Here is a 60948-nt window from a genome sequence, read left to right on the forward strand (position 1 = left end):
AGTCGGGTTATGCTGTAAAAGAACTAGTTTGTATGACGTGTTGTCCCACCCCGTCAGATGGCAAAAGTGTTCACAGCTGTTCCAAAAGGCCACACTGGAAGACGGAATGAAAAGCAGGCCATCAAGGGAGGGGGAACCCGTTAATCATTGAAACATGGGAATAACAGCATAATATAACATTTTCAGACAGTCTCTGTTGAAAGGCATTCATGGTGTTGCACTCGGTTGTTCACATGAAAAGTGACAGACATACAGTGCATCCGGAAAGTATTCACAGCGCTTCACTTTTTCCACATTTTGTTATGTTGCAGCCTTATACCAAAATGGATTAAATTCATTTTTTTCCTCAAAATTCTACACACAACACCCCATAATGACAACGTGAAAAAAGTTTATTTGAGATTTTTGCAAATTTATTAAAAATAAAAAACCTGAGAAATCACATGTACATAAGTATTCACAGCCTTTGCTCAATACTTTGTTGATGCACCTTTGGCAGCAATTACAGCCTCAAGTCTTTTTGAATATGATGCCACAAGCTTGGCACACCTATCTTTGGGCAGTTTCACCCATTCCTCTTTGCAGCACCTCTCAAGCTCCATCAGGTTGGATGGGAAGCGTCGGTGCACAGCCATTTTCAGATCTCTCCAGAGATGTTCAATCGGATTCAAGTCTGGGCTCTGGCTGGGCCACTCAAGGACATTCACAGAGTTGTCCTGAAGCCACTCCTTTGATATCTTGGCTGTGTGCTTAGGGTCGTTGTCCTGCTGAAAGATAAACCGTCGCCCCAGTCTGAGGTCAAGAGCGCTCTGGAGCAGGTTTTCATCCAGGATGTCTCTGTACTTTGCTGCATTCATCTTTCCCTCTATCCTGACTAGTCTCCCAGTTCCTGCCGCTGAAAAACATCCCCACAGCATGATGCTGCCACCACCATGCTTCACTGTAGGGATGGTATTGGCCTGGTGATGAGCGGTGCCTGGTTTCCTCCAAACGTGACGCCTGGCATTCACACCAAAGAGTTCAATCTTTGTCTCATCAGACCAGAGAATTTTGTTTCTCATGGTCTGAGAGTCCTTCAGGTGCCTTTTGGCAAACTCCAGGCGGGCTGCTATGTGCCTTTTACTAAGGAGTGGCTTCCGTCTGGCCACTCTACCATACAGGCCTGATTGGTGGATTGCTGCAGAGATGGTTGTCCTTCTGGAAGGTTCTCCTCTCTCCACAGAGGAACTCTGGAGCTCTGACAGAGTGACCATCGGGTTCTTGGTCACCTCCCTGACTAAGGCCCTTCTCCCCCGGTTACTCAGTTTAGATGGCCGGCCAGCTCTAGGAAGAGTCCTGGTGGTTCCGAACTTCTTCCACTTACGGATGATGGAGGCCACTGTGCTCATTGGGACCTTCAAAGCAGCAGAAATTTTTCTGTAACCTTCCCCAGATTTGTGCCTCGAGACAATCCTGTCTCGGAGGTCTACAGACAATTCCTTTGACTTCATGCTTGGTTTGTGCTCTGACATGCACTGTCAACTGTGGGACCTTATATAGACAGGTGTGTGCCTTTCCAAATCATGTCCAATCAACTGAATTTACCACAGGTGGACTCCAATTAAGCTGCAGAAACATCTCAAGGATGATCAGTGGAAACAGGATGCACCTGAGCTCAATTTTGAGCTTCATGGCAAAGGCTGTGAATACTTATGTACATGTGATTTCTTAGTTTTTTATTTTTAATAAATTTGCAAAAATTTCAAAAAAACTTTTTTCACATTGTCATTATGGGGTGTTGTGTGTAGAATTTTGAGGAAAAAAATTAATTTAATCCATTTTGGAATAAGGGTGTAACATAACAAAATGTGGAAAAAGTGAAGCGCTGTGAATACTTTCCGGATGCACTGTAGTTGTGTAAAGAATGAAAAAATAAGGTTCAAGGATAAAGTGGAAAAACCCTGTCAACTTTTTCATCTCAGTGGGTGTGAATGTCGGATTGTTGTTTTGGGGAAGTTGTCGGAAATGTGTGTGTGTGTGTGGGGGGGGGGGGTTCAACCAACTAATAAGCACTTCAGTTGGAGCATACTGGCCCCCGTAAGTTTCCACTTGGGATGGATGTCTACCCTTCCCAGGAAGGGGAAAGCCCCTGTTCCCTCATTTCAGACTTGCCAGAGCTGGTCTTTATCTTGACTGTATCTTAGAGAGTCCAATAATGTAAGAAGGATGAAGCCACCCTTGTGTCACTACACTGAGTAGTCTGCAGACCTTAGCTGCCCCTGGATATTCTGAAAATTAACATCATAGATGAGAGGGGATAAGGCCCTTTCAAAATTCTGATAGTCACATTAAACGTGCTTGAGGTTGTGCACCATTCAACTACCAGTATGTAGTCTGCATCATCGATGTGTAACAGAGTAAGAATACAATGTCTTTCACAACAAAGAAGTCATGTTCTGTATATGTTCTGTAGAGAGCAGCTTCATATTTTGACCAATAAAAGATAAATGTGTTATATATATCAGAATTATGCTTCTTCCTTTCTTTTAGTAGAGGTTGTCAGGGTTTAACAAATGACTGCAATAAAGGACTGACTGTATGATGGAATTCAGTTCTTCACACATACACATTTCAAAGCTCTCATGAGGCAAAATGTGGGATGGTGAAAATAAATTCAATAGAGCAGAAGAGATGTATACACACAAAAGAAGAAAAACAGATGTTGTTTCCTGCTACATCCAAACAGTTCTACCAGACTGTACCAGAAAGTCATTTAATTATAAGTACATTCACTCTACACATTTGGCCAGTGTTGACCATCAAAGCCCTTGCTTGCTCCTTTTTTTTTTCTTACTGCATTTGACACCATCATAAACTATCCCATTCTAGCGTCTCTAAAAGTTTGATCCACTGTGGCAGCATTTCACGCTTTCGCCTTGATATCAACTAATTTAAAACATCCGTAGGCCAGTCGCACGGCAGTGTTATTGGCAGCTGTCCAGAATGGAAAGTGCTGCAGAAGCTTAACCACTACACTGTCCCTCAGGAATGGTTTCTATTTCAGTGTAAGAACACTGTCTGCCAATGGATATGGATGAGGTGATTGGAGGGGGGTTGTAGAGAGGAGAGACAGGAATATTTTATCCCAGAGCGAACCTGCTCGGCAAGTCCTTCTGGCTGTTCAGCTTTGATCGTCTCGTGTATCCTTGATTGAAATGCTTAGAGCTGAACAGAATATATGTATTATTTGGTACAGTACGGTAAGGGAGATGTGAAATATTAAAAAGCCCAAAAAGAAAACTACTTTGTTCTCTTTTATCAGTGTGAGGCAACACCCCATAAATTCTCCCCATAAGTGGTTAATCACTTCCAAAGTCTCGTTGGCACTTTAATTAACTTATCAGCTATCTACTTCACTCTGTCCAACATGTATGTGACTGTGGCTGAAGTCATTTTCAAAGCAATATAGCAATAGTGAACTGCAAAGAAAATCTAATTCCTACTTTGTCTGATCTTTTCTGAGATCAGGATTATTACAGTAAAACAGTAAAATCCTCTGTCTTTTCTCTGTGGAAGTTGCACTCGATGCAATCCATAGAAAACACTAGTTGATGTAGCCGCAAATAGGTTTCCCTAAGAGGCTTGTAGCATCCCTCAACCTCTGTATTTACAGAGGGATTGAGGCAGCCTGGTGAATAGCCATGATTGCATTTTTGTATTGTGCCTGCCATTCAGGATTTCAGTTCTGTGCCCCTCATTTCATTTTAGCAGTTGTAATATAGCGTGCAGAGGGGTGGGTTATGGGAATTAGTAACAATAGCTTTTCCTGGAGCTATTTGTTGTCATTGGTTTGTATTCCAAGGGACAAGCATATGGATGAGAGTGTGTGTGTGTGTGTGTGTGTGTGTGTGTGTGTGTGTGTGTTAGTGGTGCCAGTGAAGTAAGAGCAATGGGTGGTAACATGTTGAAAGTGCCATGGTGTTGCATAGGCAGGGTGGAAGTGGGTGGGTGAGAAGCAGAGGATAACAGAAGAGTCAGTGAGGTAAGACAGATGAGGACAGGGAAGGTTCAGCATCGTAAAGACGGACATGACGGCTTGGACTGCTGATCTGATCTGACCAGAGTTCAACCAGGGACAGCGAGGGAGGATTGTGCTAAATGGACTGGTTCTGTCACTTACAGTAAGATCAGCAGGGATGTGAGGCCTGGGCCTTCTCAGTGAGCATGAATGTTGCATGAAAATACACACACACACACACACACACACACACACACACACACAAAAGCACATATAAACAAAAGACTGTCTGGAAGAAACATGCCGCCTCTCTCTGTAAGGATAATTGTTACGGAAAGACAGACGTTTAGCATCCTTGCCCTCAGCTGCTTCTGACCTTAGAGCACGAGCTGTTTGTATTGATGCTGCATCTCCATTTTTTCCATGTCCACATCTGTGTGTCGTTGGTTGTGTACTTGTGTGTACTGGTGTTACTGTTCAAGCATGTGCAATCATGCATGAACATGTACAAGTGCCTTTCCCTGCCTGCTTGAATATGTCTTCATTTTAGCATTTGGTCTTTGTCAGGATGTGCTTCAGAAATATCATCGCATGCTATGATTTCCTCATGTTGTGGGGATTATTCTCATTGGACATTTTAAGGAGAGATTTTTGCACCTCGTTGGGACTGTTGTTTGATTGTTAAAGGCATCCCTTCCTTGACAACAGAGTTTTGAGGGGAAATATGAAGGAAAACAAGTTGTATGGCTAATAGTTTGCTTTTCATAACTGGACAAATCACTGATTGGTAATTAGAATATATTACCAGTCACACCAGTTCTGCTGTGGGGGATAGGTGGTGGTAGGAAGGAAGTGATGTGATGCTCATGAAAGTGCCCTCTGAGTACTGGATATTACAAAAGCTGATCAATGACCACCAACAATGTTTATTCAGTGTGTGTTTGTGTGTACATGTGTGTGTAATTGCTTGGGCAGTATGTAGAGGAGGTGGTCAGGGAAAGTGAGCTGGTTTGATGTTAATCAAGCTCGGCACAGTTACGTTAACTTCACTGGCCCCACGGGTGCTCTCTCTCCTTCTTTGACTCTCTTGCACCTTTTTCCTTCCATCATCTCTGTCTCAGCTCGACACTGACGGGTTAAAAATGTCTATGGCTCTTTGGGGTTTCATGCAGCACTACATTCTGCCAAGCCTTGCACTGTGGCAAATGTAATCAGCAAAACAAAGATATATACAATGATCATTTCAATTTGGCAAGTTAAACAAAAAATTAGATAGCAGAAGTTGGTGCAGTCAGTCCTGCAATTGGAAGCTCCATGCTAATCACACCAACTGGGAGGTACTTTAGCCTCAGGAATGCAATGTTTGACATTGCAGTGATTGGTATTCTGCCAACATAGAATCTGCACTTACATGGAGATAAACAGGAGAGCTATCCCATGTCCAGTAATATACAGAGAACTATCTTCTCATCTGACTCTCCACAAGAAAGCTAAAAAGTATATTTCCCAAAATGTCAAGCTATTCCTTTAATAGTCATCCTTTGTAGGTAGAGATAACCTGCCAATAAGAGAAAAGATAAAGACAAGCATGTCATGCAAACTTCTAGCTGGGTCACTAAATGTACTGGCAAAAAGAAATGCAGTGAAACACAATATCAATATCCAAAAGTCTCACTTCTACTTAATGTTACAGATTCAATGATATTACACTTTTGTTTTGTCTTTTTAAGGCATTGTTACGTGTTTCAATGAGATCGGTATTGGGAACTATTATTATAATGTGATGCTCTGAGTGTGGTGAAACCACATCATTAGGTAAATAATGACAATTATTCAATCAGCTGCCCACATACAGCAACATATGCTGTAGTGGGACAGACAGCAAACAAAACATTATTGTGAATAGCAAACAGGTATAAATAGACTATTAGCATAAAGTTCAAAAGCAAGGAACAACTCACACTGGATGAGATACTTGTCTGGAGGACAACAAGAGGTCCTTGGCGTTGCACACATAAATACACATGAACACACAGAGATATGGCCTGTGATTATCTCTCCCTCTTTTTGAGCCCAAATTAACCAAATTTGAGATTTTGTGTCAGGCCACGTAGACACACTCAAATGCTACATTTTCATTTGCATATTGAAACAGAAGAGTAGGTGGAGCATATTGTTCATGTTTGGTTTGGTTTTATTAATGAATCCATGTACGGCTGCTTGCTCACTGTGCTTTATTATGAGGTCCATTTGGGTGGCTTGGTTACATAATGAGCTGAGTGTCAGTCACTCAACCTGGATTCACCTTTGTGTAGAAAACAACTTGGTGATGAAAATACAGTGTGTTTGTGTGTGCAGGATTTGTAAGCACAACGTGGCTTAGGTGTATGCTTACATGCATGTGAGTCCACGTAAATCACACAACAAATGTTACGTAGCTTGAGAGGTACCCAGAACAGAGTTTGGAATAACAAGCGTGCTCTCTGACGCTGCACTGCTCTGTCTAATCAGATGGAAGAATAGGAAACAGCCAGTTTCTCTTCTATCATTCTGTTCACTGTGGAGCTAAAGAGCAAGATATTTTTCTCAGGAGTTGGTGAAGACCAAACCAGAGCTATGAGGAGAGACTCCAAATGAATGCTAATGTTGCTCCCTATCTGCTGGATGTGGCAACTGCTGACGAGTTTGCCATATGAACTTAAAAGGATAATATGCCTGCAGCTTGTTGTGTGTGCAGGTTTAAGTAACATTATTCTTGTCATCTTGGATTAAAATTCATTAATCCTACAGATTCAAGAAATACTTTGCACTACCCCAGCAGGACTACTTGATGATTTTCTTTTTCTTTTTGCAAATTTGCTTAAAATATCGACGCATTTGGATGGAAACATGTCTTGTGTTTGTAAGGGCCTCATGCTACATAAAACTGTGAACCACGTTCAGCAGCCTCATCTTGTAACATCAGTAGTCTGATCTCTAAGCTAACATCTAAGGTGACAGGCTTTTCTATATAATTCATTGGTATTTTCTGTAGGCAGCCACACCACACATCTCTTCATCTCAAACCACTAACACTGCCACACCAGGTTAGACCTTATATTTGCTCTGTTTAAGTGGGATTTGTAAAGCACAGTGGGAAGAGTTGCCCCTCTTTGTGTACATGTGTGTGTGTGATCCCAGCAGACCACAGTGGTTTGTAGATAACTGGACAAACACACAGTGATTCAGGGTCAGTCAGAGGTGACGGGTGTGAGAGGGAGTCGCACAAGAATGGAGGGACTGTGTGCAAGTAAATTGGACTGAGACCAGTGGTGAAGCACAGGTACAACTCCTGATAACACATCTGTCCTTTTCTCTGTCTCTTTATACAGTGAGGTCACACAGTACCATGCATACAAATAAAAGAGTAGATTGATACTCATACTCTAACCACATCTTCTTTTCACCTGTAATCCCATAGATACTGCACACACACATACATATAAAGCACACACCACCACATACATACTACATACATGCAAACATATACGTATAATGGCAGGCATGGAAGTGCTCTTTCCTGTTCCCAGGCCTTTGACTACCTGAGTTAAAGTGACACACACACACACACACCCACACACACTGAGGCCGCTATCACAGCCCTGATAAGCAGGTTTTTATCCATGGATTCCTGAAGGGTTAGCAGACACAGCTTATCAAGCTGCTGACGCAATGCCATCCTGCTTCCCAGTAAAGAGACTCTTTTAGTTTGACCAACAGGGATTGACTGGTTCGGTGATGTTTCCTGCTCTGTTCTGATGACATCAAGCAGCAGCAAGAGTCTATATTAGGCTGGGCGCCTGTTTCAGTTCGACAGACAAAGTTGAGCAAAATATACTGTGGCTTTTCTGCTACGGTCACAGATTAATAGCAAGTTTTTTCCAATTTGTAAACTTAGATTAGACTTATAAATAAGACATTTAAAATGTACGACCATTAAAATGCACATTTGTAATCATCATCGATACAAATTTCTCTTCTCTGCTACCACACACACACACAAACAAACCTATAAAGACAAGGGCATTTGAGCTCCATGTTCCAAGCCATTACTGGTGCGAACAGGCCACTGTTGGAGATTTATCCCTGGTGAAGAGTAACAAACAGGATATGGTACATTTTCTGCTGCGCTAACTCATAAACAACTCCTAATCCATCATATGGTAACAATTAGGGAGAGACCGAGAACAAGGTGTGTGTATGTGTGGGGTTCGGGATGGAGTATTGCATCTGTGTATATCAGTGTAATTATGATATTTTCCTGTTTATCAAAGTAGTTCCATCAAGTGAAATCAAAAGTAATTCCAGTTTGGTAGCAATTTTGCATTATTTGCCTTTTAAGATGTAATTGTATGAGGTTGCAAAGTGAAATGTTTTGTAGATGTCTAAATCATATAATACAGTGCATGACTTCTGGAGGGCATAACAATATTTCTTAAACATACAAAACAGCTTTCTATGCATTCCTCATCAAAAGATATGTTGTATTTCTTGATTTTTCAGGTTTCTATCAGATTTCTACCATGCATCCTGTGTATCTTGCTGTGTGTGGAGAACAGTGATGACATGTAGTCTTCTAGCAGTGCATTTATGTCTTTTGCTCTTCTGTAACAGATCTCAGGCAATATTGATTAGCCAACTCTGGCGTTCCATAGCTTCCTTTATCATTTGCAATTCAGTCAGTGTTTCTTACTATTGCATAAAACACTGCTTATTTAATGTAACATTAATCAAAGCCGTTCTGAAGATCTCCTTTCAAAGTTCTCGGTGAAGATAAGGTTTTGGACAGGCTTTATTCAATCAAGCCTCCTTCTAGACTTTTCGATTCACAAGATTGGTTTGTTTTTGTTGTGGTAAAAGATTTAGTGGGAATTTGGTGTCGTTAATTCAAAATATGTGGGAAGAAATGTTCATGCCATCTAAACCACAACAGTACAATCTCATCATTGTAGCTGATGGTAAAACTGTGAGTTACAATTCCTTGACTTTTTCACAGGTCATTTGACATGTTATTTACTCTGTAAAGGAAAGAAAACTGTTTTCATGATCAACAGATTTCTGGCTCTCCGGACTTTCTTCATGCTGTCAGTTTTGCATCCCGTGCATTTTCAGTTGCTCAGAGATGGCAGATGGTGCTACAAGCAAGTGACCAGCATCACAACACATTTTGGTGTTGAGCCAAAAGGATGATGACATGAAATATTACTGCACTTCTTGCCTAGATGGCTCAGTTAGTCACTCTGTGCTGAAACCATCACTTTTATATTTCGTTTCTGTTAATAGCTACTAAACAAGATTCTTTTTAATCTTCCTTGCTTAATGATAAAGAATGAAAGTAGTAGAAACAAAGTAGTAATGTCCTTTTAAGAAATGACTTCAACTGCAAAGAAGTGCAGTGAAGTGAAAAAACGCTGTCTTTGCTGTTTTCAGCTGATCAGTATGGAGGACCACAAGTGTCACAGAAATAGTAATAAAGCATTTCATTAATTAATAAGTAATTATTCAATAAAAATAGGCATGAACACATTTGTTTACAAATTTATTTATTGATCTCTAAATTAATAGACTACATTACAAAGTTATTCATTATTTGATATTTTATACAATAAATTGTTCAAATTAAAAATTGATTCACAAAAACAACATAAAACTGTCAATAAGTACATCATTGAAAAAAAACACATTAATGATTCATAAATAAATAATGGAATTTAAAAAAACATTTTAAATTGCAGTTTAAAAAGAGAAATAAATAACTGGATTCACAAAGTGAATTAAGAATACAGATTTTAATCAAGCAACTAAAAGGGCAATTCCCTTTTCCATATGCATTTCCATTTCCCCGCAGCTTTTTTCTTTCCCTATTAACTGTTTGATTTCTCTTTTTAGCCTTTCCGCGATGGTCTATCCCCGCCCACTTCCGTATGACGAAAGCGTCAACGGCTGCGTTCCCATAGAGAAATATGACAGCTATAGTAGCTATGAAAATAGTGACATGGGGCACTGAATTTGATGAATTTACTGTTTATCAGAGGGTTGAATAATGGGGAACAACTATGACTTAACAGTTTGAGTCAAGCAGAGAGGCTGTATTATGTGTAGGGATTGAATTAACTCAATTTAATTAAATGTATTTGGGTTTATTTATTTTTATCATTAAATAAAATTAAATTAATTTGAGTTCATTCAATTTAATTTATTTGAGTTAAGTCAATTTTATTATTTTGAGCTAATTTAATTCAATTAATTTGAGTTAATTCAATGTATTAATTTGAGTTGATACAAGATTTACAAATCCGTGGACACGGATTATGAATCCAAGATCACGTTTTATAAACTGTGCCCACAGATTTGTAAACCAAGAGCAAATTTACACATGGGTCTTTTTTTTCTCAGCTGTAGCTGTCACAATTCGCTGAACCAGCGTGGCAAATTAATTTGTTATCAAATGTATGAATGCCTATTTTTATTGTACAATTAGTTATTAATTAATTAAATGCTTTATTACTATTTCTGTGACACTTGTGATCCTCCATAGCTGAGTATGTTTTTCTTCCACGTACATAAAGACGTATATCTTTATTTCCCCCACTCCACATACATACATTTTTTTCTCCCTCCAAGGTATCACAAGCCTTGTGTAAGAGCTGCTTCTTTCTGAACCTCTCATATGATCAAACTCAGCTTTTTCTGTGACATCCGCAGGGGCTCACTAATTTGGAGCGCTTTGTTTAGAGCAGCGAGTCGTGTGTCCTTGGATTATAGGCTCTCCTCAGTCACTGTTGGAGTGTAACACTGCACCCAAAACTGTAGAGCACCACAGGCTCACGTAGAGAGTTCCCCCCTCGGAGCAGGAAAGGGTCAGAGCAGCACCTTCAAAAAACATTTCTGGTGTTTAGGCAAACACGGAGAGGCAGAGGGAAGAAGTGAGAGAGGACAGTCATCTCACTGCTGCACAGCCCCCGGAGACACATTCACACACACTCAAACGCATGGAGTCAGTGGTAAACATACACACATATGCACATACAGGGCAGCAGCATAGCCTGCGTTCTCCTTCAACAGGCACAAGCACAGGCTGTCTGTTGTCTCTGGCAGCCAAACAACTGGCCAATGACGTCTCTCTGGCCCAGTGTGTCAGAACATGATGAATAGTTTTATGTGCCATTATCCAAAAAGGTTATGACAACAGGAACACATTCCATAATGTCTAAAAAGCAGACGATTATTCAAAAACACATACAGTGGGACGAGGCTGTAAACTTAACCCATGTACTTTTGATTAGAATTGGCCCACGACCCTGTAACATTCCTCTTGGTGTCCTTCTGTGTGGTGCGGAGGTTATTTTTAGTTTCTTAAAATGTGTAACACTGCATCTCTCTCTGTGCGTGGCCAAATCCTCCGAGCCCAGAGGTCTAAGTTAACCATGACCAAGCTAATTAGTCAACCATAACAAAATTAAAACACTGTTATCATTATGAGTCACCCCATAATTTGGAAACTTGCAGTGTTTAGAAAATTCTGGCTGTTTAGCAGTACTACTCATGCTTATGATTGCACCTGGGGTACTTTTTATGCACTTTCACTGTGTGGCAATAAATGCAAGCTATGTGTCCAGAAAATATTTATAGTTCAATTTTTGGGGGCTCTTATTTTTTAATTATCTTTAAGATTGTACAGCTACAGCTTACAGCATGTCCTGTTATGTACAACAGACAGCAACATCTTTTGAAGAAGTCCTGTCGTCCCCTCTGGCAGGTCAGAACATAAAGCGGGAAGTTTACACATGATGACAGTATAAATATATACTATCAGGATGTATAAGTGTGGTTGTGTAAGCAACCACAAACAGATAACCTGATGAAAGCCAAACATGAAACACACTCACATCCAGTTCTCTTCAAGCATTTCACAATGATAGATGACGCTGTTACAACACTTCCTCAGTGAGGGACTTGAGAACTGTGTCTGGACAACATCTCAGATGGCAAAGGTCAAAGAATGTTTTTTATCATGATTACCTTTGCCAAAATGTGATTTACAGTGTGTTAGTGCTGATGTACAGCAAAGACGGGGCTGAGCCCTGCTGGACTGCCCAGACTGAGTCCGCTCCTTTATTGCACCTGTGGGTCACTTTGTATTGTACCATGTCACAGTTCAGTAATTTTTTTAAGTCAGAACATTTGAACTGTGACTGTAAAGTTGTTTGCCATTGTGGAAAGTTGTAAACCAGCATAGAAATAAAACAAAAGAAAGCTAAACTTTAACTACTTGGCCTCTTCTGCATCAAATTTTCGACTCCGAAGCCCCCTGACATCTAAACCAGGTTTCTACAGAGCTTAAATAAGAATGAACAATTCGTACTGGCAAATGTCCGCTGTCCATCGTGATGGGATGACTAAAACATGAGATTTATGCCCTGATTGCACTTGACTGATTGTACTGACCTATGTTGTGTAACACTACTATAATAAAACACTGTTCTTATGTTACATCATAACTCAAACTACTAATGGGAAAAAGGACAGACCTCATACATTTCTGATGCATATATACACAAAACAAATTGTACCGATCTATTAGACAGATGTTTTTGACTTCTCTAAAATCTGTGCAGCATAGAACACCAGATATGTAAAATCTCGCCCTAAAAAAAAACCTATAACAGGTGATCTGGGAGGACATCGAGCAACTCAGGACCTGAGCCTCACGATCTCGTCTACACCATGGAGACCTGAAAGAGGCTACACAGACTCACAAGAGGCAGCTCAAGCACACCATTCACACAGGTAGGAGAAAGGAACAGCTGAATCTCCTGGAGGACGAAGATCCAGATCCAAAACATCTGGAGAGAGGCACCGACAGCAAGGGGAGAGAGAGAGAGGGGTCCCAGGGTGGCCGATGGTCCAGCACAGAGAAGCCTGAGTGAAAAGAGAGGAGAAGGAGGAGAAACGAGAGACACAGAGGAGAGAGTGGGGAGAGACAGTGTGTGCTTGTAGACAGATGCAGGAGGTTTACAGCATTCTTGTCTGCAGAACAAGCATAAACTATTGCACTAGGCTTAATAGATTCATTGAGACTGAGACCAACCCACTGGAAGGATAATGGTAACAGGTACAAGTCCTGGAGTAATCAAAGAATAAGCAACTAACTGAAGTTAAAGTGCCTTAAAGCCTGATCTGACGTGGATAGGGAGCTAATGGAGGGACGTTAAATTTTGTGCAATGTGGTCAGATTTCTAGTTTTATATAATACCTTTCCTTTCACAGAACCAGTTCATACAATTTGGCTGAATTAATAATACTACAGAAAGAGATGACAGACTTGAAATAGCTTTATGTGATTGCAGCGCATCCTTTTAAATCCTCTCATAAAATGTAGGGCAAACAGGTGAAGGCTTCTAACTTGTCCTCGGCCAGTCTGCCACGCAGGAGGCAGAGGATGATGTGATTTAGGATTTTAATCCAGAACAACAACAAAAAAAATCATGGGTAGCAAGATGATTATTACTAGTGCTAAATTCTGCTCTTTGTTGTCTGTATGATTGTGCTTTTCATTATATGGTCCATGAAAATGACCACTGGGTGCATGTCACCAGGCTGAAGGAGAGTGAAATAGGTAGCTTCCTCTGGCAGTGAAGAAAGACACTGATATGCAAATAATACATTCATCATACAGCTTTCTATAAAGTAAAGTGTCTTTGAGGCTGATAAATGATATCATTTAAAGTCCTGTGTATGATATCCATTTTTGGTCTCCTGTCATATTTATACAGTGGAGTACTTCTAAAATGTATTACAGGATTATTGTAGTTAATTCTCATAATGGGCTGCTCCATCTTCCAGAACAAGCCAGGAAATCTTCATGTAAACATGGCATCCATCCACTGCAAACTGAGTCACATCCAGGGCAGACTGCAGCCTGCAGAGTGAACAGAAACACGGGGAAGAGCTGAAACGTGACGGAGGAATCACCGGAGCGGAACAAAAAAAAAGGGATAGTGTCTAGTGGGAGGGGAGAGAAAGAGAGAGAGGGTGAGAGAAAGAGAGACTATGTGGGGGAGTGGAGGCAGTGGCCTAGATGTGTGAAACGCCAGGGGTTGCTTTTTTGGTTCACTGGTTGACTACCAGGGGCAACGCAATAGTAGACCAAATGTAATGGGGAAGTTCTGAACCACAAAACTAAAAGAAAAGTTGTGAAGCCCCTAATTTGGCAGTTTTTAAATGATATGCATACTTGGTGAACTTTTGTTTTGGAGGCGAGCATCACAGACCAATAGTTTGGTGTCAGCTGCGCGCAGAGAACATGCATTATCATGGGAAGCACAGGTGGAACATGTAGACTGAGACACTCACACAGAGACTAAATCTATTATTTTCCCGGCCGGCCAGCGCGGCATTCCGCTTGACTGATAGCGATGGCCTTGGAGGCTGACAGCGACAGAGGTTCATCAAGAAGCGCTCATGAAAAATATCCCCGGGCAGCGTTGGAGCGCAACGGCTACGTGAAGACATGTGTCACCCCGTTGTACCAGGACGCAGGGAGCCAGTCGTGGCTGAGACTCGCCGTGACATGGACTTGCCGAGGAGTGTCGTCTGCGGTCTACGTTGCCTCCGTCTCCGTTATTCTCGCTCTGCTGCTCAGATTGGTCGACTGGGATGCAGGCAGCAGCAGCAGCAGCAGCAAAGGAAATAGCAGCGGCTCCGGCTCTCGTCCTCATTTCGCGGCGGGCTGCGCTGTGGAGCTGCTTTTGACTGCGTGTTACTTTGTCTCCCCTGTTTTCACACTCGTATGTGCCTTCTTCTGGGTCGGGCTGTATCTGATTCGCTGCGGGGTGCTCATCCGCACCGCGGTTTTTTTGTTAGCGGTGTGCCACTTGGGCGAAGCGGCGGCGCAGTCCCTCCTGCGCGGCGCCGAGGAGCAGCTGCTGTCCCTCCCGGCAACCCTGGTAGTCCTCGGCTGCCTGGGCAGCGGGGCTCTGCTGGTCGTCCGGCTGCGTCAGGGAGTGTCCATCCTCGTCTTCATTAGCGTCATCAGGGCCGTCTCCCTCGTCTCTCTGAGCAGGGTTCGGGCCAGCTGGAGACCCTACCTGGCCTACCTGCTGGGGCTGCTGGGGGTTTTGCTTGCGAGGTATGCTGACCGGCTCCTGCCGGCCTCAGGGACCAGCGGGACGGGGTGCTGTGGCTCTGTGACCGGGGCGAAGGAGGAGGACATCCCTGTCTTCAAAAGGAGACGGAGGTCCAGCTCCATAGCGGCCTCGGAAATGATGGCTCACAGTCAGAGCAACAGCAAGTCCCACCGCAGGACTTCGCTGCCTTGCATTCCGCGGGACCAGGTAAGACATGTCCAACTTCGGACGGCTGGACCAGGTCGCACTGAATGTTCTGTTATTGGTTTGCTTATGACCTTTCAGCTACTGTAGCCCAGTAAGGTTTTTGGTGTCCTCTCTTTGGCTGATGGCATGTGTGACAGCTTTACGCGCGGTTCCTTCGTGACAACGGGCCAACCGGGATAACATAGACTGTAATAAACACGCTTTATTATTCTGATTCAAATGATTTGTCTGCTCTATAGGTCTCTCATCTACAGTTCCCGACACGCATTACTAGTGTGGTATTTTTGTGATTCACGCCTTGTATGGTGCAAACGCGGCTGTTTACCCTCGCTCTGACACTGCTGTTAATTTGGTCATCATCATTGTGCTGTGCGCTGTGTTTGTGCTGCTGATAAGCAAATGGATGGTGCACTTAGCATGCCAAGTTACTGTGTGCCTGTGTGCGTGTGTGTGTGTGTGTGCGCGCGCGCGTGCACAGGTGTGAGGTCACATCTAAATATTTTGAAAGCCTCTGTTTATCCTGGGTGCTGACCAGCGGTGTGGTGCACGTGTTCCCAAACTTTACACATGATGGAGCCAAATTTGATCCAACTGTGTCCTCATGAGAACCTCCTCTTGTGTTGCATGTTATGATTATAGCGTCAGCAGAGAGGATTGTGAATATAGTCACACTGTATACCACTCACTCGTTCTTATTCTCATGTGTCAATTAAAAAAGAAACTCAAGTATCCCTGTTGTTTGACTCATTGATCCTGGAGGTCTCTGGTCGTTTTCCTTTGGAGACTCTCTGTGTAGAAAATGGGTAGATGAAGATGAAGGTGTAGTGATAAGGGGAGATGTTTACGATGTAATCCATGTTAATTAGCTGGATGTGACCAAAACTCCATGAGTGAGGTGTGTTTGCTCTGCCTGCCCTGAATACTGGTTCAATGAGCTAACTTGGAGCAACATCTATGTTTGTTATCCAGCTTGAGCTGCTCACATCCCAAAATAGCACTGATTCCAGCTTCTGAACATTAAATTGTGTTGCTTTATTTTTTCATAGTATTTAAGGGAGACAACAGGGTTATTTTCTATGAATCAGCATGTCAACATCTGGTTCATGTTCTGATTTAAATGTGCAGGTGTGAAGATGTATATGTTACAGAGCAGTCTGTCATTCTGATTGACACCTGGTGACTGGCATACCATAACATAGCTGTATTGCTTTGCAGCCTATTGGAGCCATATAGAGAAAATAATGCTATTTTGATAAGAATGGTACATCTGTTGCCTTGCAAATTACTTTGAATTACACAATTTACAAATAGCATTCTACATGTCCTATATCTATATATACTGAGGTTCTTTGCCTCTACCGGCTATCCTCAGACTGCCTACTTTGCAGTTATATCAACTGAAACTCAGTACACTTTTTTGTCTGTTTTTTGACAGGACGTTGAGTGGTCAAAAGTGAGCTTGAAAAAAAAATTCTCCTGCAGTCTTTGCCCCCAATTGTGCTCATGCCCTCTAGTAACAAAATGAGAAAAACACCAAGAGATTTTTTTTGGGGGGGGGGGGGGGGGGGGGGGTTAAACGAGGAGCAGGCAATGTTGTTGCCACATGGGAGAAAGAAAAGAGATGGTGATCCATACACATGGGGATTCACAGCGATCATCCTGAGTGGGTGAGCTTGTGTCGCGCTCACCCATGTATGGCTTAACTAAAGAAGCAGCGTAATCCTAACTGATTACACTGGTCTTTTTCCTCTTTTGGCAAACCTTGCCCTGATCTCATTTGTAGATTATTAGTAGACTAGAGAGGGAAAGAAAATGAGACTGAGAAAGAAAAGCTTAATAGCAGTAATTAAATGGCTCATCAGTCCTCTGCTTTTGATTTGTGGTGTGATTGTATATATATATATATATATATATATATATATATATATATACCTCACAGTGGGATGATGGGTTACTCTGTTTGCTCATTGTTAAAAGTGTGCGTCTTGTGTGTGCCTGCATACTAGCCTTCGCACTTTATAGCAACAGTACTTTCCTGCATATTTAAAAAGAAGCAAACCAGAATCAAATCAATTTAATTGTTGTATTATTATAATGTCATTCCATCTAGAGTTTTGTATTATTAACTGTCTTATTAATCTTGTCTTTTCTCATGCTTTTTAATAATCATCTTTAATAAAAAAACAAAAAATAATGACCACCTTTCTTAACTTCACAACTCCTCAATTCGTCACTCTGGTGCTGTTTGTAATCAAGATGGTGTGAAGCCAATTTCAAGGTGTATAATAAGTTGTCAATAAATTGTCACTGTGGATTAGCGATGGTCATAGATTTAGCCTTGAATGAAGAAGCCTAGAAGTTAGTGTTTTCATTGTAGGTGCAGTTTACCTGAGATTCTGTACTGAGTCGTGTTTGTGGTGGTGAGTCTTCAATGGCCCTATTAAGGCAGATCACGTACACCTTTCAGAGTGCCCTGATCTAGAATCACACATATTGTCCCATCTCACAAATTTCGTTCTTTCATTTTGAAGCTGGAGCTGATCCCACATCATCTGTCCGACTCTTGGTGCTTGGTTGTTCATTGCTAACTGGTATCCAGGGAACGCTGAGTTAGTGGACTATCTGCACTATTAGACCAGCTTCATTACCCGTTCTACCCCGTCATGTCTGGAACACAACTGATGATAAATTGAACTTTGAAAGTTGAAAAAACTCACAGTTGACCAGATGCTGAGGACAGCGTGTCCTCCTGTGGCCTGCCCTGTGTAATCTGTAGGACCAGTGAGAGGAACATGGAGATTGATGTTGGGCACATAGACAAACACAAACAAACTGATTGCACTTTGGGTTTCAGAGGAGTTAGAAGCAATGACCAAAATGGTACAATTTTCTAGGTTATTGATCCTGTGTACTTACTAATTTTTATTAATTAATTAAGTGTAGTTTGTAGAGTTTTACAGTATGTATAATAACAATAACAATAATACATGACAACGTGTGCTGATATACCAGTGGCTGATACCAGTGGATGATACCAGTTTCTGGCCACTTGACGAATGGAAGTTCAATGTAAATCCTTGTCCCTTTAGCTCTGTTATGCTCTTTATCTTCTTAAAGATTCGACTCTCTTCACCAGTTAGTCGCTAACTTTGTCCGTCTGCTGCAGGGCAACTAATATACAGTACTTTGTCGGAGCTTGTACGGCAGGTTTGTCAGAGCTTGTGTGTTAAAAACAGTTGCCTGCTGCAGCTGTAAACTCTGTTGATGAGAGCGGTGAACCTGAACTGAAACAATAAATGTGCAGTCTGTAAAGCCATAACAATGAGCAAATATTAAAAGATGCTAGAAAGTTACATAGAGCTGCAGAGCTGAGTGATAAATCTCTGTTGGCTCGTCACTGTAAGCAACTCCTTTCACATTACACATTACACACACACTGTTTCATTGTTAATATAAAGTATTACTACAGGGGCTTTACACGTCGTTTCCAATGGTTAGGTTACTTTTACCTGTGAGTTAACTGGCCAGTAGTGTGAAGTGTATACACTGTTGTAATAACCTGCAGTTTAATAGGCCTACACCTTGCTCAGTGATTTAGGCCTTGTCAACACGTATATGGATATTTTATTTAACTTTGCTTTACAAAAATATTTGAATGAACACCTGCCGTCAATCAAAAACAAGTATCTTCTGTGACCACGGTATGATAGAGATACTATGTATAGTTGTAGAAATATTCTATGACCCTGTCTGAAATCATTCCCTATTTGCATCTACGTTCCAGAGTGCCCACAGTTTACGAGTAAAATGTATTCCACCTATATTGTCCCTAAAAGTTTACATAACGAAGTGAAAAACTCTGCTAAATATGCCATAATTCAAGTCTTCGCCTTTACTAGATGTGTTAATTAAAGTTACGCAACACTACACCTGTGAGTGACAATGCTGCAAAATGATGATGATTCATTCATCAAAAGTGTTCTGCTCACTTTTAAAGTAAGCTACTGAGTGTTTATTATGAAGGGAATGGTAGCAAAGCTCCCGTCTGCATATCAAACCACCACATATGGGATCACGTCCCCAAGGGTGAGAGATTTAAGACACGCTGCCATAATCATCTCCTGATGCCTCTACTGCATGTTGACTGCAGCTGAAATGATTGTACCTTTGCATGGACACACTCACACACTTTATTTGTGTGCTCTCGTCAGTCACGGACCATTTTGGAACCTGCCGTTTGTCCATTCGCTTGAGTTATAACAGAACAGACATTTAAAGTCTAGCTTCTATATGGTGAAATATTTCTGAGTGAAACAGGCAGGTGGGACATAATGTTGGGAGGGATTTGATTTGAACGTGAAAGCTCTGTTGAAGGAAGGTGGCAAAGAAGAAAGGAAGGAAGAATCATGATTGGATTTGCAAAGAAATAGTTTTTTTTTGGCATATATTGTTAAATAGGCACAATATGGCTGGAGGTGTGATCTAAAAGGGTTAAAAAGTAATTTTTCTTTAACAAACTGGTAAAATCAGCTTCTCACGTTTTCTTTATCTTCCCCTCTCCTTCCTTCGCTCTCAAAGTCTCTCTCTGACACAAACACACACAGTTTGTAGGTACAGTTTATCCATAGTGTAGATAATGAAGCTCTCCAGAGTGCAGTTGTACCTGAGAGAAGCTGGGGTTTTCATCAAGCGTTGGTTGTGCAGTATTTATGAAGCAGGCTGGTGCAGCCTGCCAAGCCAGAGGCAAGACAGACACTCTGCTGAACTGGTAGCTGGAAAATAGCATCGGCTCGGCTCGGCGGCTTTATTTCTGTGTTTTTTTTCTTTATAAGGTGAATGGGATTTATTGCTTTTACTGCTGTGTAGAACAAATGAGCTTCTATGAATCAAATGATGAATACACTATCAACATGATGCAAAGTTGAGTCTTAATATTTGAGGATTATAACATGAATTCTACTCCATTATGATCCGTGCTGGAGTAGCTCCACACAGAGGCCTTGTGTTATGACAGAAGTTGTTTGTGTTTCAGCCAGGGTCTCAGTGGGATGGGGATTTCGGGGGGAAAAGGCCTCTGCTAGCGTTTTTTGGGTCACATGCAATCGAAAAGCACCTCGCTCCATAATGATAACGACAGCCATAAATAGAATGTCTAAAAAAAGCAACATTATTTCAAAGTGTTTTGTTTTTTAATGTTTAATCGTGCAGTTTTCTCTCCATCTCTACTACACAGTCACAATAGTTCATTACACAAATGTCAGCACTTGTTTCATCCAAGGCCATCAAAACATGGCCAAGTTATGATAAGTCGCACTACATTGTAAAACATGTCAGAGTGCAAAGCCTTAGCAGAGTGAAACAAATTGGGTTTTTTTTTCATTTTGAAATCTTTGGTCGTTTAGAAATGGAGGTCAGACCTTGAATAAGGTTATACTGTGTTGCATAACATATTCTCATCATCATATACAGTATCTGCATGAGAGGGGAGGGGGAAAGGAGGGAGGGAGGCAGATTTTAAAGCAGAGACATGTGCTCAGAGTTCTATTTGAGGGAAGGCCCACATTCTCTCATTGACGCAAATACATTTCCAGGGAGACACGCAACCTGTTCCGGTTGTCAGAGCTATCTGACTTTGTGTGGCATCGAGGCTTATTATACCTTTATTGAGATAATGGAGAATATCGTTTCTTATTTCTAATGGAGACATAACACAGTGAGGTTTTAACAACCCTTTTCACCAGAGAGAACGCTGATATTGAAGGTTTCTGCAAAACCCGGGATTACGTTCAAGGACAACAGTTTTTTCTTCAACATCTGTGCGTTGCAACTATGACAGAGTTATGGTAAAATAAACTCATTAGGGCAAATAAACTATGGTTAAGGTTAGACAACTAAGACACTTCATGGAAACACTGTGTGAGGCTTAAAAAGAACGAACATCAGTTGCAGGTCTATGATGGGATACGAGCTTCAGTTTCTGGCCTATTTTGTGTTGCAGTTGAATTTTGTTACCAATGATAAGAATATTTTTAATCAGGTAATTCAACAATTTATTTTCATGTAATTACATTCATATCCTTTTTTTCTTTCTTAACTTTCTTAACTTTTCACGCTTAAAAGAGTAAAGCTGTCGCAGATTCTAAGAATGATTTGTCAGGTAGTAATGTAGGCACCTCCTTAACAAGTGGACACATGTTTGCTGTCTGCAGAAAGGGACACTAACTAACCAATCACAAGCAACCTTAAAGGTTTTATTGTGTTTTGGGAAAGAATTTACCAAGCACTTATAAGATGCATGGTGTAATATCTTGCCCTTTTTCTGTTCATCCTGCTACACTAACAGCAGTAGCTAGTGTGAACTGCACTCTCCCTGCCATCATCTTCCATCATGAGACCATATAAATGACACCAGGACCACACCTGTGCATTATTTGTGGTGTCGGATATGCTGTTACTTTACTTTACACTGTATATCAGAACTTAAACAACTTAATTTGTTGTTTTTTTGCTGTGGACACACAGACATTCCTCATCTGCATGTTGTAGCCATCACACAACTAAGTGTTTGTGTGTGACACATGTGTGACAAACAGAAAGAGATAGAGAAGAGTAGGGTGGGAGATATTTTTACATCAAATCACTGTAACATATTTTATGTGCACATACATGCGGTTCACCTAGGCAACTAAATTCATCCTTTATCTATATCATGTATGCACATATAACTTATAACAGTCTCTCATTCCGTATGAAACAGGAAAAAAAGGATGATACTCATCCAAACTACATGTAAATCAGTTAGAGATAAAACTCCTGGTATTAACTACTCAGTAAAAAATACAGATGAATGCAAATTCAATCAGGGGCCAAAAGCGTCAGTGTATAATCAGATGAAATATCAACCGTCCTACTCTTTAAGACACTTTATTGTCTTAACGCTAGAAGAAGGGAATGAATATAAATGTGAGATAAATGAAATGAGCCTACAAAGAGTAGTGCTGAGCAGAGAAAAAGGTGGAAAGAAGTGAGAAAGAGTGAGATGTGCAGAAATTGGGAATTTAGTAGTTGTGGCCTTCTTGAACGGATCATTTCAGTCAGAAGAAACACTGAGAAAAACCGGAAAGGTAGGCCGAAGACGGTGGAACAGAGACGGAAAGATGGGTTAAAAAAAAGAAGTGATTGAAAGAACACGATGGCATTAGCACAGGCTGCATCTAGCCCCGAGCAGCCGTCAAATAGCCAAATGTGTGTGTGTGTGGGGGGGGGGGGGCTAACTAGCTTGAGGGGACCTAATGCAGGAGCTACTGCGTGAGAGGAGGGGAAAGAGAGAGTGTTGAAAGATTTGCTGGGGAGGGTGAGGAAAAGAGGGGGAGTGAGAGGAGGTTTGCTGCCAAGCACAGCAGAAGTGTTGATGGTGAAAGGACAACTATCTGGTCCCTGTGTTCAGCCTCTCTGCTGCCGTTCTAAACACACCGTCGCTCTGAGCTCTCACACTGACGCACGGTTGAGGCAAGTTTGGGTCGACCGCATATGGTTTGTGCGACAGATATCGTGTGCGTGTTTTTGTTTGTAATATGGCTCCATGCCATATGCTCCCACAGAGAGAGGAGAGGGGCGGGGGAAAGAGAGCAAGAGCAAAGAAAAAATAAAATGTGTGTGTGAGAGTAGCCTCCACGGCTTGCTTCTGAAAGGCAGCAGCAAATAATTTTAACCTGGCCTGGCCACTACTGTATACACGTGCTCACACATTCACACACACACATACACACACACACACACACACACACATACATACACAGACATACAGTGGCTTCCCTGCTGGCTGTCCACATGAGGTTTGGTGGCCTTGGACAAGGATTGCCTTGTTACTCGATTCAATGGCGTGTTTTAGCTCCAAAATATGCTTGGTGAGAGGTGAGAAGGGGGAGGGTGGTTGGCCTGGGCAGGGGGCAGCATCGACGAGCAGAATCTAGATCTGTCCATACGTCCGTCTGTATGTCCGTCTACCTTTCTCTTGCACTACAGTAAACACTCTCACCCATGTAGCAGACAGTCAGCAGGTGAGAGTTATAAACAGTTCTGCTCTGACTGTTTTCTGTCATGACATTTGCCTCGTCACTGAGGATGTTTGTTTTTGAGGTTTTAAAAACACACAGCATAATTAAAGATTCCCAGTTTTTACCCTTTAACTATATTTACGCAGGAATTGTTGTGATTTACTCCTCCGCGGGTTGTTTCACAGCTATGTCCTTGGTTTGCAGACTTAGTTAACACCTACTGACTTACCTGGGAGCTGCCCAATAGCACTGCAGTGTTGCAGTGTTACTGACAGAGCTACCTAGCTTAAAGAGTAATGCTGGTTTCATTTGATCTTATTTTTATAATTATCAGCAAATCCCCTGAAAAGACCAAAACCAGCAAAGAAGATATAAAAGAGCCGTACAGTCTGTGACATTCTTCTTCTTTATGATGAACACTGACAATACAATTTACTCTCGGCTCATCTGTGCTACATGTATATTTCCTCTACTAACACACTGCAGCTCAAATGGCATGTGGGTCCACAAAACAAGACTCTTTCTTCTCGACTGCTGTTAGCTGTATATTCAAACTCATCATACGGAGGAAAGTTTGACCCAGGCATTTACATTTCTTAACAAATGTAAGCACAGGGCAGCATTAATAAGTAGGAAAACTAAATAGCAAAGCACTGTAGACAATTAACAGCATCTCTGAGCTCGGGCAGTACATCAGCCGAACACGGAAATACTGTACTTTCCCAGTTTATGTTGTTTATATCATCATGAGGAGGGAATATGTCATCCATATGTCAATAGCTTTTAGAAGACAGTGGAGGTCTGTGTTACGGAAGAAGCTATATTAGGCTGTGGTTACACAGAGTTGTTAGCAGGATGAATTGTTTGCTTTTGGTATTTTCATGGGATTTGTTGAAATAATAAAAAGATAACACAACGCCAGCCTAATCCTTTAAAAGCAAAACTAGATGATCTTTGGGGAAGAGGGCATTACTTATTCAGTAATCTCGCAGTGTGACACCATTTCGGGGGGACATTTGTAAGAATCCTCGTTTAAGCGTGGAACCAATTAAAAATTCTGCCTTTGGCCTTTATTATCCTGAGTTTGATGACGACAGTTTCTCCAAACCAGTTCCAGATATTTATTCACAACACTTTAGTGCTCCCACCTCATTTGTAAAAGTTTAAGCAGCATTATTTGGGTTAACTTAACTGTAGGCCACTAGTGAGTTCATCCTGTGACTCTGTTAGTCCAGGATGACAGAGAAAACGTCTCAAGCCTGACTGGACTCGTGTGCTACAGCTCTGGTACCAATAAGTGTAAAGCTGGGAAAAACGACTCGGGTAAAATGACAATTCATGAGACTGTGAAGTCTCCTTGTTCTCTAAAATAATAGACCTGATGTGACCCCAGCTGTCATTATTTAACGCTGCACTAATCAATATTTTTGTATTAACACTGGTCAAATGACTACATGTAATGTAGTCTCGCATAGCCAGACCTGTCTCCACACTTTGGTCTGGCTCAACCCTTCGTTGTTGTGGGAAAAAAACGTTCTTTCTTGTTGTTTTTCTTTAAACCAATCACAGTTGTTTCGGCCCAGGATGCAGCAACGGTTCAAATGAATGATAATTTTGACTGTGTCTGCTGGAGGTGTAAATAGTAGTAATGTGTATTAGTGTTGTATTTCCAGCTTGTTGTGATGCCCCCAAGTGGCCAAAAACTCAAACATCTCCAAGTGGTCCCATGTGTAAAACACATAATTCACGAAATAGTGAATTTGTGTAAATCTGTAGTTTATTTCCTACATACTTCGTTTGAAACGCCCTCTATTGGCAAATCACAGTTAAACCCTTTTCCTTTACTAGACCCTATTTGGTGTGTATTCTGCACAGCTAATGATGTGTGCATAACAAACACTGAAGACACGTGCGGACACAAACTGTACACACACGCACGCACGCACACACACACACACACACACGCACACACTCAGAGCCTGTCCTTGGTGAAGCTCCCAGATGTGCCGTGTCCTCGTAAAGCAGGACCTCTATTCAGATTGTGTCAAGTGTCATTGTGGGTTAGATCACTGACCCAGTCAAGCGATGTCTCTCTTTCTTGGTCTCACACACTCACACACACACACACACACACACACACGCACACACACACACACACACACACACACACACACACAACACATGCTGTCAGCTGCCAGCCTCATGTGTATGTATATTTGTCACAGATGTTGCAATACAATCAGCAGCTCAGTTTCCTCAGTTGCTTACACAGCTTCCAGGAAAAACTCACTCTCTCTCCCTCTACCTCGCACACACACACACACACACACACACACACACACACACACACTATACTGTACAAATACAAATACACATTTTTTTGTGATTAATACAAATCACTGCTGCTTTCATCACAGCCTTTCTGCTTGGCGTTCACTACATGTATGCATCGTTGAGCACGTGCTCAAATACACGTGTGTGTGTTTGTGTGTGTGTGTGTGTGTGCGCTTCCTAGTGGTTTATGCTTGGTCAACAGTCTGCCGACAGTGTGTTTGTCTTGGACGCCTCGAGCCTGCCTGTAGATTACCCAATCAGATAATCAAGGGTATAATTGCATCACATGCATCTGGGAGTGTTTTTCCCTTCCATTATCCCTCATAATGCACACATACACGTCACACTCACGCACACACACATGCTGCAGACACACAATGATGACGTACACTCAGCAGCTAATTGCCAGAGGTTGTCTTTGTTGGCAGACAATAAGTCCACTCGTAGTCTCATCTGGACATAAAAATGCAAAAGCTGCGTCTTTACATTCTGCGCTCTGTTTTGACAGCCGAGCATCACTGAGGCATACCTGCTCCTTTGAAACTGGGTCTGAAGTTATTATAATATGGGGAAGTGGACTGTGAGAGAGTACAATGTTACTTTGCCTCTGATGTTTAAAATAACATGGGCCCTATTTTCTAACGGGTGATCCAAGGGACTCATTTTGTTACATTACTGATGAACTAATGTTTTTACACAGTTTTTATAGTTTTTACATTTTCACCATTTAGTCCCTAACTGGAAGACATTTGTTACTGCAGTTGGACTCGTGCTTATCTTATCACATGCGTCATTAATTACCAATGTAATGCAATTTTGTGATGTAATGTAATTAGCTTAGCAGTGTATTTGTTACAAGTTACATGACTTTATTATTAACTTCTCATCCCAAATAGGGAATAAAGGGCCAAATCTTGATCCAAATGAAACACCTTTGGTCTTTTAACGCTGGAACATAGGCTAAGTATAAGTTTTGGTGCCATTACACATAAAGCACTTATTTGTTCCCATGCATATTACACACCATTGCTGCACATACAGGCCCACCCAAAAGGATGCCTTCATTTTCAAAGGGCAGTCACTAAAAATGTTTCGATCTTTTCTTGCACATCGAGGTTGCTACAAAACCCAAAATGTACCTTTGCTGTTTTTACAAGCATGACAACGCTAAGCAGCTATTAGATAAGCCTACATCAGAAGTCCCTACAGTCTAAGGGATCCATCTGATCTCATGTCTTAAAATGAAAAGGAAGTGCTTTTTTAAGGAGACATGCAAATTAAAACTGCGATAAAGCATTTATGAGAAGTCATCTTAAATAAAAAAATTACATGGCCCAAATCTTTAAATGAATGGCGTTTCCCCACGGTGAAGTACATATTGTGCCTGGTGGAATGTACACACCTGAATACATCCAGCCATTTCTGAGCTGTAAATGTTTTGTGTTACAGTGGACAGAACATGTTGGGAAGATGCTGCTCCATGTATTTTGCAGATCTTTTGAGGCTGCTACCTAAATGTCTTTTGAGCATCTCTTATTCAATTGAGACAAAACAGGCCAATCAGAGACATATGATGATGTTTGCGTGCTATTGTTTCTTTGTTAAGTGTTTTAAATTTGATTGCAAGTATATGATCAATGCATTATAGTTGACCCCCCACCCGAAAATACACAAACCTCACCCAACATCACCTCAAGGGTTACTTAGTTTGTATTTGAGCACGAAGCTTTAAACTTTGAAGGGTATTCAAATGGCATTTTAAGACTTGAGCTGCAGTACATAGTCTAAGGGGAAAGGCTGTACTGAGACACGAAAATGACTGGACTGCAGCATTAATTTGGGTAATATTTTCCCTTGGGGCCTTTTGCCTCAGGCCATGGGCATCTGTAGTCAAAAAAATCTCTCTCTCTTTCTTTGTATCTTTTTATTTCTCTCGGCCTTTCTCTGCCTCCTCCCTCTCTCTCTCTCTCTCTCTCTCTCTCTCTCTGTTGTCCGCCTGTCCCTCTCAGTTTTCTCTCCCGCTCACCCGATTTCCTCTCTGTCCAACTTTCACAGGACAAATGCCAAAGGCAGTATTTTCGTGTCCTCAGCTGCCATCACTCACTGTGTTATGTAAGACACTACTGATGTGTGTGTGTGTGTCTCCTTGTGGATGGGACAAAATATTTAATGTGCAACAAACATGAAAGAAACCTTAATATTAATGGATTTTGTCATGCTTATTATTCTTAGTCTTAGTTCAACTTAGTTGATAATCATCTTTTAACTTTTTGAAATACAGTTCCCATAACGCTTTGGGGGACGTAAACAGGAAGTGTTATGTGAGTTATGCTGTGTTTATGCGGCTAGAACTTTTCGGGTTTCTTTTTAGCTCATATTTGAGCTGTCATTTACATTTTGGCAAATTGGCACCGTTAAAAGTATGCCGAATTAGCTATTAGCATTGTTTGTACTGTCATCATGGACGTCCAGACAACTATCACTGTAGTACTTTGATACTGAAGGAAACTTAGAAACGTGCTGATTCTCAGGCAAATTCTGGAGTCTTGAGGAGCGTCTTTTTTCTGTGATTTCTAAGGGGATGTATGGACTTTTATCTCGATGGACAGTGGAGATTGTGACATCCTCGGAAAGTCAAACTGAATTTAAAATGTGTGTATCATGTCTATGTGTTTAGATTTGGCTGAGTTTTGACTACAATTGCAAAACGCAAATTGCAGGGAATCGAACGCTAAGGTTAAAGTCCTTAATCACCTCCACAAGCTGCGTGTGTTGGTAAGCTCGACAAACTACAATAATTAACCTCCTGTTGTTTCCAGAACATCGGCATGCACCTGTCTTTATCTCATGCAGTACCTTAGGCTTGTAACTTAACTACTATTATATTAAGCTGTAAAGTGGTTTGTGAAGAATGATGAGCTTAATTTGCTTTATTACACTGCATTCTTTCAATGTGACAATTTCATATTCTTACATGTTTAGATGTGGTTGCAGAAATGACTTGAATTGGGAATATTGAGGTTAAAACAAGAGGAAGATGTCACATTGAACTGCATCATAATATAATTTGTTTTAGAAATGCACCACTTTGCACCTGAGGATCAACAGATCGTAGACCATATCTATAATTTTCAGATCATTGTGCTTTAACATGACTTCCCTATCTGGTATGTTTAACCAGGTATGGTGCAGAGAGTTTATTTCAGGTCAAGTTTTAAATATTTAGAAATAATTGGATCCATTCTATAAATGGCACCCTGTTTTCTCTGAGCTGTGGTAAAGCATCACGAAGTGAGCGCTTGGTTCTCATCTGAAGAGCAGACGAAGGAGTTGGCCTTGGGCTGTGATGTGTATACAGGATGGTACACACATAGACACACACACACACACACTCTCTCTCTCTCCCTGTCTCAATTGCTCACTCACAAACACATACACAGCCACACAGCCACACACACACACACACACACACACACACACACACACATACATGTATGTGTGGCTGGTTTGGTTCCTTTAGGCCAGATGCAGCTTGTGCTAATGTCAACGTGTTCCCTTCTTTCATTCATCTTATTTTCTACAACATCTTTCTCTCCCTCTATCCTCCTCCCACTTTTTACCTTCTCTACCTCTCTCTGTCCAATTTCATTCAACAAGGAATTCAATGAACTAGTCCTTATTGGATGAAGCTGCTCTGGTGTGAAACATGCTGAGTGTCTTTGGTTTAGCCTGAAGACAAGGCTACCCAGAAGAGCCGCTTTATTTCTATGGATTTGTTCTCCTTCAAGTTTCCTACTCTATGTCTTTCTTTTTGTTGTTGGTCTCTCAGGCCAGTGTTTACTAAGTGTTATCTTTTGTGAGCACACACAACATACACACACACACCAAGAAGTGTCATAGCTTTTGTATGGACTACTTATACCAGCCTCTGTATGCTTCACTGGATGAGACACGGACAGCATAATGAATCAAAATAGAGAAATAATCCTATCATGTTATTTAGTGGTTAGTAATGTAAATGTTTCAAATGTTTCCTCACTAGACCTCCTCTCAGGACAGGTCGTGCAGTCGTGTACAGACTGCGCTTGATTGACGGCTCACTCACTCTCCTGTTAGCTTTGTTTGTTAGTTTGGGACAGTTTACATCTTTATCGTTGTTATTGGGCCACAGCATAGATCCACCCACTTCAACCTGACTAGAAATCTAATTAGCCAGAGCAACTGGACACCTGTGTGGGTGTCCAGGGCTTTAAGTAATTTACCACACAATGATCCTTATTTGCATTTATTTATTTATACCCAAGGATTTCAGTTTTAAGCACAAATCATATTTGCAACTGTCTGCCAGAAGTACGTTTTGTATAAGGCACATTCTCATAAAATTGGAATACAATAATGCAAATCAGCTGGCAACACACATTGTGTAATTTCATTGTGTAAGAATCAATACATTGACACAAAAAGTTGGAGAATGCATATAAGACTTATTGTTGTTGATCAGACAGCTTAGTACAGGGTAAAGCCAATCCGTTCCCAACTCCTGTATTTGATGGAACTCATTTGCAGGACCTGACGCGACTCAAGATGGACACAAATGTTTCACCGGCATACATTATATTCTAACAACAAACGCTGTCTGCTGGGTCCTAATGCCAGCTCTTTTTGTATGTCCAATGATTCTAACCTTAAATCAAAAAGAAAAATAAGATACAAGATACAAAATAAGATACTTTTACCTCTACTTTTACAGTTAAGGGGTTTAAAAGACCCTATTGTAGCTCTGCTTTTCATTTTTAATATACTGTAGACTAATAATAATAACTGTAGGGAAATGCTCGTGGAGGGTTTTGGAGTGGTTTCCTCATATTGCATCCATGCAATTGTGCTGGTAACTCCTACACACTTTTCCACCGGCTTTTGTGTTATGGTCATTACCATCATTGCTTTTTCATACTTTTTTTAACCTTTCGATTATGTGTGAATACATGTGTTTTCAATGGAACACTCATCAAAATACTTGTTTATTTAGCTCAAAGCTGAGTGTTTGCAACACAATGTGAAAGTGTTGCTTCAACTGAAATATCTGTTATCAGTTATCTCCCTCAAAAAGTATCATCTGGAAGATTTTGGAGGGGAAACATGAAAGAGCAAAATTTCAAGAAGTACAGACACAAAATATGATGTAAGTCATTATGCATGCAGCTCCAAATGGAAGACCAGTGTCTGGACGCTTACGTTGTTCCCATGGGACTGAGCCTGAAATGCTAACGCCCGCCAACGTCAGTGTCAATCAACAAGAGCAGAAAGCTGACAGAGAGAAGTGGGTTGTGGGAGCTGTGACGCACTCCACTCTCACAGTAATAGGAGTAGAGAATGACAAGCTGGCGTCAGTAGCCTAACATGGGTACAACAACGCGAGGGAAAAACACTCCACTTAGCCGCAGAGCCTTGGAGGGAGGGAGGGAGGAGGACGACCGGGATGAAATGGTGTGTGTGTGTGTGTTTCAGATGAGTTTTGAGCATGCATGAGGGCCCACTAGCGTGTGATGCAGCTTACTCAGTGAAAGAAAGATGAAAAGTAGATGGTGCAAGAATATGAATGCTCACTGTTATCATTTTAACCATTTTGAATGGTATACATTTATATATGTATCTTTTGTTATTATTATTATTAGCACTATTGTTATTATGTTATTACTCTTTAATGCATTATCATTATTTCATTCATTTACTCGCTCATTTATTCACTGCAATGCAGCCATATAATTTAACAGGATTTAGGTTTTTTTTGGTGTTAGTTTATCAATATAATTGTTACCTATTAATGCCAAATAATTTGATATTGCCATAGTGATATATCATGATATAGTACATCTGGAAATTCAAAATACCAAGGTGTTTTATGCAATAATGCTTTAAATCCAATATTGCCATAAAGCAGTCCTGCTCATTGATTGGAAATATTGCCCATTATTAACATAACTAGATATATTACATGGATATTGGGGACAAATGTGTAGCAAAATCCATTTACTGGTTGGCACATACCTATAGTCGCATTGTTATGACATGTATGATACTCATAGTGTCATTGGGTTATGGGTAGATTCAGGGGAAACCTTAAAGTCACTCACTGTGGTCCATTAACATTTTCTTTGCTGCATTTGCTGTTACACACTGTATGGAACTTATAGAAATTACTTTGAAATATATGTCTGGCATCTACTGAGAAAAAAAAATGTTATTAAATATTTGACTTTCTTTACCCGTCCCTTTGGTCCTCCGCTGTGATAGCTCCTGTGTTGGGAATGCATGGTTTTATGACACGGTATTGTGTTTATTTTGTTGGTCCAGATATCATTAAGCTGAAACGGGCTGATATCTGTGTAGAGGTGCAGAGTTGAGTGTTAATTCTCAGTTGTGTTGACAATACTAGCAACCCTTTCATTTGTCAAGTATCATTTCATTCAATCTAAATTTAAAAGTTTAGTACAGCATTATCATTAAAGAACTTCATTAGCTTATTAGTCAGAAATGAAAAGTAGGAGTTATGAACATGAGACCTTTTTTGTCAAACAGGAACCCCATATTATTTTTACTGCAATTGATCACTTATTTATTACTGATTTTTCCTTTTAAAGTACATACATACTTGCATTTAAAGAGACAGTCAACACAGACTCTCAGTTCACTTTTGTCAGGTCCTTATTATTGCCCACGTCGTTTCATTACTGTGTTGAACTGGAGCACTGTCTAATTACTCGGGGTGCAGTTATGTTAAGCATTAAACACATCAACAGATAAAAGGCATCATGCTACGGGACACATGATCACGTGCAAATGCAAAACCACTGTTGTTCACGTGTCACACATGAGAAGGACATTACAAAGATGAGATGTACAAATCTACATTTTTTGACAGAGGCATGCATACATTTACTTGACAGTGCATGCAAAGGCTTAGTCATGCAACTCCGCTGTGAAACACATAACACATACACACACATACTTGCCTGAGGCTATGTTGGTCGCTCCCATTAGTGCAATCCATTCACAGGGAACCAAAAAAAAGGTAGAGATACAAATGAAATGCTGAAAATAATTTTGCATTTCTGCAATTCAAAACCTAAAATTTCGCACATATACTCTATATGTATTACATAGCTGTCTTTCCCCCAGCTCTCCTGCCTAGTTTTACTTATTCATAGCTACCGTAAACAAGTCATCTTACTTTGACTTCTGGGAATGCAGGGAATTTAGGAGACCTTGCACTGGTCATTAATGATGTATGACAATATTAGATTATACGAAACCTTACTGTCTTTTTCTATCACCCGGCTGCGTCATGATCAAGTGTCAAGTACAGTACATACTGTAGGTGTTACCCATCTGCCATCTGTGTTACATCTACAGAGATAAAACAAAACAAAAGATAAGTGAAGAGAGGTATAGAGATGCAAGCATCAATGCAAATGCATATTTGACTGATATTCTCATTTATACCAAAGAACATGAAATATGTTGAGCAATAAAAGACAATTTAAGTTTGCAGTCTGCACTGGGGAAACCACCTAATAATTATTACTAACCTTTAAACTTGAATTGCCTTTTCATAGTGAAATATAATTAGTAGAAAAGTTTTACTAATCTCGAAAAGTTTGTCAAAATGACCTTTTTTTAGCAGCGTGGCTGAGGGAGGGCAATGTCGATCAATTGCACTCTGGTCCAGAGTGAAATATTTCAGCAACTATTTGATGGATTGTCATGAAATATTATGAAGGCCAGTTTTTTTAGTGAAATGTCTTGACAACTATCGGATGGGTTGCCTTGAAATTTCATTCATGTCCCCCCAGGATGAATTTCTATGTCACCGAATAACAATGGTGTTCCCATAACTCCTCTATCTAACGCCATCATATGGTCGAAATTCCGCTTAGTCCAGTACTTTGGTTTATGACCAAATACCAGCAAAGCTAATAACATCAGCCTCTGTTGCACTGTATGTTTAATGCTAATTAGCGCATGTTAGCATGCTAACACTAAACTAAGATGATGACAATGGTACTGTATATGTGTATTGATTACATGCTCAGATCATCCTTCACTTTAAATAGCTCTAGCGTTGGGCTCAGTTGTAGAGCTCTGATGGATGTGTCACTCGTGCACACAGACACACAAACACTTGCTTGACGAAGAGTGACGTTAGCATGTAATGAGATCAATAAGCAATCGCTGGTGTGGTCTGGTTTCACAGTGCATCGACAGGACCCCTGATACGCTGATTGGAAACAATTAGCATCAGTGAGTAGCGCTAACATGGTTTGGAGTGATGACGGTGATGAGTGCATGTCTTAACTCACGTGTGTGAGTGTGTGGGAGGGTGAGTCATCATCACCCAGGAGTCCCATCTCTCTCCCTCTCCCTTTGACACACACACACACTCATAAACACACACAGCCAAACCGTGCATATACAGGCAGCTTTGCCAAATCCTTTTGGCAAGCTAGCTGTGTTGAGTGGGTAAACTGTGATTCTTGGGGTCACTATGAACCAGTTTGTATAGAAAACAGTATGTGCGGCACCATCAGTGAAACTGATTGGGTTTGAGATGAGATGAGATGAAAGGAGATGTTCCCTCAGATCATTTAACCTTATCCTATCACAGTAGGAATGGGCAATACTTCAATACTGTCGTATTATTGACTTTCAGCAAATTGGATTGTGACAATTTTATCATATGACATATTATCATTTAACTAAATTCTGCAAATTGCAATGACATGTGTAAAACAGTTTCGGTCCATGTAATGCATAACAGTTCATTGCATTGAACATCTATTGGATTTTATATATGTCATTTTGCATGCATTTGCCATATCATTGATCTCTTAAAAATATTGTATTAATATCGCAATATAGATTTTGGGGATCATATTGCCCAATCCTACATCGCAGCTACTAGTGGTGATCAGAAACTCGTTATTAAAACATGAATCACTTGCATCCGTCAAGAGCTGCAGCATTTTTTACCACTCTAAATTTAGATTTTTGATCATCTCTCTCTCTCTCTCTCTCTCTCTCCATATATGTGTTATGTCTCTTCCTCATGTCTCTTTTTCTGCCTCAGTTGGGATCTAGTAAGAACAGTTGCTGGCCAGTAGGGGTTTTGGTCTGGCTTGCTGGGTTCTTCAGTACTGGAGTGTCTGAGTCGTGACAAACAGAGAGCGTGTGTGTTAATGTGTGTGTCGGTGCATGTGTGTGCACTCGTGTGTGCTTGTGCCTCTGTGTGTGTGTGTGTGTGTGTGTGTGTGTGGGTGTGTATGTGTAAAGACGTATTCACAGACATTCATCCAGGCAGATCTTTTGTCCCTTTAGCCCTTACATGGTCCTGTAATGTCATAGTACATCATAACATACACACACACACTCTGCTGTTAGTTTAAATAAGAAGCCAGGGTTAAGGATAGTCACAAAGTGTGTTTGTCCTCCCTGTGCAACTCCTGTAAACACTCTCAAATGGTTTCACATTGACATGTGAAGTACTTAAAGACGGCGCTTTTTCATTAGTCATTGCACATTTCTGAAATAATGTATGATTTATGTGAGAGTAACAACTGAAATTTATACACACACACACACAACAATAACAAAAGATTTTTCATTAAAATACGGGATTTACAATTGTTTGTGCAGGAGGGGTGGCGCCCAGGCACCCTTAATGGTACACACACCGCTGGTCACAACATCTGAAAAGCTGTGTGATTATGGTTTTGAATGGTATTTATCTTGCTATAATAATGAGATCGATGAAGGACATGCACATGACTTCATTTAGGAGTAGTCAAGATTACCATAACTCATTTATAATATACATAATGGACTGCAGTGGTTCATGTATTATTTCTTACATTCTACATTAATTGAGAGAGCCTGATCAGTAATGTACCTCTGGGACAGAGCTCTAATTTGTAACCGATTATTGTTCTGTGGTTTGTAGCATGACTGCATTCATATGACTGGTACTCTCTGGATAAAGTTATAGTGTTTTTGCATGTTTTAAAATTCCAAATACATGCAAGTCAGATTAAACTATGGTACTAAGGTATAAAGAGTCCTTGGTATTACTGTGATGGACTGGTGACCTGGCTGTCAAGGGTGCAGTCCTGTTGTCTGTCCAGTGCATGCTGGGATGGAATCCAGCCTCCTTTGAACTTGAAAGATCTTTATGTAAAGTGAATATAAGGTGAATATAAGGTATCAGGTATATCAGACATTAAATGTGTTCTGAACAGTTGTGAATTCAGAGAGAATTTGTTTCCTTTCAGGCTAGTTATAAAAAATTTACTACACAATTATCTTGTTTTTAAACGTTCTTTTTATATTCTTGTTGAATATATGGATTGAACACATAAAGAGGCTTGTCCCTGTGAACAGATTTAAGCCCTGCATTCCACCAAAACACCCCTGAGACTAGCAGTGTTCATGTAAACAAAAAGAGCTCCCCCTGCAGTGTGCAGTGTGTTCATGCATGTGTTGGCCATCCCTGTGTGTGCGTGTGTGTGTGTGTGTGTGTGTGTGTGAAGATGAACCATCCTTACTTGCACACGACGTTGACATTTTTCTTTTTCTTTTTACAAATAGCTATACTGAGATGAAGCTATGCTTATATTTGCATGAGTGAAATTAGTAGCAGTCTACTTAAGACTGAATGATGGAGCTGTCAAAGATTATGTGGCTCAGAAGTGCATTACGCCTCTGTGATTTCCCAGCCTCTTATAGACGTGACATGAGAAGTGTATTTGAGCTGTAATGGAGGCCATCAAGGGACAGCAGAGCACAAAGGAGGATTTAAGAGCCTGGGTAAATGATAGAAGCTGAAACGTGTGCGTAGATTGTCATAGAGAGAAAAGGGACTCATTTGGTTGTCTCAAGTCTGATGGTGCGGCACTGAAACTGCATCATTACTTTAATATAGCACCTTGGTTACTGGTCTGACTCGCAAACAACCATTATCAACCAAAAAGAACAATACACACAGTATTCCAAAATGTAGTATACATGTACATGATCAAGGAGTTCAGTGTGATTCAGCATTACAGTGCTTTTATTCCTCCAAACACCCTCCCTCCCTCCCATCCTGCGGGGCTCACATAAAACATGAATCCACTGTATTAGGCAGATTATCTCATCTGCCATTCAAGATGCAAAGTCATCTCTAGCGGATGACAGTTGCACTGTCAGGTCGTCTCATTTTATGCCATTTTATACGTCAGCCTACGAACTATGACAGCTAGGGCAGTCCACAGACACAACACACACTCACAGACACACACACACACACACACACACGCACACACACACACGCACACACACACACACACACACATGCAGACCTGTGACCAGTTGTTAAATAATAATTATTATTATCAATAATGAAGCAATATCTATTAATATTTCTTTTTGCACAAGTTAATATGAATTAATACTTGGAACATGTGTTTTAAACTCAAAGAAAAGAAAAAATATATATAGATGATTAACATACAGTAAATATAAATACATAGTCATAGCTGAAATGCACTCTTGCAGTCCTCCATGTTCAGTTTCCCTCACTGGTTCAGCAGTTGTTCAATCTTCTGTTCACCCTCAAAAAATTACAATAACTACATAACTTGCATTGTTATTTAGTTGCAGTTAAATCTAACGACAGAACCTTAACAAGGTCACATGCCGGTGATAATTGTGTAACCTTTGTTCATAGTTGTGGTGACAGACCCTGTAAGGCAAGGAAATATAATAACTGAATGCAGTGTTTTTTAAAGCTGCACTGGAGAGAATTTCTAAATACAAAAATAAACTCATTTTACCCAAATCAAGCAGTGGGGATGCAACAGAGAGGAGCATCCTGCCGACCCTAACTGAGATGCCATTGCTTCCAAATTAACCTCTGCTGTCAGGTGTGATTACGAGCGTCAAGTCCTCTCTGTGTACATGAAATATTTAATCCAAACTGAAGCGCAGAAATCCTCAACTTGCTCCAACTCTCCAGTTTTTTGGCTCTTCTTCCTCTTCATCATCCCCATTACACTAGCTGTTAGTAACATGAAATGTAGATCAGAGGAGAGCACACTGATCCCATGGTTTCTGCATTGTCTTGAAGTGTCCAAATTCAAACAGTTACCTCTTGCTTCCATTTAGTGCCACTAGTTGTCTGCTGCAGCTTTAAATGACCCCACTTATATTTTGGGAAATACCCTTGCTGGCCATCTAATCAGCTGAGACTGTCAGTTTCATCTTTGCGTGTCCAGTACAGAGATCGGTCTGGGATGTGTTGTGGTTAGTCTAGCTCTGCAAAGCAGGAGGAAACGGTTAGCCTAGCTCTGTTAAAGGTACCTTCAAAAAACTTCAAAGCTGTCGTATTTAGGGGAAACCACTCGGAAACTCATCGTCTGACTGTGAAATTGAATTACTGTTTTCTCTTATTGAACAAAAATGGAAAATCATTGCAGCGTGGGGACAGATAGAGGGTGGTGGTGGTGATGGAGGGGAGCCGTATGTAGATCAGCCCTCCAGCGTTAAGGGTGATGTGTTCTTTTCTTTTTCTTCATCAACAGCGCCTGCTCTTCTTTTATTTTTAGATGGGTTGACGGAGAGAGGGATGAAGGGAGGAGCAAGTAAAGGAGGGACAGCAGATGAAGAGAAAAGAAATTCTGTGCTTAGATAGTGCTGCGTGGTGTCACAGAGTGGACAGGTCTCTGACGGTAGCTTCTGTTTGTGTGCTTCTATCTCCAGATTATGTGCCAGCCAGAATGGGACTACAAGAGAGCCCTGAGCAGATCCCAGGTCAGTGCAGCCCAGAGGGAAAGGGGAGGAAGGATGTGTGTATGCCGTGTTTGGCATGATTTTTTTCTCAGCTTAGTGTTGTAGAATAGCACTTGACTCATTACTGTGGGATATTTTTAAACAACTAATTTGAATTAGTTTGTGAGTTCACAGATTTGTTTTGTGATTTTTGTTGCTAAACCTTCTCCTCTTATGCAACATGTAGTTCAACTTAAAGCTGCTACGATTACTTGATTAATCGATGATTCGATCGAAAGTAAATTAGTTGCCAACTATTTTTCAAGCAAAAATGTAAAAAGTTTGCTGGTTCCGGCTTCTTAAATGTCAGAATTTACTGCTTTTCTTTGTTGTTTATGATAGTAAATGAGGAGTCTTTGGGTTTTGGACTGTTGGTTGGACAAAACAAGCTATTTGAAGGCGTCACTTTGGGCTATGGGAAATTGTCATGAACGATTTTCAATTGAACGGGCCACACAAAATCCAAGTTAATTCATATACATTTTGAGAAATCGTCACCATCAGAGAATATTTTTTCACCATAGATATTGCTGGTTTGACTTCTCCCACTAAGGCTCCTTCATTTTAAAACATGATCTTTGTAATAGTCACCACTTATGTATTACTTGATAATAGATTTGATATTTAAACCATCCATAATTTTCTCCATACTGGACATGCAGCTCCAGCTTTAGCCATCAACAAACCTGCCTTCATTATAGACTTTTAATGAATCAATATGTACCTCAGTTTCCTGATGCAGAAAGCCCTGTTCTGATAATACATGTTACTCGCTGCTCGGTTGTCATGCATCACCTGCTATCACAGGAAACACTTGACAAGTAGTGGGCGTAGTATAGCCGTGGCCAACTGAGCCCCGAACAACTATTTTATGGTTCATAGACGAGTCACTTTGATCTTTGTCCCGATGTATCCTAGCAACCAGGTATTTTCAATACAACTGATTTCTGTGTACTGCAGGTCTTCTCATCCCTGAACCACCGGTGAACATTTGCAATTGGCAGATGCAGAGGCAGGGGCGGGTGAGAGGACAGAGGGAGGTTCATGAAGCAGCAGAGAAGCAGAGCAGAGGAGAGGGCGAGGGCGAGTGTTTGTGGGCTACATTATTGAAATGTCAGTTGCTTTGGATTGACACGACTGTGATATTTGAACTAGGGTTAGAGGAAAGGAAGTGAGCATAAAGCTGTATCATATCTATAGGAATCTAGATAGCAAGATCAGGTTTGAGTGGTTGTGTTCAAACTGAGCACGAATGATGCAGAGAAGGCACTCAGCAAGTATCATGGGACGCCAGCAGGACAACACACGTCCTCCTAAACAGGTTCAGTATTGGTTTAACTGGAGTCTCTCCCTTTCAGTCTGGGTGTGTGCTGTTGTATGTGCATGTGCATGCACTAGGCTGTGTGTGTGTGTGTGTGTGTGTGTGTGTGTGTGTGTGTGTGTGTGTGTGTGCACGTGTGCAGAAAAAGGAAAGCCATTTAATCAGCAATGATGAGATGGTTTAATTAGGACAACTTGAAGCAATGTCTAAATTAAGCTTCTTGATATCGCCTAGTTTTTAGGTCAATTATGTGAGAGACTGGTGTTCGTAAGCAGGAGAGTGAAGAGGTTCAGTGTCACTGTTGTTCTTCGATGGGTACTATTTGTTGAGCAGCATGTCCTATAAGGATGGATGTGTTATCTGAGTTATAGACCATGTGTTATCTCTCACCAACACAATGGTTTGCATAGTTTCATTATCTTCAACTCAAAGAACAATTGCATCGATATATATTGATTTTGTGTTAGCATCAGCTTTGCACATTGTCAGTATGAGAGAAAGCTAGATCTGTTACAAAATGAAAACAAATTGGTCGTATCTTGACCAGCTCAGAAAACACATCTCGGCTTGTCCATACTCCTCCCGAAACACATACTTTGCTAGTCATTATTACCAAATCAATAGTTGTATTTTAAAGGATTAATAGCCTTGCAACTGTGGGCCGCTCCTGCGCTGCAGTCTTGCAGCTGTTTGCAATTCTGCATCCATCCTCCTGTATCCAGAACATGAACTTGTCCTCTGGCATGTTGTGTTGGCTCCAGTGCTTCAGCATTAATTGGTGTAAAGGCTTTCCACATATTTTATACTCTTCTGTACTGTTGGTGTAGCAGGACAGAAACAATGGGCAGCTCCCCACTGTAGTGCTGTATTTACAGTTGTAGATGAGGCTGCGGAGGAGCTCAGCTGGCCTGCTAGAGTGAGCGGTTCTCTTTTTCACTTGACTGGCCATGGCCTGCCTGTGGACTCAGCTCCTCTCTTTCTCTCTCTCTGTCGCTCTTTTCCTCTTTATCTCTCTCTCTCTCTTTCTCTCTGCTCTCACCATCTGCCTTTATGCCTGATCTGCCCACATATCCTCTAACTGTCTCTCAGAGAGGGCTGGGGGATGGGGGTTAGGAGGGAAAACTGGAAATAGTGGGAAATAGCAGATATGAGAGGAGGCCGAAACTGGAGAGAAAATAATAATTGTGAGAGAGTGAGAGAGAGAGAAAGGGGAATTGTCAATGTCATTATTTTTCAGAGCCAGTATGAGAAGTGAAAATCTGGTTTGGTATCTGTGTCATCTCCATTTGTGTGAAATTAGCCCAAATTTGGGTTTGGTGCTAGCGTACATCCCCATGACACATAGACGTGTGCTCAATGGAATAGCCCCATATTCAGGCATGATAACCAAAATCTTCAAATAAATTCAGGTTACCTGTTTTTCTGTGCATACGAGATTCTTGCTCTAGGCTCCCTTTTAAATGATCAAAGATTAAGGTAATTGAAAATAGTAAAAATTATTATTAAGGGGAATTCCAGTGGTGAAAGATTTCATTCACTACTACTTTCTTACTTTTCTTGGCCAAAGAAATAATATAATTCAATAAAATAGTCCAGCAGTAACTCTTTCTGTTGATGCTGTATCATGGTCATTTTGTGATGTATATAAAATTCTAAGGTGTCACCACATACTGTATGTATGACCACATATTGTATGTGTCCATCTAAACGCCCGACCCTACTCTGAATGGATAGTGGTTCACCTTTTAACATTGATGATGTTATGTGGCTTTACTAGCGATCCACATCAGTAGTTCTATTCTTAGGAGCTTGATGTACACAGATCTTATTTTACCTATCTGTGCACATCATCATAGACCAGTGTTTGATATTGTCTTCTGTTACAGTGCACTGCATTTGCTGGGGGATTATGACCCATCTCTCTGTGCGCAGCATGTACTGTATAACCCTGAAAGCCCGACAGACTGATCCCAAGGGACAATTCTGGTACATGCATGCTTGTGTGTGTGTCTGTGTGTGTGTGCGCTGTTGATTTACTCATTGACCATCGTTCCCCCTGCTGTCTCCTGTGGGCCTTTATGCTGGGAGGAATCGATAACCTTCTCCCTCGCCTTGCCTCTCCACTGTGTCTCCTCCAGAACGGCGCTCTGTAGCACTCCATCAGCTCAAATGCTTATGCATGTTGCTCTGAATGGACACTGAATGGACACTGAATGGACTGAATGTAGGTTGTTGTTAAAAAAAATGCTAAAATATCAGACTTGTAACAGAGAAAAGTGCCATGAAAACAGCCGGAACACACACACACACACACACACACACACACACACACACACACACACACACACACACACACACACACATTCAAGCTCCCTTTATCTCACTCTCCCCCTGACATTAGCTGAACAGAGTCCATTACTGCCAGGTAATGGGTGAATGTCACAATAGCAGGATGTCATAAAGCTCTGGAGTGGTCTAATGGGTTTTGTTCAGGTTGAGGTGACACATGCACACTCGCACATGCACACACATACAGACACGCACTCTTCCGGGAAACTATCTTCCAATGTGCTTGATGCATTTACTCATCACATCACAGCCCTGGGCTCTGAAATGTTTGAAGAGCTCATACAATCTGTTTAAGGAAGCAAATTATAAGAATCATCTGTCACTTGGTTTAAATTCAGGGGGGTGGTTCTGCTGTTGTTACCTTATACGTTTCCCCATCTACTCCACCCACACATCCTATACACGTAGACAACTCCAAGGCTCAGGATGTGAAAAACCACTGAATGAAATCAAGACCGAAGTGACAAAGTTAAGCACAGATACAAGCAGAGTGGCAAAAGCAGAGGTTGCTGCCAGTTGCCAAGCCTAGTAGCCTCGGGGGGCAGGCAGATGGGAGAGCGAAGGCTTACGGATGGAGTGATCACGTGAGCTTATTTGCTTCATGTGTTGGCACACTAGAGGAGAGGAGGATGCAGGAGGAGGAGAGCAGGGGTGGAAGATGAGAAATCATCCAGGCCAGTTTGAAAGTCTTAATTCACCCAGTCTAGAAATCCTCCATTGTTCCATCAGCTCTCCTGTTATTTCCGTTTCAGAACTTTTCTTAGTTTACATTTACAGCATTTTACTTTTGGTTGTAATTTGCTTTCTTCAAGGAGTCAAGAGTAGAGAGAGATAGATTATAGGAGATATCTAAATTATCAGCTCAACACAGATTGTTATCCAATTAATGGTGGCCAAAATACTGAGTAAATAGATAAGATAGATAGATCAGCTACAGCTGTCATCATTAGGCTAATTAGTTTTTTTCCCAAGAGATTTATTTTCAATGCTGAACAGCATATGAACAGACAGTAGTGAAGAGGCTGTTGGTAATAACTGTTTTATTCTTTAAGATACCCTTACTCCAGTATGGCTTTCTTCATATTTCATTGATAACCAGATTTTTCCAAATGTTTCTTTTCTTTACACACACACACATATCAGTACCAGCACTGGTTGCTAAAGACCCTAAAAATGAAGTTTGAGGAGTGAACACACATACAGATGGTCAGGTAGGGCTGGATATGAACCAACTGTAAAGCTGTCAAGTTCTCAAAGCTGACATCGAATATGTGGTCACATTGTAATCCTGTTTACATATTTTTGATCAGATAGTTCCTGATTTAAATCAAAATGTTAGGCTATTTCTTACTGGGGCAAAGTTCTTGTACGGCTGCTTGTGTGTAGACAACATGCAACAAGAATTGTCCTTCTTTTCTTGAATGAATGGAAACGTGCATATCAGAGTAGGTTATCAAGATAAGTACTGTTTGTACCAAGACTTGGGTATTCAGTCCAGTTGGTGTTGCCAGTCAGTGCAGAGAAAATTAGGGAGTGTGTGATGTTTAAGGATTCAAATGTGGCTCACTTTTGCTTTCTGGTCCAGTCGCAAGATTATTTTGAACATGTTTGGCTTTCGTGATTGAAACTAGAAGTTTCTACATCATAGGCATGAGTGGGAGAAATAATACCTAAAAAAATATCTGAGACTGCCAATTAAATAGAAAAATTGTGTGATCTGCCACGAATTTGACAGAGTTATTGTATAACACAGTTCATCCAAGGTTCAGTGGAGAGCCACAGTTCAGCTGACTGTTCATTCACCTGCAACTCTCTCTGCAGTGAACAGTCCTTGTCGGCTCTTTCTCTCCTATTTAACCAAACTGTGTCTTTTCTTTGATTTTCTTTCTCCGTTTCCACAGAATTTGCAGCAGAAATATTTTAGGTACAGTCATAAGAATATTCGTGTTCTCGCAAGGTTTGAGGGTTTGCCTTTCGACACACCTCTAATCATAGTTAGAAGTTAGTAATAGTTAATCACTAGTCGCCTAGTGTGTAGTCCGCTGTATCCAACCTTACTCAGCTGCTTGAGTTGTGCCTCTTTGTGGCTGAAAAAACTTTGTGTAAGTTGATGAATGTGTAGGATGTCTAGTCTTTGCTACTGTAATATTCAGTTCTGACTTTAAACAGTTGTCTCGCACCTTTCTAGTGGGATATTTGAAAAAAAATAGTTTTGATAGTCGTCTTTACGCCAATAAGCACAGTTAGATTTTCCATGATTGCATTGTTGCAAGATTTGAGAAATACATCCTTTATCATGTACAAATTGTCTTTAGCTTTCTCAACATGGATTGACTTTGCTAATTACAAAAGCTAAATTACATGCATTTATACATTCTGTACACGTATATACATGTTGGTGTGTGGATATGTTTCGGAGTGTGAGGAAATTGATTATAAGCTAAAGAGGAACTGATTAGCACATGTTGACATTAACGGTGGAATCCATTCCTGAAACCACACATGGTTGACCTTTGACATAGATGAGCGTTTGAGCTTATCGGTCAATATGTTGAATCAGTGACGGCTTAGGCAGGAGGGGCTGGGAGCGGGGTGTGTTATTCTTTAACAGAACATTGGAGGATGTCTATTGGTTATGTTTTTATGGCTATGATATGTTTAACGCTGTCTCTACTAACCTTTACATGTTCAACCCACGTAGCCATCATGCTACTAGCTTTAATTCCAATCACATTTATAGACTTTCACATCACCTGACTAAGATGTTGATACACCTTACAGTACAACAACAGACAGGATGTCATAGTCAGTTCCTTCTTGGACTGTAAAATGTTTAATTTAGCATAAAGACGGGTGCACACACACACGTGCCGTCTCCAGCACGCAGACAAACATCCTCTTTCTCGCTCAGCTGTATGCGTCAGTGTGGTGTGACATTTGTTCACTGCATCATCACTGCATTTCACCAGAAATGAACAAAGAATGATTATCTTATTCTCCGTCTCTCTTCCTCTCCTTTCCTGTCTTCTCTTCTCCAGTCTTCGGGCACCAGCGTGATAGTGGACATCGCGGTAATGGGTGAGGCCCATGGTTTGATTTCAGACCTGCTGGCAGACCCCTCGCTGCCCCCTAACACCTGCAGCTCTCTGAAGGCTGTCAGCAACCTCCTCAGCACCCAGATCAGCCTCCAACCGCTCCACCGGCCTCGCGTCCCTGCAGACACACACACCTGCTCTGACTCTGAGGAGGGGCCTGAAAAAGCAGAAAGACTGGCCATCCCAAAGGTAAATGTTTTAGCAGAGGCTCCCAACCTGAGGGTCAGGACCCCCCCCCATAAGATCCCCAAATAAATCTAAGGGATCGCAAGAAAGAAATTCTGTTACCAAAAAATAGTTAATATTTGACGTTCTTTTCACTTTTTGGTTGAACTGCTTATAACTCATTGTTAATGTAGACTTGAGCCTCAAGCAGAGATGAGGATCTGGCTACAGACGTCTGCTAAGCTCACTTCTTTTTAACGCCTCGCCCCAAGATTTTTTTCCAATTTCAAACTTGTCGTCCTCAGCCCCCAGTATTTTTGATTGTGCATGGTTCTTTTGTATGTAGCCTAATTTTTGGAGGTACAATTTCTTTTTGAATTAAAGAATGAAATATGGAAGCTTTATAGTACATTTGTATGGTGACACACTGTCACTGTGTTGTGATTGGTGGGTCTATTGTTGTCTAATGTTAGTAGTTAAAGTACATATGGGACCCCAGTCGAAAAACTCTGGACATGCCACTGGCCCCAACCCAACCCCAACATAATTCATGAGACTTGGTGCAGCTCCCTCTGGAGCCGCAAAAGGCTTTATACAATTTTGTTCACATGTGCAGTACTACTCCCCGAGACCTGTAAACAGACTTTGATTTAATCGGTTCCCTTTTAAAGAAACAAATATCATAATTAGTAAAGGACAATATCGCTGAATTAGGGAATTTAGATGTGTTACCATAAGTGTGTTCATGGATGGAGAACCAGCTGTATCAAAGTGTCAAACACACACACATATGCCCAGGTATACCTCTTTCTGCATGTATCACCCCCCTTTCCTCCCTCACCGCTGGCATAGTGTGGGGCTCTAATGTAGCTAACAATGACGCACAGGCTTCCAGAGGGCTTTTTAATGTTTTACAAGGCCAGTGCTACAAAATGTATGTGGGCACTTAAGGCGGCAAGGAAACTAAATAAAGCGTGTGATGCAATGCAGGATAGCCTACCAGGAAAGTGACAAGCAGCTTTAACGCTGCCTGAGTGCACTCAAATGCTCGACGCATGTAGTGGAACTCAATGAGATGCTGCCTCATTTTAGCTCATTGGGGATTTGTGAGTCTGCGTGTGGCGCAAGTTGGTGATTCAGCTCATTTGTGCTGCCCTGCTGTATGGCTCTGAACTAAGGACAGAAATAGCAGTTGCATAAAGGCAATAAGAAATGTTGGTGGCTGAGGTGCATTTGTTACTCAGGTTTTGACTTGGCTTAGCGAGACAGCAAAACACTTTGTTTCCTTTCTTGTTAAAAGCTCAGGAAGAATTTGGCTTTCCCTTGTCTTTTTCCTGCTTTAACTCCAGCAGCTCTGGCTATTTGTTGAGTTTCCAAACTGCTTCCAAACATTGAACCACCCTCTGCTGCACAGATTTGTCTTTATAATACTTAATATTACAGCCACACATTTTCCAAAGCATACCATCAGGTTATAAGATTTTTGAATCCATTGGATTATATTGTTTTCACACACTATTAGATGCCTTTGATTAGCTTCCCTTCACTGTAGGAGAGAAGTACACCACAGAGCACTGTGAGATCGTGTGTGTGTGTGTGTGTGTGTGTGTGTGTGTGTGTGTTTTGATGGCAGTGATGCTTCTTTGTGTGTGTGTGTGTGTGTTTTGATGGCAGTGATGCTTCTGTGTGTGTGTGTGTGTGTGTGTGTGTGTGTGTGTGTGTGTGTGTGTGTGTGTGTGTGTGTGTGGTTATCTGCCTGAGCAGTGAACAGACAAAGAGAGAGGGAGAGAGAGACCCTTTAAGAAAAATACACCAACTGCACAAAAATACAAACTGACAAATAACTGAGTTTAGCTCATGGCTTTACAACAAAATTTACAACACTGGATAGATTGACACCACAGGGCAAACAAGCAGGACTCCTGTCTACTTACCACTCAGCCTCCCGTATGCTTTTAAAAAACAGGAATGGGCTGGAAGAACAAATATGGCATCCTTCTAGTTTGATGTCTTTACTTTTTTGACGGAGGAGAAAAGTAGGCACAACAGTTAATATGCAGGAAAATCTAGCTCTGTTTATCAGTTACAACGTATCCCAGAGGCTGAAACGTCACGTTTTAACTGTTAAGTAGAGATGTATTTCTCTATTTCTGCACAGACCAAGTGTGCTACTGTATCTGCCTTTCTTTTACCGATTTCCTATTTTGTTGGCAGCACTTTGTCTCTAGTTGTGTGAACTGTGTGCAACGTTTTGGATCTTTTCACTTTTTGAGACAAGACAAGAGTTTTTTACTTGCAATGACAAGTAAAACAAATACAAAGGTGATATAAATAAGAATGTGGTCACATTAACAGTATTCACTAAATGTAAATGTAAAAGAGTGGAGGATTATCAAGAGTTCTAGTGATTACAAGAAATCTTGTCATGTATGCAAAGGAATTGGAGCAGATGTGAAAAGACAGCAAGTAAGAAATTTCAGCACAGAAATGCAAAATGTACTTATATATATGTATATATATTATATTATATTAATTCACATCCCAGGCTCCAGGGGATAAAGTGTTTAGACATGTAGAAACAAAGAGTATGTTCATTATTAGTTGGAGGTCTAGAAAAAACAAAAAAACACAGTTAGTTTTTCCACATATAACATATACTTTTGATACAAACACACAGGCAGGCCCATATCTGTGGCATTTCTGAGGAAGTGTCCAATAAGATGCAACTATTCATAACTTTTCATCAAAAATCCCCTCAATTTTGAGATTCTGTCCAGTTGCCATTCCCTCATGCAAAGCTTCTGGGAGTCTGTAAACATGTGTTTGTTTATCTGCATTACAGCGTCTAAGACGGAGTCTGCCCCCGGGGTTGCTTAGGAGAATCTCGTCAACTTGGACCACGACCACCTCAGCTACAGGGCTGCCCACCATCGAGCCCGGCCCTGTTCGCAGAGACCGCTCAGCCAGCATCAAACACACCACAGACAGGTAACTCTCACTCACTGCAATCAAGAGGAACACAATGACTTTGAACAGTAACAGATCAAGAAGACATTTTCATGTTCTTTCATTAAATCAGTGAATCATGGAACAATTCGGTGATGATGACCATCTCAAAGAGTCGCTCCATGTCTGCCTCCTATGCTGCCTCCGTCACCTCCAACCACCTCTACAGCAAACCACTGGGAAGACCAGGTATGTGTGTATGTACAGGTCTACTTAACACACTGAGTAACAGCCGAGTGTGTCGAGTAAGTTAAGTTACTTGGGTAAAAGAGGTCCTTGTTCATACTAGATTTTTGAAAACAGTTAACAATAGAAAATTCTCTTCTCAGATTGACAATTCATTGCACATAGTTTCACATTTGACAGATTTAGCATTGTCTAGCTGCTGAGTTGCTCTGTAATTGATATGACTTAAAACATAACAAAGAAAAAAATAGTATCAAGATCAAATTATGTGAGGACTGAAACAGTGTTGCTCTGTTTTTCAGGTTTACCCCCCTCCAACGTGTCACCTCTGGGCTCTCCGTGCCCGTCTCCTCCCGTCCAGGGCACTCCTGTCTCCAGCCCCACTACAAAGACATGTTCGGTGCAGCTTCCTGAGCCGGCTGGGCCCCTGACAGAGCGGACCCCTGGCTCTGTGGCCCCCAAGAGCCACCACAGAGCCTTAACTCACAGCCAGAGCGCTCCAAGCTCCACCACCCCTCACTGGCGGCCCCCGCCACTCTGCGGCAGGTAATGTGCCTGCGATAAGGCTTCAAAAGCATCTGTGTCTGTTTGTGTTCATTAGTCTATACTGGGAAGACATGAACTGTTTCAGCTATCAGAGGAGAGAGAATGATCAGGATGGACTAACATGTATCCTCTGAATGTGTCGGTGTTTCTCTGCTCTCTTTCTGTCAGCTGTGGCAGGCCGTTCAACAATCGACTAAACCACGGGGTAGAATCTGTCGACAAAGGAGACAGAATACCCCATCCAGGTAAACAGTCTGTAAACTGTCGACATTAGACATTTCTATCCAACTGAGCTGGGAACATACAGGCAAAATGCTTCCTCCATAGAGTTAAGTAAAAAAAGGTAGTGTTAGAGGAGAGATTTGGTCACATACTGTATTTCCACCAGCACACTAGTATTCCACAATCTAAACACAGTAATGAAGTTTTCTGGTGTGAAAGAAGGATCTGTGAATCTTAACGAGGGAAATTATATAAAAGGAAATGCTTCTAAAGTTTAACCTGATTGATAAATATACACTATTCTTCCAGCTTATTTTCTAGGTTGATAATTTGATTCACTCATACTGACTTTCTCCACAACTACCCTCATTGTAACTTTGGATAACCATCAACACGCTTACATGAAATCGCACGTGTCTAATGTGTGTGATGTCTCCCCAGATGAGCGCGCCGTAGCTTCTTCAGACTATGACAGCACCTACGACAGCACCTACGAGACCAACCACAGTGACAGCAGCGACTTTGCACAGAATGAAGAGGAGGGAGAGGGAGGCAAGAAGCCGCCAGAAGCAAGGGAAGGTTGCAGGGAGTATCTGGCAGAGGGCATCGTTCTTCACCCACTCCTGCCATCACCAGAGGTAGGCAATCGGACAGACTATTATGTGCTTCAGTGTGCTTGAAATCCCTCCAAAGACAACAAGAAAGAACGATAATCTAATCTTTATTTACTTTCATTAGGTAGATAAACTGCTTAATAAACAACAGACAATGCCTGTCCTAAATGCTGTAAATCAAGCAGTGTGTATCTACAGAGCGAATTGTGAACTGACCTATCAGTGGTGACTGAAGAGTTTATTTTACTGTACCTGCAAGTATATCTTTCTGACCTCTCCTCTGTGCCTTTTCCTGACAGGACAAGCCGATCTTGGCCCTGGAGCCTCTGGTGATGACGGGGCTGGAGCCTCTGATGAGTCAACTCAACAACTGGAACTTCCCCATTTTCAGTCTAGTGGAGAGGACCCATAGCAAGACAGGCTGCATCCTCAGTCAGGTAAACACTAATTAGCGAGGAAACGCTGAAACCCATGTGACATTTGTTTAGAGAAAACACATCGATACTGATTTAATTAAAAGGAACTCATATTGACGGAAATGTTCACATGTATGTAATTAGCAGTTTAATGTGGTGGTGACATTAGCTGTAAATCTGCATCTTAAGCTTGCAACAACAACAACAACAACAACACTAGCGGCCAAAATGTCATCAGTTCCACAAACCGTTTTGCATTAGTGGATTCTATATTCAGGCTGGGAATGTGTATTTCTAAATAATTCAAAGAAACAAAAGTATGCTGCGGAATAACTTGACCTACAAGATCGGGTCTTGACAACTCTGATGTTGTCCTCGTGTTATGTCCCAGGTTTCCTATAGGCTCTTTGAGGACACGGGTCTATTTGAGACCTTCAGAATTCCCGTACAAGAGTTCATGAACTACTTCCATGCTCTGGAGAACGGATACAGGGTCATCCCTTGTGAGTAGAGGATCTCCATGTTTGTCAAATTGTTAAAGTGAATTATTGATATCCAGCATTACCTCTATCTGCCACAAGGTGGATGTATTGCTCCATCAGTGAAAGAAAAACAGGACGACTTTCTGCTTCAGTAATTTGCGGCATGCTCATAGTGTTCACAGCTGGCAGGAATATCAAGTTTCCTGTTGGTTTCATTTTGGTGTTTAATATCAGAGTATGATCACTACGGTGTTAATGCCAGTTGTATGAGCTCTTAAAATGTTATGACAGCATCTAAAATCTTCAAAAGAATTTGAATGACAGTATTTGACCGAAGAACGAACACTTAGTTGTAGTGTTTTTGATCTACATGATGTGTACATTTTAAATTCACAGTAAAGTTTCAGTGTCAGGGGGTCAACTATATTTATGCATTGTGCAATTATTTTTAGGTGTATGTTTCCATGGACCACCATATTCACTTCTTATGAAAACCACTTCAATCTCCATTTTAAGATAATAATAGACTGCTATCAATCAATATCGACCCCTTTTCAAAAAAACACTTGAATCCATAAATGGTCTGCTAATTTTACATGTTGGCGTTGGCTGAGTGATTGCATTGCAATGCCTTGATTGAAAGCTACACAAGCTGCACTACTTTTGTAAAAATGTCTGGACATTGGTGTGATGCCGCAATCACAGAACTGCTCGCCCTCAGACAGATGAAATAACAAGTAAACAACCTCTTGTACTGTACATTTACTGTCGCTTACTGCATTACCTAGTCCTGTGCCAGATGACCAAATACATGAGAGCTTTGCCTGCATGCATTTTGTGTCGTCTCGTATTTGAACATGGCTCAACATGAAACTTTCACATAAAAGACCTGTTTTAAAAGGCAGAAAACCATTACTTCAGCAATGTTACAGATTCCTTGTCTGAAAGGGATTTTAGTGTATGCTTTCCAGGTCCAGCTGGGGTTTCAACACAGTGGTCTTACTGCCCTACACTGGCGTGAATTAGCATTTTTTATAATACTCTCCTCAGATCACAACCGGATCCATGCCACTGATGTGCTGCATGCTGTTTGGTACCTCACCACTCAGCCTGTGCCAGGCCTGCCCTCCCTGCTGACTGAGAATGGGATACACATTGGTGAGGACTTTAAATACATACAGTAGTTTCTCAAAACCAACCTGCAAGAACATTCCCGCTTAACCATGTCAGTCACAGTTCTTTGTCAAACAAATCCACCATCCCCTGTGGCTCAAGGGTTAAGATGCTGACAATTAATTACAACATACCTTTGTTGCCCATCTCTCCCACTCATTTCCTGTCATCCATCTCTATTATTGTGATCTAATAAAGGCATAAAACATCGCAAAAAATAAAGAAAAACAAATCCAACCTCATGTTTGATGCTGATTTGTCAAATTTGTTGGTGTTCTATGCCCCTTTTTGTCTTACTGTGATTGAGTCACATTAGTGTCACACACATTCACAGAGGCTTTCAAAACAAACAAAAACTGAGTCACGAAACATACACAGATTGTAGCATGACAGACTGTCAGGCATTCATTCAGACAAACCGACAAACACAGACAGGTGGATGAAAGTGCTTTCACAAACAGGAGGAGACGTAGGCACGCGATCCGTGGATAAAAAAGGGGATTTGGCAAAAGAAACAGGCATTTTAATTTGCATCAGAGTATCACAAGAATTCAATTCTTGTTAACAGATGTTGGTTTGTTAAATTATGTTTAATTGTGTTAAACATAGTAACAACAACATGACCCACTTTACGTGTGGTTTGATTGGTGTAGAAATCTGGCAGGCATGTTTTGCTGTTTAATTGATCCCATCCACTACTGTATATATGACTGACCCCACAAGACTAACAATAGAATAAATAAGGTTGCATTTAACCATTTTATCTGTCCTGAACTTCAGTGAATGCTTCTTCTATGTTTTACTCTTGTTTATGTTCACTTACAATGTCAAACGCTTCGTATAATAGCATACCTCGTCCTGGTCATTTTCCTCCCACCTTCACATTTCTATACTGTATTTATTATTTTCTCTTGATATTGTTTTGTCACTTACTCATTTTTTAGTCAACAGCATCCTGGTGATAGATACTGTAGAGTAGGTGTTCGGCCTGAATAAATAGTCTGAGAGCACCAGGTTTTACAGCAAGTAATGAGGTGGCAGCATTTGAGCAAAGAGCACCAGTGACTGGTGCACTTCATGTGGTCTCTTTTCGCCCGTAGACTCAGAGAATGGCATAACGCCGGGCGCCACAGGCTTCCTAGTATCCAAGATGAACTCTGTGCTGGAGGAAGGCTATGGCTCCCTGGCTGGCCTTATCCCTGGCCTGGAGCTCATGGCCCTGTATGTAGCTGCTGCCATGCACGACTATGACCATCCCGGAAGAACCAACGCCTTTCTAGTAGCTACCAGTGCACCACAGGTAAGTAAACGCAGCTGCTTCAGTATGCATGATGTGCATTAACATACTTATCGACTTAACCACGTTAAGCTCACAACATGGCTTGAAGAAGACCGTTTCTGTTTGAAATGTTATGTAGCGTTGATAAGCAGCAGATCACCATTAGTGCACTGATGGTGTGTTTCAAATTGAATGCTAATTTAACTTTCTCCTCTTCCACTGTAGGCTCTTCTATACAACGATCGTTCAGTCTTGGAAAATCACCATGCAGCTTCAGCATGGAACCTCTTCATGTCTCGACCTGAGTACAACTTCCTGGTTAACCTTGAACATGTGGAGTTCAAGCGCTTCCGCTTCCTAGTCATTGAAGCCATCCTGGCCACCGACCTTAAAAAGCACTTTGACTTCTTAGCAGAGTTTAATGCAAAGGTAAACATTCATGCATTTATTGTTGTCATCGGCTATCTCAGCTCTTATATATATTATATATGTTTCTTTTCTCCTAGATTGTTCTAGACTAAAGTTGACAACCAATCAGAAGGGACAATCCATAACTGTGTCTCTTTACACAAACCTTCCTGTGCACATCTCTCCAGGTGGGTGATGAAGGAATGTCCGGTATTGATTGGACCAACGAAAACGACCGATTGCTGGTGTGCCAGATGTGCATCAAGCTGGCAGATGTCAATGGACCGCTGAAGTGTAAGGAGCTGCACCTGCAGTGGACAGAGGGGATCGTCAACGAGTTCTACGAACAAGTATGCTTATAAATCTCTGCAATCTGACAGGAACAAATGGTCTTTGGGTGGTCTCCAGAGAAAAAAATTATTAGCATTTAAACAGATACTGTAGCGTCTCACACATAGATGGGAGTGTACCGTACTGAGCGCAGTAAGTAATGAATAATACCCACTGATTAAAATGTGCAAAAGCTGTTGCTAACAGAAGTGAAAAATATATTGAACAAAATGAAAGGTTCAGAAAGTATTATTGTATTACATTATGTCCACTTATACAATTCTGTAAATTCAAACCAAATCTATTTAACTTTTGCCGAACAGCAACCACTGTGACCACAAGTGATAACAGGAAAACGGTAAATGCTAATAAAAAGTGTAGCGGTAGTACAAATAGAGAGAAGAGTCAATAAAGTAAGTTAAACAAGAGTATCTATCTTAAGTTTGCTAATATTAGCTAACATTAGCCACCAGAAGCTATTGGTCATGCCAGACCAAGTAAAACTGTAGCTGAAAAGTGTACTGAATTGAACAAAGGTGCGTTTTATTGCTTATGAATTCAACATTTCATTTGTAAGAGAAAGAATGTGTTATATCATGTTTCAAAAGTTACATAGTCATACTTTAAAGTTAATCAAAATAAAAAAAATAAGACATCTTTAGGTATTATTTATTAAGCGTTAACAGTCAAAAACTAATCTGCTTCATAAGGATGGTGATACAGCAGATGACAGGGATTTAGTTTCTTGCTCAAGGACCCTTCAGCAATGTTTTTATGTTGTGAACAAAAATAGAATCATCAAAACACTCACCTACTAGCTCATGAATTTGTTAGAGATTACTCTAGACGGATGCCTGGCAACAAATCCTGCTCTTAACTAAACAATGCCTCTTATTGGTCAATTCAGTTAGTGCCGAGCAAGTCGATAAAGATCAAATCTGATTAGCCAAAGAGATATGATTAATTTCTAAGCAACGACATGTTGTGACTAGAAAACTTTGAGACTTCTGAGCCAGAATTGAAGCTATTTTATGAATTCTGCTTTTATTTTGTGTACTATCCATATTATATATATATATATATATATATATATATATATATATTTTTTTTTTTTTTTTTTCATTTTGAGTGGAATATATATATATATATTTCTTTTTCTTTGCATTTGCACACAAATGTTCAGGCTGTAACAGAAGTTTGTTATCACCAGGTTGTGTGATCAGCAAACTCACTATCAGCATTTATTTTGTTATTTTGTTAATTTCTAATGAAGGGAACTTGTGTACCAACGATATCAGGACACTGTGTAGCAGCTGGAAACCTCTAATCAAAGCGGCGCTGATTACTGAGGAAAATGTCCCCCCTCTGATCTGTTTCTGAAGCTTAGCATTCTGCTATTCCTTTCAAACCCTCTGTTCAATTCTCATAATAGCTTTGAGAATTATGTATGTCCTTTGAGCGGGAGCATTGGCGGAGGGTGGGGGTGAGAGAGGGCGGGTGAGAGACAGAGGGTGTGCGTATCTTTTTCTCTTCAGAGGGGAGACGGATGACCTAAATGAGTCATCTTTGACAGTGCTCATTCACAGTCACACAGAGGAAGATCACAGGGAGGGAACTGAGGCTCTCAGCGGCTACAAAGTCAGTACAGATGTGCACACACACATTTATTGTGATAATGCATTTACATTATTACATTATACTCTGCAATGCATCACTTTAATATTCAAACCTTTTCCAATTTCTGGTAATGATAAACAATTCCCTCTCTCTCCCCACTCCTACTGTATGTACACACACACACCTCTCACCCGAACCACTAATGCTGTGCACTGACGCCATCCAAGTTTCATGTTGTCATAGCAATGGGAGCCGTCGTCCCTCTGTCCTCCAACTGAATCGCTTTAAACGCCCTGACATCAGAAAACAAACACAAAAGCACTATACGTGACTGTCACAATATATGAAAGTACAACACAAGCTACTCCACATCAGACACTCTGCAACATAAACCACAGCCACATGGAGCCACCTTTATTATCAAGAAACAAAACAATGGAAATTGTCCTAATATAAAAATGGCAGTGGAATGTATTTTGCCGGAACGAGCACTTAACAGGTACATTTCAAAGGTTATTGTAGAAATGGCTCTAGTTTGTGTGAGGCTGAACGTTTCCGTCAGGAATGCAATCAGCAGAATAAATTCAAACATGAGATTCCGACCATCATGGCTGTCTCAGATATGTGTTCATCACAGCTCTGTCTTTGTGGACACAAAATAGAAAAATGGAAAAGGCATGAATGGCAAATAACCCAAGGACGAGAAAGGAACAGCATGGCTCCACTTTGCCTCGTTTTTATACGGCCTCCATTTACAATTGATGATTATATATGTCATACAAATGGCTCCTTGAGCAAATACAATTCCAAGCATCTGATATATCGTGGGGAGTGTCTATGCGTATTTGGTGGCCAAAGATAATTAGTCAGAATATGCATGTCAGTATTTACTGATGGTGACCTTATGGATAACAAATGCACAGATTATAGTCACCATTACTGAAGCAAATCTCTGCTGACAGCCTCGTTTATATGATTGATTCCCACCGATCAGCCTCAGTTTGAATTGATGTTTTTCTATTTGTAGTCTTCTTGACCTACTTTCAGGGGACTGTACCCAGAGGTATACAGTATATGTGGGACTTTCTGTGCTTGCCAGTGGAGCTGTACAGAAGACACAATTTTATGTCTGAGTTTAAAAAACTAGAGTGATATAGAGTTTACCTACCAATTATGATATGTCTTAATATGTTATATATTAATATACTTGATATATAATTTGAATTGTATGATGTGGTACTTTTCTTAATACATTTACAAATGTAGAGATGGAACAATACATTAAAGGAGAAATGCATGTATGTTTTATGCTTTTACAGCACTTTGAATATGCAGTCCAGTAACAACCTGTTTTTGTAATATTTGTTATGCATTTATCAAGTCTGCAGTGGGTAAATCTCTCCTGTTTTCTATTATCACTTGCTCTGTGGCTCATAGAGTGAAACACTTTTACCATCAGAGAAGAAAAAAACAACTAAATATTTGTATTCATGTATGATCAGATTTTGGTTGCTGGACAGAAACAGAAAGCTAAAAATCTCTACTTTACTTTCTACTAATTTTAAAGTTGAAAAAATTTTGAATTCAAATATCTCATGAATTCTTTAGACCTGATGTTGAGTTACCTGAAGAGAACGCAAGATTCATTTCAAGCCAATCATTTTGACCTGGAGCTATAAAAACATGGAGCAGTGGAGAAAAAAGTTCTCTCTCTCATCATTATATAAGATAAATTTTCCATTTTCCAGTTCATTTATATTTGATCATTTCTGTGCACCTGACATATTTGCCATGTTCGTACCCTTCTAGGGTGACGAAGAAGCAAGCCTGGGCCTTCCCATCAGCCCGTTCATGGACCGCTCCGCTCCGCAGCTCGCTAAACTACAGGAGTCGTTCATCACTCACATAGTGGGACCTCTATGCTCCTCCTATGACTCTGCTGCCCTTATGCCGGGACACTGGGTTGACCCACCTGAGGGAGAGACGGAGCCAGAGGAGGCGAAGGAAGGACAAGATACAGAAGAGGAAGAGGAGGATATGACAGATGAGGACGCATCAACAAGTTCTGAAACCTCCCGTATGTCAACCTCTTATTTAATTCATGTTGCAGAAAATATCTCATTGATTATATTGAGTATTGAGTGTGTGGCCTCCGTGAATATTTATTCAGACTACATCACTTTGTTAAAACTGTGAGATGAATGACTTGTTGCTGGGTTGGACCCGGGGAGATTTGACTGGAGTTCTGTTTTTGTTGCTCTATGGGTAAAGTTAAGATTGTATATTTTTTAATTAAGTTTTTTAAGTTGAGATTCACAAAAAGAAAGTGATCACTGGGCTTAGAGAGTTTCAGTGGTGTCAATTGTGGATTTGAGGCTTGGCTGATTTGGAGAGGAACAGGCTCAAGCTTTTAAGCAGATATGAAGCCATTTCTATTGCATTTAATTTTACAGTCTTTTTCTGTTCATTTTTTAATAGCAATTGTTTGATTTACATTTATTGGAAGGCATTTATTGTACCACTGGAGCCACTTTCACTACAGCTGTGATATATCTAGAAAGATACCAAAGATGGATTGATATGACTCTCATATGTGTCCGTGATAATATGAAGCTGGAGCTAGCTGGAGACGGCTAGCTTAGTTTACCATGGAGACTGGAAACATCAGAATCAGAATCAGGTCCATACCTAGTAGGTTTTCACATACAAGGAATTTGCAAGTCAAGAAGCGTAAATGTAAAATATAAAATTGACAATGAAATATGAAGCAATACTATAAACATGGGGAAACACCTCTGTTTAGGTAAAAAAAAAAAAGGGAAAAAAACGTATTAAACTAACGAGATATAACTTGATTGATTGATTAGAGGACTTTAAGAAGTGCTGCTGGAAGATTTTTTAATCTTCGTTCAGAGTCGATCAAGATGTTTTGCCCTGTTTGCACTCTTTATGCTAAGCTATGCTAACTGCCTCCTGGCTGTAGCTTCATATTTAATGTACGGACTTTAGAGTGGTATCAATGCTTTCATCTAACTCTCGGCAAGAAAGCAAAGTCGTACCCAACTTTCTGAGGAGCTCGTCTAACTGTTGGCTTTGTGTCTGACAGAGCGGCAAGAAACCAAAAATGTGAGCAGGAGGAAAGTGTTTTGCCAGATCACACAGCATCTTCTGGAAAACCATGAAATGTGGAAAAGAGTCATTGCTGCAGAAGCCCAGGAGGAGGCCCAGAAAGAGGACCCGAACTGCATCAGCAGCCCCACCGATCCAATCACAGCCATTCACGAGGAAGAGGAGGAGCAAGCAAGCAAAGAGGAGGAGTCGACTGACGACCTTGATGAAAGGGAAGAGGTGCCGGCTATAGAGGAAGAGGAAATCCTTCCGCAATCAGAGACTTCAGGGGAAAAAGAGGAGGAACCAGAGTGATATTATGAACTTTGACCTCCTCTCAAACCAGGAATCTGAACGTTGTCTAAAAATGTTTGTTTCTTTCCTAACTAAACTCTTGATATGGTAGCCAGCACATCACTTCGACACAACACTGTAGAAGATGTTTTGGGTAATATGTGCCTAACTGGGTTTGAGGACAGGGATGATGCATGCCCAGTTCATCTGACAAAGGGAGAGAGGTGAGATGAGCAAAAGATGACGTGACTGAGGAAAAAGAAAAAGAGAATGATTGGGACTGTATTTGTTTTTGTTGTAGTGTTTGTTTTAGTCTGGATCTGGTGCCCTGCCCTCACCCAGGCTGCCCATCCTGCACTACGGGCCAAGCACGCTGAATCACAGATTCACTCCACCAGTGAGTAATACACTGTCACAAGCCCCCCCCCCCACGCCTTGTTGCTCCCATGCTATCAGCACACTGTGGAGCCACCCACCTGGTTGAGGATGTGCAACAAGCCCCTTCTCCTTGAAGACAATGGGATGAAAGCCAGGGAAAAAGCTGTGTCCACTGAGGCTTAGCCGTGTGGGTTTCAAGGGAGACGGAAATAAGGACCAGTTGTAGCACATTGTGTATACAGACATACACCCACTCAAGCTTTGCGCACACACACACACACACACACACACACACACACACACACACACACACACACACACACACACTCCCACTCACACACACACAATGCTACAGTAGAAACACATTCCATACTCAGAACAGATAGGAAGTTTAACAAAGAGCCCTGTTGCTCCAAAAGCTTTATTCTCGCTCAAGGAAAAACATACAAAACAAGGTTTTGTTCATCAACAATGTTTGTCCTTAATCGCATGTTTTCTCCCCGTCTGTTGTTACTCAAAGACACTTACACGTTTCCAGGCCACACAACTCAGGAAGGCAGACACCCGTAGAAAAACAGAAACAAGAAGGACTTGCCGTGTCCTTTTCCGTTTACTTGCTTTAAGAATTTCTTTCTGTGCTGCATGAGATGCCATTGATTTGCCGATATACCCAGAGACGCGTGGTTCCCTTTGTGAATCACAAAGGAACCACAAGGGAAAAAAGCTCATTGATCACATTATACTGTGTATCACAATTATAGTTCATTTCGTCTGCTCTCTCAGTGTCGGCCTCCCATTGGTCCCTATGCTGTAACGCAGGAGATCATACTGTTAATCACATTAAAACTAACTCACAAGACTTGGTAATAAGGTAATGTGTTTTATTAGGTAAATATAATTTGTGCCCGCATTTTATGTCACTTCCCAACTAGTTTGCTTAATCTAGAATAAGACAAGAATTCTTCCTTCTTTGCAATATCATTTATAGCCTGGTATGTAGGCCAAATGTTTCAGAAAGTAATCCAGTAAGCCATAGTGGCAAGAGCTGACTCACAGCTCCAAATCACACAAGAGGATATACGTCAATAAGACATTAAGAACAATACTACCCTGTGGAGCCTGTTGCCATCCAGGGGGTGCTATGTACCCACAAGAAACTATCTGCACGCCTCAATCAGATCCAGATAATTTGATCTTTAATTATTTTGCACAAAAAGGCAAAGAAAGTAATATTAACCATTTCTGAGCCATGTAAAAAAACACAGCTGCATAAATGTATACTGATAATTAATATACAGCTGCATAAATGTATACTGATAATTAATATACAGCTGC

The 60948-nt window shown here is 40.9% G+C and overlaps 1 protein-coding gene across 1 annotated transcript; it reads left to right on the top strand.

Annotated features, from left to right (window-relative positions):
- The first annotated feature begins 14454 nt into the window (after positions 1–14454).
- Positions 14455–59256, top strand: pde3a (phosphodiesterase 3A, cGMP-inhibited). Its single transcript, XM_070905797.1, has 16 exons — positions 14455–15372; positions 38556–38606; positions 45333–45578; positions 48397–48542; positions 48634–48749; positions 49049–49292; positions 49461–49537; positions 49956–50152; positions 50428–50565; positions 50936–51047; positions 52077–52184; positions 53300–53499; positions 53704–53907; positions 54075–54236; positions 57643–57910; positions 58940–59256. The coding sequence occupies exons 1-16, from the start codon at positions 14455–14457 to the stop codon at positions 59254–59256; spliced, it is 3504 nt and encodes a 1167-aa protein (XP_070761898.1).
- Positions 59257–60948: the final 1692 nt, after the last annotated feature.

Source organism: Enoplosus armatus, chromosome 5, assembly GCF_043641665.1.
Source record: "Enoplosus armatus isolate fEnoArm2 chromosome 5, fEnoArm2.hap1, whole genome shotgun sequence".
In the NCBI taxonomy this organism is placed as follows: Eukaryota; Metazoa; Chordata; class Actinopteri; order Centrarchiformes; family Enoplosidae; genus Enoplosus; species Enoplosus armatus.

Bases quoted from the DNA above. Each gene is read 5' to 3' on its own strand.
- pde3a (XM_070905797.1), top strand. From the start codon at position 14,455: ATGGCCTTGGAGGCTGACAGCGACAGAGGTTCATCAAGAAGCGCTCAT. The intron at 38,607-45,332 runs GTCAGTGCAGCC...TCTCTTCTCCAG, and splicing joins GAGCCCTGAGCAGATCCCAG to TCTTCGGGCACCAGCGTGAT. The intron at 57,911-58,939 runs GTATGTCAACCT...TGTGTCTGACAG, and splicing joins AACAAGTTCTGAAACCTCCC to AGCGGCAAGAAACCAAAAAT.